At 36.5% G+C, this 60,948-nt stretch overlaps 2 protein-coding genes across 2 annotated transcripts; both read left to right on the top strand.

Moving 5' to 3' along the window:
* Nucleotides 1–1,993: 1,993 nt before the first annotated feature.
* On the top strand, nt 1,994–17,803 carry LOC117338500 (clumping factor A-like). The gene is made up of 2 exons (XM_033899855.1): nt 1,994–2,150; nt 17,235–17,803. Exons 1-2 carry the CDS (start codon nt 1,994–1,996, stop codon nt 17,801–17,803), a joined length of 726 nt encoding a protein of 241 aa, XP_033755746.1.
* Nucleotides 17,804–52,716: 34,913 nt separating this feature from the next.
* LOC117338395 (probable G-protein coupled receptor 139) lies at nt 52,717–57,705 on the top strand. The gene is made up of 2 exons (XM_033899742.1): nt 52,717–52,937; nt 55,636–57,705. The coding sequence occupies exon 2, from the start codon at nt 55,650–55,652 to the stop codon at nt 56,901–56,903; it is 1,254 nt and encodes a 417-aa protein (XP_033755633.1). The 5' UTR covers nt 52,717–52,937; nt 55,636–55,649; the 3' UTR covers nt 56,904–57,705.
* The last annotated feature ends 3,243 nt before the right edge of the window (nt 57,706–60,948 follow it).

Here is a 60,948-nt window from a genome sequence, read left to right on the forward strand (position 1 = left end):
TTCTGAATTATGAAACTTGGCACATATTTATTTCTCTAATCGTAGTTGTTTGGGGTATATCGTTTTACATTGTTAAGTAATCGATCTGAAAAGAACTTATTTTGATCAAAAGTCATTAAGACATGAAATTAATAACACACATTATTGTCTCCATTACTATTCTGCAGAATTTCTAACAGCAAACTAGCTGTGGTCCCCTTATTCTTGACATCAAGAAATTATTCAAGCTGAAGTACCAGAGAAATCCGTTATGACTCATCGAATGCGTTGCCCATATCTAAAAGGTTTGAAGACTATTTTTACTCCTCATCCTTATCTTAACTTTGTTTACAGTAGTTGTGTCTGATAGGATAGATTAAAACGTCTGTATGGAAACTAGTTAGATACATCATTACATCGTTTACATCACCGACGATGACTATGTTCAACATACGAGAGCTTATTGATAAGTTGTGAGCCTCCTATTGAAGGATTTGAATTTTGCCAGACATATTGTATCATTTTTCAACATAATTCCAGTATCTATACACTTTTGCCAACGGTGTTTAAGGGCCTCATTGCCACTTTTATAGAACTCCTCTTCTTGGCTGTTCAGAAAGTCATCCACTACATGTTAGGGCTAGGGTAAGGTTAGGGTGCTTGAAATAGCTGTTTTCAGTTTTGGAAATAGAAGTCTGATAGAGCGAGATCAGGTGAATAAGGCGGATACGCGGATAAAGCCACAAATGTGAACGGCAGCCATGGCAATGACAGACTCTTTCATCCCTAACTGTCACGTCGTATGTATATAATAGATATTTGTTGTCGTGCGGTGTTTGTACTTATATTTTCCTAATTGGCTACCAGACGAGAGTGTGTGACCTGGTAGGTGCGAGGTCATAATAACTTAAATTCTCGGACCGTGAGAGGTTTGAACGCTATGCTGAGGTACAAAAGTGGGAACGTAGCCATTGGGGAGCGAATCTCAGTGCATTGTTAAAGGGTAAAGCCTTAGAAGTGTTTTCTCGTCTGCCTGTTGACAAAGCCTTGGATTTTGAAGAACTAAGGAAAGCGCTTTTGCTCAGATTTGAGATGACTGAAGAAGGTTTCAGAAAATCATTTCGAACAGCTAGACCGGAAGGAGGAGAGACGTTTTCGAAGTTCGCTACACGATCGGAGAATGATATGGAGAGATGGGTTGAGCTGAGTAAGACAGAGAAGACATACCAGAAGTTGAAAGATCTCATGCTAAGGGACCAGTTTATCCACTGTTGCGGGCAGGAGTTACCCCTTTTTTCTGAGGAACGGTCTCCGACTTCGGTTGTAGAGATGGCCAGACTTGCAGACCAATATGTGGAAGCAATGGGTACGAAGGCGAGCCAGGTAACCGGAAGAGGTCAGAAGTCAGGTTACTGTAAACCACACGAACGTGGAACTCCGGATGCGCATGCGTCTAAGTCATCAGCAATGGACAAGAAGTGTTACAACTGCGGTAACCTGGGTCATATCTCTTACGATTGCCTTTTAAAGAAGAACGTGTCTGGTAACAAGGTAGCCAGCTTGGTCGAGGGAAGGAAATTGTAAAGAGCAGGCAAGCGGCGCCAACAAGGTAACTAAGAAGAAGAGTAGGACCTCAGCGATGGACAAGTCTCACGTAAAGGACTCGACAACTCTGAGTGCGTTATGTGATGTTAGAAGTTCTCAGTCTGCAGGTATGCCAGTGATGAGGGGTTGTGTGGGAAGCCATGGCGTTTCAGTGCTTCGAGATACCGGATGCAGTGGAGTTGTGGTGAGAAGATGTCTTGTTGACAAGGACAGTTTCATTGACAGAGTTCAGGTATGTACATTCGCCGATGGATCTAAGTTAGAGGCGCCTATTGCTGTAGTGGAGGTGGCTTCACCTTATTTCATCGGAACAACTGAGGCTTGGGCTCTTGAGACTCCGTTATATGACCTGATTATAGGCAACATTCCTGGAGCATAACCTCCTGATAAACCTGATAAGGAGTGGAAGATGAAGGAACATGATGTACAAGCGGTAGAGACGCGCGCACAGGTCAAGAAGAAAGAAAGTGTGTTCAAGTCGCTGAAGATACCGGATTTTATGACGGATATGTGCAGTGTGGAAGATCTGAAGGACGAACAACAGAGAGTCCCAACATTAGCGAAGAGTAGACATATGAACAAGATGACGGTGGTTCCTCTACTATCTTTTATCAGAAGGGTGTGATGTACCGGAAAGTTCCAAAGTCCGAAAGTGAGGAATGGTAAGACCTTTCGACAGTTGATTGCCCTTGAGAGATATCGTGATATGGTGATGAGGCTGGCACATGTATCTGTCATGTCTGGGCACTTAGCAGCTAAGCGGACCACTAGCCGGGTTTTGTCGGAGTTCTTCTGGCCGGGTGTTCAAGCGGAGGTCACCAGATTTTGCAGATCTTGCGACATATGTCAGAAGACATTCCCGAAAGGAAGAGTTCCGAAGGCTCCACTTGGTGATATGCCTCTTATTGACACTCCATTCAAGGGAATCGCCGTGGATCTGATTTGACCACTGGAGCCAGCGACAGAACGAGGGAATCGTTTCATTTTGACTGTCGTCGATTACGCCACACGATATCCGGAAGCGGTTGCTTTGAAGGGAATAGAGACCGAGAGAGTTGCGGAAGCACTTGTTGATATTTTCAGAAGAGTGGGTATTCCTTCTGAGATGCTCAGCGACCAGGGTGCACATTTTACACCCAATCACTTGGATTTTCACCATTCGATTTGCTGTATGGAAGAGCAGTTAGAGGGCCTATGATGATCCTGAAGGAGTTGATGACGAATGATATACCAGACGAGGAAGTGAAGACCACCTATCAGTACGTAATGGATTTACGAGAGAGGATGGAGGAAACGTGTCGACTAGCGTCAGAGCAACTTAGAGATGCAAATATTAAACAGAAGAGACACTTCAACAGGAGAGCGAGACAACGAAACCTTAAAGCAAGAGACAGGGTTTTAGTACTCTTACCCACGAAGGCCAACAAACTGCTGATGCAGTGGAGAGGACCTTACGAAGTGCTACCTCGTCGATATGAAATAACAAAATGAGACCAGTCCATGGGTACACGGCCCTATATAGTCAGAGAATAGTAGGACTTAAAAAAGAACATCCTTGAGTACCTCCTTCAATACGAGGCTCACAGCTTTTCAATCAGCCCTCGTAAACCACAATTTTGATAGAACGTAAAACGCATATTTAAATCAATGGACATTAACGGCATAAAGAGAAAGGACCTGAAATGAATGTTCCTGTCACATTTATTAATCTATTAAATCTATTAAACGATTATATAATGTTCGTATTAAATGGGCGTTAGGGTTGATTTAATTTGTTTGATAACTTCTTCGTTGAGTGTCATATTCTTTTTCTATTTTTTCCCCATAGAATGACAGAAGAAATCGCAAATACCCTCTGTTACCTGGTACATACAAATAAATCATGTTCATGAGTACGGTAGATATTGGACAATAAGAGACTCATATGCGTTTCCTTTTTGATGGATAACAAGCCGTGTAATTATATGAAGCCTTTGTCCTTTTCACATTCAAAGCAATCGGTCCTTTAAGGTTTCCAAGTAATATATTAGAACAAATCAAGTAATCATTTAAGACTACGTCAATCACCATCACGTAAAAATAAATCAAAGCCATCATCATGTTTAGAAATTGGAAATTTAATGATATTTTAGAGAAACTGCAAACTTCTATGCAATGTGATATGCATGCGTCCATAGATAACACGATGCATCGTAAATATGTGGAAAGGTTTGATTTCATTAGCTGGTTTGTTTGCTAAAACCATCAAACACTCAGTGCTACAGAACATTTTTATTATTTATGAACTGTTTTTGTAATTTGTCGTACAGGGTAACGGGAAAAAACATTAATATTGCATTCCGTAATTATGTGTACTTTGTACAACACCTGTAAAAGGAGAACGTTGCATTTATATTCTCTATGAATTAAAGATTTAGTTGTACGGACTTTCTTTTGTTTCAAATCCTTTTACCAAATACACATGAAACTCAAATAGACGGGTTGTTAGGTTCACTGGTAGGTTCCAACAGTTTGTTTTGATAGTGCTATATTGTCACAGTTTTATTTTAAATGAGTCTGCACTTAAATGTAATGCATTGTCTCATAAAGCATACAATTGAACTAACAACAACAACGATCGACCGAAAAAGATTTTGTGTTCATTGTTAATTCTTTATGCGCCGTCCCTTTAACACTATTAGGAGAAGCCGGAATTAGTAAAGAGTTATGATTTGACATGGTGTCAGTTAACCAAATCTTTGGCAGCAAAAGTTACAAATTAAATGCATTTCGCATGTCAAAACAAATTATTGAAAATTTATGCCACTGAAGCAGATATAAATCTTTGTGCTATTTGTATTCTCATCCAAGGCTCAGTGCTTTCTGTTCTCAGCAGGTGCCTCCAGTCTCTACTACTTCTCTCTATTGATCCTTCGTACGATCTCGAGCTCACGAGCAGTGCTGGCCACTAAGTTCGTGTTCGGGACCTTCACTAACAGACACCTGGGATTTAAGACCAAACGGAAATTATCATCCCTTGCTATATGTGATTTTATATAATTAATCAATGGATTCCTTCAAAGGTAAGTCGTTACTTAATTGTTACACAAATCAAACAAGATACATATGATGTTTCAATTAGAAATATTCAAGATGATATTTTTGGTATAATTGTTTCCTTTTTTCGTACTGGTTTAAGTATTCCCGGGATTTGAAACTGTCAAATCGGTCACATTATCAATGTCACAATATGTTATCCATTTACATCCTCCGTTACTAATAATGGATGATATTATTGACAATGGATTTAAAAAAAAATACCATACTTTCTTTCTCGCAAAATTGGCTGGTGTATTCTTTGGAAAGAAAATTAACTCATCTGAAAAAAAAACAACCCAAAAAACCGCTTTCTGCAAGGCTTCAATTAAATGAGATCACAATTTCCAAAATGCTCACGAAACTTTGGTATGAATTTGTTAAATCTTGAATGAAATAATACTTCAGGTAATGGACCGCATCATTAATTCATGATAAATATCATGTCGTCATACCAGCTGTAATTATCATAGTTAAGGGGCAGACATGTAAGCAGCATACAAGGCTGGTTATCTGGGCATAATGATATACACGTGACGTACGATGTATATACCACGTGTTTTCTGCATTGGAATTTATCTATAGTTTAGCATTTTACTTTCGATTAATGTCTAAATTTGATTTGCTATACAGTATATTAACTTCGAAATAACAGTGGCATGATAAAGCTTCAATCGGGTGTGATGCAACAAACCTTCACAAACAAATCTTGAACTGGAAAAAGTTCAACTAAAAAAACCCAAATTCTCAAATTGACAAATCTTTAATAACAATTAATAACTAATTGACAAACAAACATTTAATTGACAAGTAAACCTTCAAAGAGAGTCTACGTATCACACTAAAACACAAATTATGTTAAAAATATTTTTCACACATCCATTTTCAAGTACATAATCCTCGATGTAGCCTCGTTATTTCAGTATATCATTAGTGATTGATAGTTATTGATTCATGTTGATATATCTCTTAGTAAATACTGAAATGGCGCGAGTGGATTGTTCATAATGAAACAGTGCTATGTAAATAAGATATTAATATCTATACAATTATCAGGGAAACTGATTATGTCAAATTTCCTGTTTAAGACTTATTACAATGGAATAAAGTTCATTTCTTGATTTGATAGCGTCAACAAAAGATGAAAAATATATTCAACAATATCGTTATCTTATTTTAAAAATAATCGTATTCAAGGGAAATGAAATGCTTTCCCATTTTGAAACAATTAATTAGCGGCGCTGGAGACATTAACAGTCTTTAAAAGCAATCATAAACGTTTGCATATTATAAAGGAACCCCGGGTTCTGATAACCTTTATCATATTTCAGTGATATTTAACACCTTATTCCCTTGAAATTTGCTCAACTGATTTTATCTTTCTATAAAATCATAATATCTATTCTACTAAAAGTATTAGAAAGTATGAAAAAAGATACCTTTTCAGATGTTAACTTCTGACTCTCCCCAGGATCGCATTCTGACAGAGTCTGGATTTTTCATTGATTTCCAGAATCAGAAGACGCGATTGCCCCAGTATCCACTTATCTCTTGTCCATATCTCGTCTTTGTTTCATCGATAATAAATCAAAATTGTTGGATCGTTTACATATCCGTATATTCTTGCCGATTTCGTTTTTGGGTATTTTTTATTAGATCTTGTTAATATCGATCAATAGTTTTTTTTGAAAGTGCTTCGTATAATGTGAGATGACCGCACACTGATGCTGTTTTCTCAGGAATCCACTACACTAACCACCTGGTAACTCACATAGAAACGAGCATATGAAGGTCACGGTCTTGTCTTCAAAATGGAAGATCAAATATCATTCGCCATCAAGTAACGTATCTATCGATAATTGTTTCATGACGGTAAGAATTTTGAAAGGAAATAAGGAAATTGAAACGCCAAAACATAGCGGAATGCTGGGGCCTTCAGAAGGAAAATCATCTTATTATCTTGTTGCATGTCAGTTATATTTCCTATTGGATTTTTGAAATGATGTATCCAAGTCATGTAAAATATTGTTAAGGCAAGACAGCTATCTCAGTTTAACATTCATGACTAGAAGATATTTCCGCCAGAGTACTGGGCTATACTTTACCCGCTGTTACCCTTGCCGTCACACAAGTTTGATGCGGTTCGGAATTCATATTTGACAGTGTTGGCTGCGGTGTTGCAATTCGATACAATTTTTTCAGGATTGGCAAAGATAGGTAATAATATTCTATTTCCTGGTATGTAAGCTAATAGCATCAAGGTTCTCGGTATTCGGAAAATACTGAAATTTTACTAGATAAGAAACATGTAGATGCCATTGGCTTTTTCATTATCAATATCCTGATATTTATGTTTAGCTTATGAAGTTTCGTTATAGTGAATTAATGGGTAAATATGAATGACAAAGTGTTCGAAACATTTTTTTTGTGGGTTAGTGTAACAGGAGAGGTGAAAATGTAGCGACCAGACCGGGGTTCGAACCCGGCACCTCCGAACACTAGCCGGATGCTCTACCAATTGAGCTACCTGGTCACCGGTGATCGACCAAGTCCAGTCCCGCTACACACCTTCCTCCTTTTCCCCCCAAGTCTTCGCCCTCGAAGACACACGAGACCATTATACCACCACCGTGGGTATTTTAGTTGGGCGCCAATTTTGTAACAGGAGAGGAGAAAATGTTACGGCCAGACCGGGGTTCGAACCCGGGACCTCCAAACACTAGCCGGATGCTCTAACAATTGAGCTACCTGGGTCACCGATGATCGACCCAGTCCAGTCCCGCTACAGTTAGCAAAACGTTCATGTAATAGGCTTTGATGCAAAACAGAGGGTATTCATATTGATTATATATACCATGTCAAAACTGCCTATTACTACATATATGTATGTATGTATCATATACTGTACCATGTAAAAACTGCCTATGACTATATCTATATATGTTATATATACCATGTCAAAACTGCCTATGACTATATTTATATATCTCGTATATGTACTATGTCAAAACTACCTATGACTATGTTTATATATATCGTATACACCATGTCAAAACTGCCTATGACTATATTTATATATATATCATATATACCATGTCAAAACTGCCTATGATTATATTCTTATATATATCATACATACTATGTCAAAACTGCCAATGACTATTTTATCATTCCGACATTTTAGAAGTTTGATTTACTGCAAGTAAATTCATAACTAGAAGTTAATGTTTGTAAGATCACGAAGGATCACTTTTAAGGAACTGCTATTATGACGCAATTATGACATGGAGATAATATGGAGCAAGATTATATGGAACAAGATGTTTGTGTTAATACAGAATAGTTGGCATATCGATGTATAGAGAAAAAACGAAAGGTGATTTTATATCTAAAACTACAACAAGAAAAAAAGAGAGTTTATTTTAACTTAACGGCAATATATTTCCTTACAGGACTGATTGGTTGTTAAGACTACCATGTGATATTGTATATCCTTATTGGACTGACGGGTTGCTATGCCTACTGTGTGACATTGTATCTTCTCATTGGACTGATTGGTTGCCATGACTTCAGTGTGACCTTGTATTTCCTTATTGGAATGATGGGTTGTTAAAGACTACCATTGTCAGTGTGTAGGAAAAATGAATTGTGTAACAAATACTTTAAATCCTGATTTGATGACTGAAATGTCATGAAGTTTTGTCGGCCTGCAAATGTTTGTTCATAAGAAGGTAGTAAATGAATCACCATGGCCCTAAAGGATCACATCCATCGAAGGCTCGTTAAACCCAAACAAACAATTGCACTGTTGAACGGTTTTTAGCATAAACCGTCAATTTCTGACTGACTGCATGTTTATGACTTTCCATAGCTTAAAGTTTAAGAGATGTTGAATACGCAATGCTTGACTTGTTCTTCACTCCCTTGACCGTCGAGTAAAGAAGAAACACACTACAGTAGAAAACCTATCTACTGTAGTTCGTTTTAACAGCAGATAGATCAGTCGTCCGGCACCCCCACACGGAAAATGGACATGGGAAAACGCAAAAGGCTGTCACATAAATATATCATATCGGATGAAGAAATGCTATATGTGAAGGTGCATGAAATAAACAGATACAAGTCACTTGCGCCAATTTCCGGTGAACTATCCACAGTAACTGTAGGGCAATGTAGCGACAATATTTCAGACGGCACCAGTGGCTATAGTGTATAGCTCAGACAACGACAGTCACCTGCCGTGACAAGAAAGAAATATATACATTTTAGAAGCAATTATGCAATTGAACTTCATTGCAGATATCACATATCCAGTGAATGTTATGATATAGGCCGCTATTGTCAATAAAGCCTAATCCTTGTGTAAAAAATTGCAGTAATAACATTGTTAACTAGGAAGATTTTTTTTGCATTTAAATAGGCAAACTAATAAAAAAAAATATATATGCGTTAATTGATGCTTCAAATATATAGAGGATAATGAATGTATTTTGTATCCGAGAGAAATATATGTAATATTCAACTGAAAACAATTCAATTTTCTTTTTATTGCATTAAAAAAACCGTCAAAAATGCGTTAATCAGTAACATAATTCATGATGTCGTCTTATTGTGACGTTACTCCACGTCAACTTGACGGCGCCATTTTGAAAGGATTGATCAGCGCAAATTAAGCGTATTCTGCTGTTATCGGAGAAGCTGTGAATGAATAGCTAATGTTAAGTGAGTATTTTGTCAAAAAACTAGTCTGAATATTTCAGAAATACAGTAAAATAACTCATCTATCTCTCTTCGCTTCGTTTCGAAAAATAGGCAAGTTTCAATAAGGTGAATACAAAGGTTCGCTCTGATTGGTCAAAAGCGAAAAACTTCTATTTCCACTGCAAAACTTATATTTTCACTGCAAAACTTATATTTTCACTGCTCATCGCTGCAGTGAAAACATAAGTTTTATCAGTTTGATATATTTCCATATTTTCCTTGCAAAAAATGCAATAAAAGTTATTACGCATAGGTCAGCAGCTTTACGGCTTAATTACTACGTCATGTTTTCCTAATAACCCGAGCATAGACATGTGACACCACAGCAACCATAACGTCTTTAATCATGAAAATATTACGTCAATTAATTCATAAACACTCCTTTACATTAATAAACTCTTATTCTCTTATTTATCAATAAAGAAAATATTTTGTATTAACAGTTGTATTAATTAAGAAAGTACTTCGTACTGTAAATAAGTCATTTTGATGAAGCATTGGTTAAAACAATTAATTAAAATGTGCAATCATTAAATGGTATTAATCCGACAGAGGACAGTACTATTATTCCTTGGTGTCTATAGCGTTAGAAATCATGGTTTAACTTGCCCTGTAACATCATCATTTATTAATTATGATAATAATAGACTTTAAAGAGGATAATACAAGTTTAGCCAAGGGTTAATGTACCATATTAACCACACCTCGACGTTTATGGTGATGTTTCTAATTCAGATAAAATTCTCAGATATCAAATCAAATTTCCAAACTAGTGACAAAACATACATGGCTATGTACAGTTAAGCGGTACAGCATCACCATCAAAGTCAGTTTATTCAGTGTCATCCGTCAAAACTACAGCATTTATTGACGGGGAGACAATTTACGTTAGACATATTTGTCGTGAAAACAAATTATAGACCATTGTCAGTATTTATGATTAATATAAATTGTTTATATCTTTAATTTCCATGTTGTACCTATAATATCATGACATATTCCCAATGCCTTTGCTACCAGGCAGCTTTCGCAATTCCAAGCCCAAGCACAAATAAATAAATAAATAAATAAATGAACAAACAAACAAAAACAACAATGTCGTATAACAAAACCTTAACATATATACTAAAATATTCGCGTACGCTGCCTGCATTCCATTTGCGCTACTTTTCTGTCCTTTATTCTTCTTGATTTACACCGCCCCTCCCCATAATCCCTTAAATTTCCACAAAGAACAAGTCAACATTAGTGTCCGAGATTTAATGATAAATTACAAAAACAACAAAGAATACCGACATAAAACGAAGCCATTAATCAATGTCAAGATAAAGCAAGCGAGGGCAAATTATGAAAAAAAAATATTATTAAAAAGTTTGAGGAGAATAAGACAAGATGCCCAGGAAGGGTGAACGTCATCTGCTTCATCGACGAGACTGCCAAATAAATCTGTGTCAAATCCGGGTAGATTCTCGCATAAGGAAAAAAGAATGACCTTGTGTTGTTAATTTCTCCGTCAGTAGACGGCAGCTTTCACGGCAAAATCGTGATCATTGGAACAAACACTTGAATAACGAATAAGTGGGATATGTAAATACCAGAGGTAGGGAGCGCAGGGATGTTTCTATTGAGTCATGGAAAATTAATATTTCAGAAATTGAAATCACCACGCTCATCATACCGCTTAATTATACACGTTTCCTGCTGGTTATGTTGTAAGTAAAGATCGAAGTTGAAGAGTCTAGTGTCCTTGATTTCATGTTCTCTCACAGTTCACCGGGTTTTCCCCAGTTTTAGACGTGAGATATTTCTCTGTCAAATCCTAGGGTGTGACAGATTGCACGCGCTAACCTTCTGAACCGGAAGTACTTTATGAGTGACATCACTAATAGTTCCCGCGTTGTTATTTAATGTGGAATATGCGTTTGTTGAATACAGAGTTTTATGAAATAACAAGATATGCTGTTGTTAACATCAGATTAGTATCACTGATACCTTATTTCAGTGTCTGTTTGAATAAATATTGTGAATGAATTTTAGACCTATGTTTTCTTGTGTAATGATATTTGAATTCATTTTTTCGGGGGTTTTGATGGGTACTTCTTCAAATGAGGATATTCATGCGCCGACCATGTGCATTTGTTTACAAACATACCCTGACCATTGATTTGATATGCAATTATTTGAAGTGATGGAAGAAAAATAAGCATTCCCTACCTAAGGTAGGCAAGCCTAAGGTTGGACGGTCATGAATTTCCCCTCGGGTTGAGATTTCTTTGTCACAACCGCAAGGCTGAGAAAGATTCTATTATTCTACAGGGTATTTCGTATTGACATGGTCATTGAAGGTTTTGTTATTTAAGGATAATACACAGGTTGGTTGTTGAGTAAATGACAAGTTGCTGGTTGTGTAATCGACTGGTTGTTTGTTATGGAACTGACGAGTTGTTTGTTATGTTACTGACGAGTTGCTGGTGGTGCTATTGGCACGTCCGCCTATGATTATTATAATGTTGTTTGGCTGCTGTGATGATATTAAGGCCTACATACAGGTCACTAACCACATGCCTACCATCGGTGAATCTGACGATGAGACGAACACCAGTATCGTTATCCCCTTAAGTTACAATGTGTTTGTTCCTTGATCCAATTTTCACTACAGTCTGAAAGCAATTTAAGGAATAGTGTACCAAATGTAATACTTTGTACTGCAATAAAGTTGAGGGGTTTCGAAATAAACTCACTAGCACGGCAAGGGTTGAAAGACGATACCGTAGAGAAGTATGTCGGGGCCTCTTTGTCTGTGCTAATTCATCACCATAAAACCAGAAAGAACTTAACGACGATACCTTCAAATCTCAGTTAGCTTCTGACATTAAGTAGGAATTCATTTAAAAATTAAACAAGAAAAAATTCAAGATATATTGATGCATACATTTTGTTGGTGATTTTTAAACGAATGGAAATGCTTTACATCAATTTTAACAATCGTAAAACTAAGAATAGGAAAGGTTGTTTCCGGAATGATGCAGAATTTGTTTAGGGTTTCCAGGTTAGAATAGGCAGTACAGTACCCCTAAGTACCACTGAGATAGGATATCCTATTGAGTCTAGTTTATTGCGCGTATATCTCAAAGTGTTCGTTACATTTTACGATTGACACAAACAGTAGAAAGGTATTGCTTCAAACCCTCGCTTGTAATAAAACAAACTATCTGACCCCGATACATCCCGCGTGGCCACCATAGAGGATTGATAAGATCACACGAGCCATTCGGTGAATAGCATTCCTTTTTATTTGTGTCCTTAGTATCACTGAAGTATCTTAGAAGGAAGGAACAGTTGTTCAATGTAGATGTGTTCATTATTCGACATATACTTTTACAAAATTCGTGTTAATAAAAGCCATTATCTAATGTTGTCCTGTATAATCCTTTCCTCATCGTTACATCGTATCGCATATACCTGTAAATACGTGACTAGGTATCCAGTGAGGACTCGTCGGCTCATTGTAGTGATGTTTTACTTACATTTTAAGGATCTTTTCTTTTCTTTTTTAATTCTATTTAGGCTATGAGACCAATGGAGCACGAAGTAAATTGCGTTAAATCGAAGCTTTGCAAAAAATATTTCGACTGTTCCATTTAATTCATGATCTCGCATTCAAATTGAATTTAGATAATGGCGTTTGTTTGTAAACATTGACACATTGTTTGCAGAAGTTGAGTCGAGTCACGTTCCAAATCCATGTGATTGAGAAATAGTAATTCTAGCCTTTATCGATAAAGGAACAACAACACGTGTAAATATTCAGAAATAATGGTGGTCCTTTGATTGATTAATTATTATTATTTTCTTTTTTGTGAAAAATTAATTCCAAATAAAATTTGGGATTATTTAAGCGAAAAAATACTGCTGATACTTTTTGAAATAATCACTTTACTACTGTGTATTGGTTTTTCTATTAATTGTAATCAATTAGTATGTTTCTATTTTGTTAATTGGTAACTTATCTTGAATAAGTAGGTACAGTTTACACAAAAATCTTGTGTGTACATTGTATCTTCTCCGAGCACTAATTTCCGTCCTTTTCTCCTATCATATGTACATCTTACTAAAAAGTGAACGAAAAGAGCGCTTACTGTAGTCTTTCGTATACATAGACAGATTGGACACGATAATGTCTGTGCCTTTTGCAATCTTGATGTACATCCATCCTAATGACATTTATACAGAAAATGTTACGAAAAAGTATTTTGTTCTTTTTTTTTTATTTACTTATTTATCTATTTTCACTCATCCTGGGTTCACACTTGGCCACGATGTCCACAATGTAAGCAAAGCGTGGAATTCCACAATCTATTGTACGAAATTTCTTTTCATTTCCCTTGCTCTACGCTTTAATACGGCCCTAATACTTTCCGTTACTACCTGTTACGACGCTAACAGTAATCTGTTCAACAGTTTAAGGTTTGTCTCGATTTTCATCACGTCCACGAAAGTCCGCACACGCCCATCAGTCTTTCTTCAAATCGTGTGAGATCGAAGTATAAACCCAGCATTCCCTTACATTACACTCTACAGAATCGGCGAGATAACAGCTGTCACGCGATCAGAACGAGGAACATGCAACTTGGTTACCGCAACATTACTAACAGGGTCGGCCATGTATCTAGATTAAAAAAAAAAAAAATCAAGCTTTATCATTACTGGGCTACTCTCCCCTCAACTCTAGCGTGTGGTGGTCGTTTTAGATAGCGTGCTGTATTGGCTATTTTTCAGATTCTCCAGAGAAATGGATGATGTGTTGAAGGATCTCAACAGAAACCCTCCTGTGGAACAGGCGTATTTCAGACAATACATGTTTGTATTGTAATAACATTCCAGGTTATGTGTGTTCTATCTCTCACAGACAAACTATCATCCATTCTCTTGCAATGTACAAATGCATTACAAATGCGTATATTTACATTTCCTTTGCTAATTCCTATGTAAACACTGCCATTGTAATAAAGCTATAGAGTTCAATTGCATCCGTCTGATTTTGAACCTTGTAATCTCGACTAAATCAAAATACGTCATCTTAAGTGTTGATTTTTAGATGACGTTGCCCACTGAAGAAGTGTAAACATCAGTACTAACGACAATGAATCTTTTGTGCCATAGATATATGAAAAACATTTATTTATGTTACATGTATACTGTTCAGAGTCATCAAAACAGAAGAACGGGTAGATGTTGTATAAGCCCGATATCGCTATTTGGACCAGATTTCACGGAAATAACTTAGTCAATTCATTCGCTAAGAATGCATTATGTCTGATCGCGGACCTTGTTTTTCTCATGTAACTTTAAAAAATGTTTGCTTTTTTTTTTCAAAATGTGCGAAAAATGTATGTTTCAGGAGAACCGATACAGCTCATGTGTTTAACATATTTTACATAAATCAACTATGTTGTTATGTTTCCTTCTATATTCAGAGTTAGTGCCTGATAAGAGCATTTATCTCCAATCGCCATATGCAAATCAAAGTCAAACCATAATCAATTAATGCGTACGTCCATCAGGCCAAATAAATTATCCTATTGTATTTTACATGCACTTATAAAAACTATGGAATTATTGGTTTTTGTAACATATGTGACCACTCGAGACCCAGAGATTCTCCAGAAACATGTATTTTTTCGTATGTCTTGCACAAGTAGCTTAACAACATGTCAAAAGTAAAGCCCATGGTTAACCATGATACATACTAACATTGAATTTAGATACTTCTGTTAGAATTTAACCAGAGTAGTGACTGATAGGCTTTTTACAATATCATTGGATAGGCTAGAATTCTGATATTGATACATGTATATAGATTGAACAGACCTAAACTACCTCCGTTCGAAAAACACTGTCATGGTAAATTTTAGGCCCCGTTCGATGTCTTTACAAACTACACACTGTCATGGTAAATATCAAGCTCCGCTCGATGGTTCTACAAAATACACATTGTCATAATACATTTAATACATGTACATAATACATAGGTCCCGTTCGATGTGTCTACACAGGGTAAAGTTTAGCTCCGTTCGTTGTGTCTACACAAGGTAAATTTTAGCTCCGTTCGATGTATCTACACAAGTTAAGTTTAGCTCCGTTCGATGTGTCTACACAAGTTAAGTTTAGCTCCGTTCGGTGTGTCTACACAAGTTAAGTTTAGCTCCGTTCGTTGTGTCTACACAAGTTAAGTTTAGCTCCGTTCGATGTGTCTACACAGGGTAAAGTTTAGCTCCGTTCGTTGTGTCTACACAAGGTAAATTTTAGCTCCGTTCGATGTGTCTACACAAGGTAAAGTTTAGCTCCGTTCGATGTGTCTACACAAGTTAAGTTTAGCTCCGTTCGTTGTGTCTACACAAGTTAAGTTTAGCTCCGTTCGTTGTGTCTACACAAGTTAAGTTTAGCTCCGTTCGTTGTGTCTACACAAGTTAAGTTTAGCTCCGTTCGATGTGTCTACACAAGTTAAGTTTAGCTCCGTTCGTTGTGTCTACACAAGTTAAGTTTAGCTCCGTTCGTTGTGTCTACACAAGTTAAGTTTAGCTCCGTTCGATGTGTCTACACAGGGTAAAGTATAGCTCCGTTCGATGTGTCTACACAGGGTAAAGTTTAGCTCCGTTCGATGTGTCTACACAAGGTAAAGTTTAGCTCCGTTCGTTGTGTCTACACAAGGTAAATTTTAGCTCCGTTCGATGTGTCTACACAAGGCAAAGTCTAGCTCCGTTCGATGTGTCTACACAAGGTAAAGATTAGCTCCGTTCGATGTGTCTACACAAGGTAAAGTTTAGCTCCGTTCGATGTCCCTACTGTCGTAGTTAATTTTAGGTTTCTTTGGAAATATCTTACCTTTTATAATAATCAATATTTTTGTTGTTAATCAAATTATGAAGTATATCTGTCCTTGAAAAGAAAATGAATGCTTTTCAGTATGGTTTTTAGTTATCATTTACTGAATAATTTGAAGACGTCCTTAGTTGGTCAGTTGTTTATTAATTCATTCAAACAGATTCTATTGGAAGAAAAAAACAACTTTTTTTTGTCGACAATATTTTTTGACAGCCTACAGACTTCATCAATGGCTCATTAGAGAAGGAACTTTTGTTTCAAATCCTGCTGTCTCTGATACAAAATACTAATGATCGGCTGGTAATCAAATTAAGCACTGTTGATGTGACGCGATTTTCAATTAGTTAAAATCATCAATATCCTTTTTTCATTTGGAGTCCTTTAATAATTGGAGCAGTTGTGGCCTTCGTGCCGGCGACAATAATTATAAATTAGTGTGCTACTTCATGAGACAAGGACTGACGTACCTGTAACGGGCGCATTGTTTTACTCTGTGTAAACATTTAAGATCAAATATAGTTTTTCTACTTCCAAAACAGCTGCTTTTCAAACGTTTTTGATGTTAAAAATAATAACATCACAACCAGTACTTAAAAAGAGGAATGTGTATTGGAACGCATGAAGATTTCTAGTTACAGATAAAGCATAGCTGAATTATGGATGAATGAGAGAGCGGTATGATAAATGACTGATATAGATAAAAAGAAGAGAGAAAAAGACCGTGAAAGAAGAACAGAACAAAGTGCAATGATGAAATAGCTCTGTGCTAAGATCTTATTGCATGATGTCAGATAAATATATAGACATGGTGTTAGAAAAGGCAATATCATACGGTACAGGATAGTATTTCATTTTCCTCCGTGATATGATGTTTAGCTTGTCCGGTGATTCCTTTGATGATTCCTTTGATGATTCCTTTGATGATTCAGCTGATGATTCAGCTGATGATTCCGTTGATGAATCCTTTGATGGTTCCGCTGTTGAGTCAGCTGATGATTCAGCAGATGATTCCGTTGATGATTCCTTTGATGGTTCCGCTGATGATTCAGCTGTTGATTCCACTGATGATGCAGATGATGATTCTGTTGATGAATCCTTTGATGGTTCCGCTTATGAGTCAGCTGATGATTCAGCTGATGATTCTGTTGATGAATCCTTTGATGGTTCCGCCGTACAGTCAGCTGATGATTCCTTTGATGGTTCCGCTGTTGAGTCAGCTGATGATTCAGCTGATGATTCCGTTGATGATTCCTTTGATGGTTCCGCCGTACAGTCAGCTGATGATTCAGCTGATAATTCCGTTGATGATTCCTTTGATGGTTCCGCTGATGATTCAGCTATTGATTCCACTGATGATGCAGATGATGATTCCTTTTATGGTTCCGCTGATTATTCAGCTGTTGATTCCACTGATGATGCAGATGATGATCCCGCGGATGATTCCAATTATGATTCCATTGACACCGTCTTTGAATTTAAGACCATGGCGTTGACTTAGTATGACATGTCGGATGTCGCGGAGGAAGTAGACCAATTTACAATGGCTAATCTTAATAACTTTTTCCAAGGTCTCCGTGAAAATCTGTGTTTCGTTCATAGCTTGCCCTCGTTGCGCTAGGATCACAGCTTTGTTTATTTGTTTACATGTCCTCTTCTTGTTTTCAGACATTTTACGAAATGCCACAGTGGTCATTATCGCCTGTTTTCTGGAAAGTTCAGTGCCTCATTAAAGACTTGTTTACGACGTCTATGACTGGTAATGAGGCTCCCTGTTGTTGTCCTGTAGTTTTATGAAGACATTATGAAATGCCCTGATTGGAAAATGAAACATAAACTCCAGTTTTCTTGTTGTGAGCGCGCGTGTAAACCCTTCTTACAGATGTATGTGACCAGATCTACAAGTTACCAAATTACCAATTTAAACCAAAGGTATGGCGAGTAAACTAAACCAATAGTATACCTTATGTGATTTATATTCAAAAGTTTGTGGTTTTGATTTATAAGATTATGTTTTATTGACGCTTGTGGTTCTGATTCCAAAAATTGTGAATCTTTATTTAAAATATTGTGATTTGAATTTTTAAAATGTGACGTATAATTACACTACTGTCAGTCGTATTAAAAAGTTCTGGTTTCTTTATATTCAAAAGATTGTGGTTTTTTTTTATTCAAAAGAGTGTCGTTCTTATTCAAATCGAGACTTACATTCAAAACTATTCTAAAAACGTGATTTTATTTAGATATGTATTCTTCCAAAATAATGAATAATTAAAAAATATCAATCTAGATACGTTTTGTGACATCAATAACAATAGTCCTGTTATTGGTGTAATTTCTTTCCTCTTTTTTTGTCTTTTCTGTTGATAGTTATATAAGAGGCTTACATTTCGTTGTGTATTTCCACTGTTTCTGTTTGTCGTTGTATCCTGTATTCACGATGTCCTGCCGAGACTAAATACTACTGCTATAGCCTGTCAAGACTATATACTGCTGCTTTAGCCTGCTGAGATTATATACTGCTGCTATAGCCTGCTGAGACTATATACTGCTGCTATATAGCCTGCTGAGATTATATACTGCTGCTATAGCCTGCTGAGACTATATACTGCTGCTATAGCCTGCTGAGATTATATACTGCTGCTATAGCCTGCTGAGACTATATACTGCTACTATAGCCTGCCGAGACTATATACTGCTGCTATAGCCTGCTGAGACTATATACTGCTGCTATAGCCTGCCGAGACTATATACTGCTGCTATAGCCTGCTGAGACTATATACTGCTGCTATAGCCTGCTGAGACTATATACTGCTGCTATAGCCTGCTGAGATTATATACTGCTGCTATAGCCTGCTGAGACTATATACTGCTGCTATAGCCTGCTGAGACTATATACTGCTGCTATAGCCTGCTGAGATTATATACTGCTGCTATAGCCTGCTGAGACTATATACTGCTGCTATAGCCTGCTGAGACTATATACTGCTGCTATATAGCCTGCTGAGATTATATACTGCTGCTATAGCCTGCTGAGACTATATACTGCTGCTATATAGCCTGCTGAGATTATATACTGCTGCTATAGCCTGCTGAGACTATATACTGCTGCTATAGCCTGCTAAGACTATATACTGCTGCTTTAGCCTGCTGAGACTATATACTGCTGCTATAGCCTGCCGAGACTATATACTGCTGCTATAGCCTGCTGAGACTATATACTGCTGCTATAGCCTGCTGAGACTATATACTGCTGCTATAGCCTGCTGAGATTATATACTGCTGCTATAGCCTGCTGAGACTATATACTGCTGCTATAGCCTGCTGAGATTATATACTGCTGCTATAGCCTGCTGAGACTATATACTGCTGCCATAGCCTGCTGAGACTATATACTGCTGCTAAAGCCTGCCAAGACCATAAATTACTGCTATAGCCTGCCAATGCTCTCACTTAGTTATATTGTTGATCTGGTTCATAAAATATGATTGATAATTAAATCAAAATCTTTGAATGTGCAGTTTTATTTAAGATGAGAGTGAGATTTTATTTATCGGATAAGATAAGTAGACATATTGATATTTGATCGTGTGAAATGGATTCCTATCAAAACAACTCCACATTAAAAATCACTTAGGTATTGAAAAATATTCTTTGATGTAATAGTTATTTATGGCAAACGTTTTTCTAAGGAAATGATTCCTGATATACCACTAATAAAGATCATTCCTTATCAATAGCACCATTCTAAAATAACCTAAGATAAAATAAACGAGTACTGTTTTAGGAATATTGCAGTTAGAAATTGGTGTTCAATTTGATAGGGATAATCAAATTTTAATATTCTTATTATATAAATAAGATGATTTCTCCCCAAGCAGCGTTTAACAATGCGTCGGTCTGTTGTGCAACCTAATCTTTATGATACTCTATATCACAGTATGTGTGGACGATGCGTGAACCCTATTATCAGTGTTGATTTCCAGACACATACCAACCTCCAATACACTACCATCATTGTCCGTAATGGCCACGCCAGGCAGGCAGACTATAAATATCGAAAATATTTTATGAAACTCTTGGGAATGAAACTTATAATATTAAATTAATAACATATATTATTATGCTTCATACATGTAACACAGTAAGGGATTATTTGAGAGCCGTCAGTTGTCTTGGAGACTAAGCTTCAAATCTCCTTCGCGTGCATAGCATCTCCCTCATGCGGAGTCCCTCGTAGATTTCAGACAAACTTATATTCGGAACACCCGGACCGATTCGCTGTGGTCATCCTTTGATGAAAGACGTTGTAATCGTGTTAGATGGTCCGAATAACGGACATAATTGTTCCTAATATGGATAACTGCAAGATGATCCGAATAAAAAGTTAGACATTGTATCATACTAAATAAATAGCATTAAAGTCCTGTTTCATAATTTCTACCTACAACTAGGGCAATAAATGTAGGAAAACTGTAATGTGCAGCTTTTAAAGAGGCTTACCCGCAGACGGACCGGTAAACAACATATCTCCGATCACTAAATAAACTTCAGTACACGTTTCTATGTGACAAAATTAGAGGCTTTCCGACTTTATTTCTTGAAAACAATTACAGAATATGTATTTAAAAGACGTTTTAAAACTCAACCTGAGAGGGAAATGTATGGAATATAACGGCAAATCTTCTTTGTAAATCGCCGCTGCCTTTGAAGTTATCATTGTGCGGCACTGTGCACGTGCTTGTTTCTTTGATGTGTCAATCAAATTAGACTTATTGCGGGTTGCGATTAAATAAATAATATTTAAAGATGAGGTTTTAATATCACTTTTCAGCGTTTTATAAGGAAAATAAAATGAAAAACTCAACAATTCCAACAATCTGTCATGTTTAAAAAATCTTTTTCTATTAGCCAATTTTTCTGATCTCTCTGCGGGCAAGCCTCTTTAAGACATTAAATGCCCAATTTCCATAAAGAAACAATTGCATGCCAAACCCCAGAGGAAGTAAGAATATATCAGAATCGATATAGATAATGTTTTAAGATAGACCAGGGTGATAATGTTTTAAGATAGACTAGGGTGATAATGTTTTAAGATAGACTAGGGTGATAATGTTTTAAGATAGACTAGGGGTGCGCTGACCCCATCATAAATTCGATTCAATAAAATTTAGACATTACACTCTCGTCTGGAAAGAGAAAGCATCTGTATATTTTTTAATTCATATTCTTAAGAATTAAGACGTTGCCCTGCAGAATTACTGTAAAACATAGCAATACAATAAAAAAAAAAACCCACACCAGCATACCTTACCATCTGGCAACCTCAATCTCAACCTTAATTTTTTTTGTCTTACTACGAACTTTGATCTGCAGAAATTTCAGTTATGGAAACATTGTAGGTCGGGTTTCCCCTTGATACACGCTACATAGTGCCGAATGATGGTACCGATGGGGCATTCAGGCGTTACACGAAGTAATCGAAGCCATGAACAGATCATGTTAACAAGATTGGGTAGTACATGTATAGCACTCCAAGAACTCCTAGAAAAGCATTTATTGTAAGAAAGGCACGATGGACGCGAAAGAGGGAATTTCAAAGGTAGAACCACGTTAAGATGTGAAGCATTTAGGTCCGAGATAAAATTACCTGCGAAATTGCATTACCTTCATATTGTATAACTATGCTTATATTGATTTTAATAGTTATAAATGTAAGAACTTGACGTGTGACGATCCATATCGGCTCACTATTTCTATTTCGAGTACATGCAGCATTAAATGTAATATTCTATAGTTGGGGGAAACCGGTATGATGCATGCGTCATGATAGTGGAGTACAGTGGACCCGCGATAATCCGGACGCCGATAGTCCGGAAAACTCACAGTCCGGACGGAAATGCACGGGAACGGATTTCCGTAACGTTATTTGTACTCACCAGTCCGGAAATTCGGATTCCGATTCCGGAAGCCCATTTTGGGAACGGAACGTACTTTTCATTAGTAAATTTCCCTCAATAATCCGGACGATTTTTTCACCACGAGGAGAAAAAAATGTCGGGGCAAGTCACCCATGTCGACAGCTGTACAGACTATCGCTTGACACTGTGCGTAGTCATAGCGACCGCTGCCAGGTCATAGCCCCGGGTGTTTACCTGTGTTACAATGTGTAACAGTTAGCTTTTGTTTTTATAACGGTACATTGCTTTTTCTCTACGACCTAAATGTTACAGAATTTATGCACAAACATACAGTACGTGATACGATAATTAATCAATCTCAAATACATGTAATAAATTTATGATCGGTAATTAACATCATTAACACTTGTATTGGGTAAACACGGATATCGGCTTTGTAACACCGTTACGTGAAACGACGACTCATTGAAAGATGCATGTTATTAATTACATACACATTTACGGATTAAGCAGTGATCACAAGAACTGGGTTGATTACACACAAATTAGTCAATAGTCGTTAAATACTTAACTAAGCGTCACATTGTTAAGTGAATACGGGTTTAATAATTTTCGGACATCTTGGGTAGTTCTCGCTGGTGTCGCGTACTTTTAAATAGATAGCTTGGGGTTTCTGGTACGTAAAAATCATAAAGAAACATGAACTGACGGTAAGTTGTAAAATCCGGGTATTTTATTTAAGGTATTTAACGTTTGTAATTTCTACTAGTTTGTGAACCTCCGGGACGTGACACATGTGAGTTGTTTGTAGGTCACATATGCCCGCTATAAATAAAACAACTTTCACTTTACATGTTCTTTTAAAAACATAGTTTATTTTTTACTTTCTACAAAACAAAACAAGAATCATATCAGAAACATAAGTATATTTATTGTTAAAAAGTCTGACAATTAGACGTGTTTATGAAACGTCACGGATTGTATATAATCAAGGGAGATAACTCTTACACGACAATTTTTTTGACCTGGTACACGAAATTCGGCAGTCCGGAAAACTCGTAATCCGGACGGTTTGGACTGGGAACGAAGGTGTTCGGATTATCGAGGGTCCACTGTACCAGGCTGTCCAAAGGAACGAAATAGTGAGTCTCAGTGTTACAGTGGATAGAGAATCGTGGCAAAAACTTATCTTTTCTGCTACTTTCAGCCTCATCCCCGTCATGAACTTACAATAACACGCATTGTTTCCTTTCTTTCATCAGTATCTATTTCCATTTTTAGCTTCCTTACATTAACACATAGTCAGATCAGAAAGGCGTTGATGTTATAGGTACGTTAGAGCTAGTCTAATTAAGTGTGTCCATTCAGAACTATAACGTGGATGACTATAAATGTCATTAGGTTTCAGGTCGACCGATATAGGTAGACCACAACAGGTGCCATTGTTAGAAGACTTTTGTCTCCAAATGAAAACATGAAACAGATGATTTTAACTAATTGAAAATCGTTCCACCATAGCGCTATATAACAGGATAACATTAAATGTATTGTGAACAGAACGTGAAGAGGGAATACAATCAGTAAAGTAAGACGTTATCTAGTTCATTTAATAATGGGTTTCCACGAATTTCTCTCAGCTTTATCCTCGTAAAATACCTTGATTAATTGGTATTTTTTTTCTTTTACTAGATTGCCTAAGTTAAAAGCTCAATGTTAAAATAATTCGCCGTATAAGTAATACAAATGAGTGAGGCTTTAAAAATCTTTTAAAATAGTGATGCTTCAATATAAACGTAATAATCCGTAAAGAACAATAGTATCGAACCTGAGTACATAGGATCTCTCTCATCTCGGTGATGTCTCCCTCATGCGGAGTCCCTCGTAGATTTCAGACAAACTTATATTCGGAACACCCTGACCGATTCGCTGCGGTCATCCTTTGATGAAAGACGTTGTAATCGTGTTAGATGGTCCGAATAACGGACATAATTGTTCGTAATATGGATGACTGCAAGATGATCCGAATAAAAAGCTGAAGGTAGACATTGTAACATAGTAAATAAATAGCATTAAAGTCCTGTTTCATAATTTCGACCTACAACTAGGGCAATAAATGTAGGAAAACTGCAATGTGCAACTTTTAAGACAGTAAATTCCCAAATTCCATAAAGAAACAATTGCATGCCACACCCCAGAGGGAGGTAAGAATATATTAGAATCGATATAGATAATGTTTTAAGATAGACTAGGGGTGCGCTGACCCTATCATAAATTCGATTTAATAAAATTTAGACATTACACTCTCCTCTGGAAAGAGAAAGCATCTGTATATTTTTTAATTCATATTCTTAAGAATTAAGACGTGGCCCTGCAGAATTACTGTAAAACATAGCAATACAATAAAAAAAAAAAAACACCAGCATACCTTACCATCTGGCAACCTCAATCTCAACCTTACTTTTTTTTGTCTTCCTACGAACTTTGATCTGCAGAAATTTCAGTTATGGAAACATTGTAGGTCGGGTTTCCCCTTGATACACGCTACATAGTGCCGAATGATGGTACCGATGGGGCATTCAGGCGTAACACAAAGTAATCGAAGCCATGAACAGATCATGTTAACAAGATTGGGTAGTACATGTATAGCACTCCAAGAACTCCTAGAAAAGCATTTGTTTGTAAGAAAGGCACGATGGTCGCGAAAGAGGGAATTTCAAAGGTAGAACCACGTTAAGATGTGAAGCATTTAGGTCCGAGATGAAATTACCTGCGAAATTGCATTACCTTCATATTGTATAACTATGCTTATATTGATTTTAATAGTTATAAATGTAAGAACTTGAGGTGTGACGATCCATATCGGCTCACTATTTCTATTTCGACTAAATGCAGCATTAAATGTAATATTCTATAGTTGGGGGAAACCGGTATGATGCATGCGTCATGATAGTGGAGTACCAGGCTGTCCAAAGGAACGAAATAGTGAGTCTCAGTGTTACAGTGGATAGAGAATCGTGGCAAAAACTTATCTTTTCTGCTACTTTCAGCCTCATCCGCGTCATGAACTTACAATAACACGTATTGTTTCCTTTCTTTCATCAGTATCTATTTCCATTTCTAGCTTCCTTACATCAACACATAGTCAGATCAGAAAGGCGTTGATGTTATAGGTACGTTAGACCTAGTCTAATTAAGTGTGTCTATTCAGAACTATAACGTGGATGACTATAAATGTCATTAGGTTTCAGGTCGACCGATATAGGTAGACCACAACAGGTGCCATTGTTAGAAGTCTTTTGTCTTCAAATGAAAACATGAAACAGATGATTTTAACTAATTGAAAATCGTTCCACCATAGCGCTATATAACAGGATAACATTAAATGTATTGTGAACAGAACGTGAAGATGGAATACAATCAGTAAAGTAAGACGTTATCTAGTTCATTTAATAATGGGTTTCCACGAATTTCTCTCAGCTTTATCCTCGTGAAAATACCTTGATTAGTTGGTATTTTTTTCTTTTACTAGATTACCTAAGTTAAAAGCTCAATGTTAAAATAATTCGACGTATAAGTAATACAAATGTACAATGAGAACACTTTTTCTGTGTCAATTTATTTTAAAACGGTATAATATAAGATATGGCTTAAATTGTTTGTTGATGTCTATAACAATTACCTGATAATATTATACGGTATTGTTTTTCTCAACTTCGTTCAATGCCAACATAAGTAAATGTATATACATACTTTCGCCAGTTCTGTCATTCCAGGAAAAGACGCTATTCCTAAAACAGCGCATTGTTATCTTAATATAAACTTATATTTAATGATATTCCAGCGTTATATGACAAGAGAAGATTAAAACTGATCCAAATGAACCTGCCTGATGAATGTGTACTTTGTAATAAAATGGATGACATGTGTTGCCGAGAGATAGACTATACACAGTTTGAATGACAATTACAATACAAACACAAAATGCTCGGTCTAACGTACTCCAAGGTTTCTACAAGAATTATTATAACACGACAGGCGTTTCTCTAGTGAATGCCTCATACAGCACACCACTGGAGTAGATACGTTATGCGACAGACGAGGTAAGACATGGATCAGTATCAAGCATGTATGGGAAGATTGATATTAATCAGGTTATCATATGTTAAATTGGTAAAATGTTCAATGAAAACAATGATAATATCATGCTTCGGAAATATCTTTTTCTATTATCAGAAAAACCCAACTCATTGAATGAGGCATTGTGGAGGGAATAAACTGGAAAATATCGAGACCATTTTTATTGCTCATCTGAGTAAATAAAAACAGATGAACTCATCTAACTTGAATCTATTTTCCGGTAGAAAGAGATATCATTTAAAGTTAAATTACGACTAGCAATTTAGGTTTTCTATCATTGTTCACCAGCTATTAAGTTATATGCTACATACTAACTAAAGATAACACACTATATCACAGCCTATGGGCGCCATTTCTTGTCGTGCGTCTGTTACCATGGCAACACTTGGGATATTAAATTTTGCTCATCTTTGCTAACTGCTCTATCTTTCTATACTTTGGTTACTTATTCTAAGTGTGTCCTTGATACTCGATGACAGTGGCTATTGCGAAGACGTTAAATCCCTTAAAACAAACAAGCAAACATGACTAGCAGGTAGTTTTGATTTTTAGATCAGACAATCTTACTAAGTCTAGTGAAGAATTGGTGACGGTCCCTAGATCATAACAAAACTGTTGCGGTAATTCTTCTGGATCTGTCGAAGGATTTCAACTGTATTCCGTACAACACAAATTATTACGTACAGAAAATATTGCATCGTTTTCAGATTAAATTTACTATTGTCATGACTTCTTGTATATGATGCAGTTTAAATTTATTCATATTAACTTAATGATGTTAGAATCGTTTGTGTTTTGGTACAGCCTGTTGTATATTAAAAAAAACTTATTTAACGGTTTTCAAGACTAGTAAACGATGTGCGTGATTTTTTTCTGGTTCTGAAATGGATCATAGTTGTCATTGACTATAACATCTTATCAGGATAACATGACATTATACACAGATAACGCGACATTATACACAAATAACGCGACATTATACACAGATAACGCGACATTGCACACAGATAACGCGACATTATACACAGATAACGCGACATTATACACAGATAACGCGACATTATACACAGATAACGCGACATTATACACAGATAACGCGACATTATACACAGATAACGCGACATTATACACAAATAACGCGACATTATACACAGATAACGCGACATTATACACAAATAACGCGACATTATACACAGATAACGCGACATTATACACAGATAACGCGACATTATACACAAATAACGCGACATTATACACAGATAACGCGACATTATACACAGATAACGCGCCATTATACACAGATAACGCGACATTATACACAGATAACGCGACATTATACACAGATAACGCGACATTATACACAGATAACGCGACATTATTCACAGATAACGCGATTTTTATACCTAGTTGAGTTTCTCTCTCAGACAATCTAATTAAAATTAGACTTGTAATTTCCGCTCCTCTACTATACACCGCAATACAAGATCTATCAATACCCCGCAGGAGGTCATCTCAGCATGACCTTTGATCTTTAGATATAAGACAATGAAAACTGGCCAATGACGACATTAGTTAACCAATGAAAAAGAGTCTTACAAGAGCCTTCGGTTGCGTCTTCTTAATATTTACGACGCAGCGCTTGATTTGAGATACGCACAAACATCATTTGTGGACTATCTTGATGGCTACGGTAATAAAAGAAAAGGTGCTTATCGTCTGGACGATACATTGAACGGAGAACAGAAAACAATTATACAAGATATGATAGGACGGATTGGGTTGCCAACTGGTTTTGGAAAATCGCTACTGTACATCTGTGCACAGTTAAGAAAAAAATTACACAGGGAGCACACGTTTGTTAAGATACAAAATCGTTGAGGTGTTCTCGGAGATGCCGGAGTTGGCGAAGCCATATTGTGTATCGTTGCTTTCGACTATCAGAATACCTCGAGAACATTGCGTAAGTATGTATACTTCCGAAGAATTGAATCACACCGACAATTTCATAGGCGGCGCGCTGATTGGCTGATATCAAAGGTCATGCTGAGAAGACCTCCTACGGGATATTGTTAGAGCTGGTATTGCAGTGTATCGTAGAGGAGCGGAAATTACCGGTCTTATTTTGATTAGACTGTCTCTCAGAAGCACTGTACTTGAACACTACGTTAGTCTACTACTGATCGTGTTCCGAGTCCATTAAGGCTGTTAGCCGACTGAAAATATCGATATATATTTACATCAGATTCTCTCATTGTCGGGGATTCATGTTACTGTGATAGTTTCCATCTCTTATGTGAAGTTACGAAAAAACAGTTTCATTGATTGTACTGTAAAGCGAACGCGACGATGTGTGGAGACACTCCTGTTTACTATGAACTATTCTTTTTTTTTCTATTAACAATTTATTTTGTAACTATTAATTATTCAAATTGAGTAAAAATAGATATATCTTAACAAGTCGTTTCCAGCATTAGACAGGAACCAAAAACGTAAGCTAAATACCCGATAAAAGTTCCCTGACAGAAATATTAGACTACGTGTAGATTCCAATGCTGTCTATGTTGTTTTGTGTGTTCTGTTGGGTTAAACAAATGTTGGTGATACGAAACGTTAGGTAATTCAACAAAATGAAGGTCATTCTTTCGAAGACAGCTAATGTTCGTTCTAATATTCGATCTTATCCAACAAGAACACTTAAACCTGTACATTTACTAAGACAATGACAGCGGGCGAAACATAAAATTTCTAGACACAGCTGCGTCAGGTGGATAATTACCCTTAGTGTCAGCCTGGCCCTGGTCAGAGCCTGCAGCTGGTTTACTGCTGTCATAGAACACGCATAACCCCAATCAAAAGACAGCACAGCAAATAACTGTTGTTGTAATGGTCAATGATTAAATGCGTGATAATTAAAACGAAAATACATAAACCAAATTACCACTGTTATCTAATTTTATCCCCTGTACACGAACACTCTCGATTCATACTGTCCATATTAAACCAGCTTATGTAATTGTCTGTGAGCGCAAAAAGCCATATGCTGCCGTCACTTGTCTGAAAACCTTAAAAGCCTTCTTTTACTCCTCTCACACAGATTGAATACTTCCGTTAAATTCACACTTACGGAATTCTTGGTAACCTTCAAATGGATAAGGCCAGAAAATTACAGGAAATAACATTGTAACAACCGAGAAAATATCTTGAGTTGTTCCAATTAACTGCAGGATCATCTGACACGTTTGTCTGTCTTCGTGTCTACAAATAAACCTGTCGTAGACTGTTTATTTCTAGTATAGACCTATATTTTTGTAAACAATAAATAGATATAATGATACTGTATTTGCCTTGCAATAACCGTGAGTCTGTTGTCTGATTGCACAAATTATATATTTTCAGTGATTCGAAAAAGCTTTCAAGAACACATTTTTGCAGGTTTCTGAGTTTTAATGCTTTGATTTTGAATTCTTAATTTTAAATTATCTTCACTGGATTATGCTACCGAGACTTACAACATATTGTTATCTAGCGAATGATGTAAATGTACATAAAGAAGTGAAAAGTATCTTTATCGCCACAGAATACATGTAATAGCGACACAAAGCTAATAGTGGAGAGTATTGGTGCCAAATATGCCCAAAAGTTGCCCTTTTTGATAAAAACATGTAATTTAAGTAATAACTAAATGATTTAGATATTGCGGCATCGTCAAAAAAATTCTTCCGGATTTTTCCAGATGGCGACAGTTTTGAGGTAAAAAATGTGGCAGTGACAACGAAAATGCTCTAAATATTATATCAAGTTGTTATTGAATAATCTATATGGACGTACATGTATATAATGGACGACGCAATTCTTTATGATAACAATTTGCTTGATTTAATTTACTTTAATACTACTAAGCCGTAAAGTTATCTCCCTTTGTCTTTTTGGGCAAATTTCTCAATTACAAAAAAATGTATATGGTAAAATATCACTTACATATTTTTCCTCTAGTTGTTTTGTTAATAAACATACTCAATTACACTACCAATGTTTACAATAGGGTGATTCCGTCTCCATACCTTGTAATAATGTATGTCATATTTGGGTCTGGATCAGAGTACACAACAAACCAGTGTTGAGCTACCCATAACCTCTCTGTGGTAGGAACTCTAATAAATTTGGTAAGATGTAAAACATATTTATACTTCCGTTTAGCTAATAAGTACCGATAAGATATTACAATATATCTGTCTATATAGTTTACATACTATTATGTATATAATAAAAGTATTTAGTCAGAAATAGTACCCTTGCTTAGGTAATCAAAACATCCTGTTGAAAATCTTTGAGTAAATAAACTATAAGCAAAGGCATAAAAGTAACACCAATATAATGTATATTTGACAATATGGTCATGTTCGCCAGGAATATGATCAATAAAAAAGTTTTACAATTCATTAATACTATCGCCAATATTTCTCTCGCATACGTGGCAATAAAATCATGCGTCAGGCGTACTTGCCAATTGGCCCTATTTCGGAGTGAACTTGTTGCTTTTCAGACTCAATTCAGCCATAAGGTATCATTTAAACTTCTGAACTTGTAATTTCAGTCAAACAACAAGAAATACTTTTAAAAAGTTGTTTCAAACTTTTTACAAAAGGGGGTCTGTAAATATGCCTTTCTGAAAGTTGAGATATTAAATGCGCACAATTCTCCTATCCATCCTCATGTAAATTTAAAACAGTTAGCAAGCAATGGCAGTCAGGATTTCTACAACGCTCCCCTGTTCCATCAGGCTATTGGTTAGTTTCAATCTGATGGTATCAGTATGTGTTGTATCAGTACAAGACGTGATTCGGAGACTAGTATACCCTTGTCAATTTCCTTTTCCACATTTTTCTAGAAGAGCAGCATTATTAGATGAATTCGGTCGATCCTTGTACACTTTTGGGCGAAGAGCAGCTCTCTCGTCTCATTAATACACTCCGTGTCATAAGTTCGATTAAACAAAATGACAAATCTTTGAATTATTTGTATAACGTGATTGTTCGTGTAAACCAGAAGACGGGAAGCAGTCAAAGCTCTACAGTACAGTCAGATATTGATAGGATATCTATTTCTACTCCACTGATGATTTCCACATTATTGCTCATGAAAAGATAAACTTTAGCAAAACCAAGATTATCGGCTGCAAATTGTCACTAAAATATAAGCTACGAAAACATCATTAAGCCGCCTACGATATTTTGTCTTTAGATGAAGAGTCCAGGGACAGTTTCACAATTCGTGTGGAATAAAGAAATGACTTGACCTCTTCCTAACAATCACTGGTGATGTCTACTGTCACTAGATTATTGGGGGAAATGAAAATAACATGAAATATTGGTATTTTAATGTGACTGAATAATTTGTGATACGACTACAGCCAACCTTCTCCTGGCGGTATTTTATTTGCCTCCCCTCACCCCGACCACAGACAACCTTCTCCTACTTGCGGTATCCTCTCCCTTTCCACTCTCTCCGACTACAGCCAACATTCTGATGATGGTGTCCTCACTGTCTCCCCCTTTCTACGACCACAGACAACCTTCACCTAACGGTATCTTCTCTATTTCTACCTCTCACCGACCACAGACAACTGTCTCCTGATGGCTGTCTCCTGATGGTGTCCTCACTGCCCCTCTCTCTATGACTACATCCAACCTTCTCTTGACGGTATCCTCTTTGCCCCCCCCCCCCCTCTCTCTCTCTCTCTCCCCAACCACAGACATCCTTCTCCTGACATCATATTCTCTGTTTCTCCCTCTCGCCGACCACATGCAACCTACACCTGACAGTATCCCCTCTCTGTCTCCCCTCTCTCTAACCAAAGACAACCTTCTGACGGTATTCTTTCTGTCTCATCCTTTCCCCGACCACATACAAATTTCTCCTGGCGGTATTCTCATTGTTTCTCCCTCTCACCGTCCACATACAACTGTCTCCTGGAAATGTCCTCACTGCCGCCCCCCCACTCTCTACGACAACGGACAACCTTCTCCTGACGGTATCCTCTTTGTCCCCCCCTCTCTACGACCACAGGCAACCTTCTCCTGACGGTATCTTCTGTGTTTCTCCCTCTCTTCGACCACAGACACCATTTCCTTGACGGTATTCTCTCTTTCTCCCCTCTCTCCGACGACATGCAACCTCCTCCTGTCGATGTCCTCTCTGTCCCACCTCTCTCTGACCACATACAACTTTCTCCTTACGGTATCTTCTCTGTTTCTCCCCTCTCTCCAACCACAGACAACCGTCTCCTGAAGGTATCTTCTCTGGTTATCCCTATCTCCGACAACAGACACCATTTCCTTGACGGTATTCTCTCTGTCTCTCCCTCTCTCCGACGACATGCAACCTCCTCCTGTCGATGTCCTCTCTGTCCCACCTCTCTCTGACCACATACAACTTTCTCCTTACGGTATCTTCTCTGTTTCTCCCCTCTCTCCAACCACAGACACCCTTCTCCTGGCGGTATCCTCTCTGTCGCCCCCTCTCTAACCACAGACACCCTTCTCCTGACGGTATCCTCTCTGTCTCTCCCTCTCCAATGATGCATATCTCATTTTTTAGTCAAAACAGCAAGGTTTGTTTTATGCCTTTTTATTCTCCAGAGATAATATTATCACATAACACCGCATTTCTCAAAACTGATTACTGATGATGAATGAAGTATTCATAGCATTTTCCTTACCATGCTACACTTTCCTGGTCGTAAAGGGTGCCATCTTGAAAAAAAATATGCATCATTTTTTTTCTTTTTGAGTTTTTCGCTCCACTAGTGTGTTTCTTTATGACAATGTGATACTTGTCGACAGTATCCTTCAAATGTTAGATATCTCGTATCATTGTTCAGAAAGGAAGACAACTGTATTTTCCGTGTGGCTATCTTGTTTGTATAGTTCGAATATACAGTCGAAAGTTCATTCCTATATAAACTATATATAGATTGTCCCAAGGCCCAATTAATACCTATTTCTACTGTCCAGGTCATTGGCCGAAGCTTTGAGGCGGTAATTATATAGAACAACGGCCACATCACAGCTCCATTTCTACAGCTTCCAGTAGAGTAAGATCATTTTGATGCATTATTATTTTTGTTAATACAATATTTGTGTCGCTGAAATGTATAAATATGTATTCCACACAAAAATGCAAAAAATGTATTTGTAGAATATCTAAAATGCGTCTAACTTATTCCTCCTTAATGCTGTTATATGTATGGTCGTACTAAATATCGTACAGTGTGTCGTTCTATTTGGAAGGTGGGCGTGCATTTACCGAACATTCTGCTTGTTGTTGGTCCTTATTTCCAACGCGACCTTCAAGGAATCTCTTAAATTAAAATGTCTTTCTTCCTTCCATTCTTCTTTAATTTTCTTTCTTTATGAATTATAAATATAATGAGTCGCTATCACAATATTTGTAAAATTAGTTGTGGAGGGGGCTTTTGGTAGTTGTTAAAAAACTTCCAATCATGTTCAATTCAAATCAATTTTTAGTATGTAGCATGGCTAACCATGGGCCTTGCTTTCAACAATTATCTTTATTGATGAAATTAGCTCAATTGTATCGCAGATATTGCACAAAATAACCAGATAGTCAAAATGGCTGTTTTGTGCAATATGTGTGATACAAATGAGCTGATTCTGTCTCCCTGAAACAGGAATTTTTCACATTTTTGTTGAAATTTACAAACAGCTTAACACATTAGATAACGGCATGGTTATTTTCAAGGTTTGATCATTTGTGTGACTTACAATTATTCTCTGTTTCATATTACCATAAAGTAACTCTACAGAAGAAACGGTATTTCCAGCAAGTTATTGATGATTTTGTGGAACTACACGCTTAAACATTTTGGTATATCACATTGCTAGTTGTGTGGATTTGTAGAATATCTATTCGTTATTAACATACAACAGTATTCTTCTATATAGATGACCCTTAATGTCGTGTTACGTGTATAATAGACTGACCACCTGATGCTAAGTTTTTGTAAAGAATAGCCATGCTAGATTCTAATACTAGATTATCTGCTTCTAGTTTGAAACTTAGAACTAGACATATCCTAGGGACCAAAATCATAAAGCTCAATTTTATTTTTAATTTTAATGTTCTAGAGACAGGGGGCCAGTCTACGTGTGTAATGATACGATCACAATATAAACACGTCATTGATCAAGTGATCTTCATGTACTGGGTAAGTAATTAGTTACCTCTAAGGTGTAGACTCATTAGGACAGTTAGCGCCTCGGGCTAGACACCCCACGTTTGTTATAACAAGTTCAAGTTCAATTGTTTATTAAAGTGTTAAACATCCTACAACATATAAAACACATTATTTGATATTCTTCCAAAAGTCAATTATGTCCAGCCATATATGACTTATTTAGACACACGTAAAGGCAATGTTACAGGGTCAGTCAAGTGATGTTTTTAACACTTACTCTGAGAAGCATTTTGTTGATGAAAATATTCCAAAACAAACCAATTATCCGCGCTAGAGTATACTAATAGATTTTCCTATACTGTGAATGATTACTGCTTTATTATGTTTGACTGTAATTCTTCTATTTAAGTTTGATAATCGGTTTTTCGATTGATTCGTGAAGTTTAATCTGGCTAGTAACTAACCGATAAAGGATCCACAGATATATTTAAGGACTAAAATGTGCTGAACAATATCTAATATAGCATGCGACTCCATTCTATCTCTCACATCTTTTATTTAACAAAGACCTTGAAATGCTAAGTCCTCTGATTATTTAGATGTTTACTTATGTCTCTGTCGCTTTCCCCCATAAACCTCTTGTCCGTCTATTTTATCCCTCTAATCATCACTTGACACCTTTAATTAGTCCATTGTTTTCCTCCTAATCATCACTCGTCACCGTTGATTAGTCCATTGTTTTCCTCCTAATCATCACCCGACACCTTTGGTTAGTCCATTGTTTTCCGTCTTAATCTTCACTCGACACCTTTAATTAGTCCATTGTTTTCCTCTAAATCATCACTCGTCACATTTGATTAGTCCATTGTTTTCCTCCTAATCATCACTCGTCACCTTTGATTAGTCCATTGTTTTCCTCCTAATCATCACCCGACACCTTTGGTTAGTCCATTGTTTTCCTCTAAATCATCACTCGTCACCTTTGATTAGTCTATTGTTTTCCTCCCAATCATCACTCGTCACCTTTGATTAGTCCATTGTTTTCCTCTAAATCATCACTCGTCACCTTTGATTAGTCCATTGTTTTCCTCTAAATCATCACTCGTCACTTTTGATTAGTCCATTGTTTTCCTCCTAATCATCTCCCGACACTTTGGTAAGTCCATTGTTTTCCTCTAAATCATCACTCGTCACCTTTCATTAGTCCATTGTTTTCCTCCTAATCATCACTCGTCACCTTTGGTAAGTCCATTGTTTTCCTCCTTATCATCACTCGTTACCTTTGATTAGTCCATTGTTTTCCTCCTAATCATCACTCGATACCTTTGGTTAGTCCATTGTTTTCCTCCTAATCATCACTCGACACTTTTGGTTAGTCAAGGCCTTTGGTTAATGTTCTGCTGAAGCGGCAGCTTTTTATTCCTGGTCGTTTACGCTATTTCATTTTCTGTTAGTTTTTATCACCTAACGAAGTTAAGTGTCTTTGGTTTGCTGTTAAGATCAAGAGTATCCTCACTAAAACCAACAGTGCCTTTAGACTTTAGGTTAAATAGCATTAATGTATGATTTGTATTCTTAAAGATAATCATCTCATATATACTTAAATAGCATTGTTATTTTTGGATATAATAGCTATGCTTGCTTTGTTTTACAAATTTTCAAATCACGGTAATACATCATTTTTGTCAGAAAAATAGATCTAAATAACATTATATGAAATAAAAGATCAATATCATTAATCAATGGCAGCTGTGCTATTCGGGGACTGATATTAAGAGGCATAAAGTAATGTACCATATTGATCTATATTGCTGTAAAATTGACACGTGCTTCTCGGTGATCGACATATTGACCAACGTATACATTATTTTTTTTACATTGTTTGATGCTCTAAGGTGTGGCGAGAAATGAATAACAGCAATAGATTAAATTGATCAGACTTCATAAAAAAAATAAAGTGTATTTTTGTCCACCTTGGTGATTTGCTTTTTCATGAAAGAATAGTCAACTTTCAAAAAAATGCAGTGTCCCAAAGTATAAGAAGGAACCGCTACACCGTCCTTTTCAGATGGCGAACAGTATGAATTGCGTAAGATGTTATCAGTTTCAAACTCAAAAAGAAATTTAATTAACCTCATGCTTGTCCAAAAACAACGCACATTCTTGTAAATTCGTGTCCCTAAAATGGAGGGGTCAAAACTTCAACCGACATGAATTCATACTTGGTGGATACCTTCATTCTCTCCTTGATAATGTTTCCGATCTGCGTAATTATCTGTAAGCAGACTGTAATTGCAGTACGGGAGGTTTTAGAAATACAACTACAGTATCAATGGGACCAGTGTGTAGTGATAGTCTACCTGGAGGTTAGCCATGTCCATAGAGCGAAGGTAATGGTTTTCTTTTAATTAGACTAGCCCTCGGCAGGATGTGTCCTTCTCGACGATTATACGATCAATAACTACAATAGTAATGTTAAAGAGCCTTATATTAGGTAATGTTCATTTCATACGGACCAGTGGCTAATTGGACCTCACCACCGCACGTGGCAGCACAAGATTTGTAACCTGGTTTAAGTTCATACAACACGCACTGAGACTAGAACTTATCAGCAGGCCTTATCTTTACAGTGTGTGCACCCAGACACAATTAGTGTACATAATTATACCTGAATATGCTATTTTAAGACATTAAATATTGGCTTTTTAACAAAACCATACAGAGAATGCTGACATGCATTACTGAAAATCAATGAAACTAGTAGAAATAAACAAAATAATATTTTCTTGGAAAATATACAAGAAAAATAAACCAGATATCCCAGGGTAGTAAGCGTCTTTTTGCTCTATCATTGATATCCATCATAAAAATCAAGGTCAAATCAATGTTATGTTACGTTATGAAAATGAGAACCTTGGCGATGACGACGGAACCATAAACCATTTAGGAGGCAGGCGCAATTGTTTGCTGCTTAATATTTATGCAGAGAACATTTCTATATTCTAGAGTTTAAGATACGGAACCGTGACAAATTTTGTGCAGTTGTGCAGAACAATGCAAGAAAGACTAGCAGACAATAGGTCAAAGAAAATGTAAATTAGTGTCTTCCGTCATTTCATCGTCAACTCAACAGGATCAAGGACTACAATATAAACTTTGTTCAGAAGTAAGTCCCTAAAAGTACAATGTTGTAAGGAGCACTTTTGCGCGAAATACCTGTCGGTGAATAACCACATATACGTGATCTTAACAAAATCTGATTCGATATGTTCTATCCACCATTTAACATAAATATGGTAAAGAATATACACAGAATAATAAATGATCCTTGTATACAATGAAAGATTACAGAAATTGGAGAACGCTTTGGAAAGGAAGTGTGAACTTTGTGGAGGTTAGAAAAAACGAAAAGATCGTTAAAGACGAATTGAGTAAAACAACAGATGCGAAACAAGTAATTCAACACCCAGACTCCTTAAAAGAAAATAATTCAAACTATGGTGTAGCGAAAGAGGCTAATGACCGGATAAAGAGTGAAAACAAAATTATCATGCCTGACGTGAAAGGAACAGTCACCGAGAAAGAGAATGGACGAACAAGATATACAGAGATAATAATAACGATAATAGACTAGGAGACTAAAATTCAGCACCTGGGGTAAATAGAACAATTGGAAGAACATTCAAGACTAACATTTTAAAATCTTTTAATGAACTTCAAAGTAAGAACGCTACTGGTGTTAATTGCATCTCTGCAATACTTTTGAAGTCGAGCGCAGCTGCCCTCTCACAACCAGAAGCCTCTCTTCTAAACTTCAGTATGGATGCTTCTTGTTTTCCACATACATAACCTGAATAAGACACGTGTTACACGTACACCAATGTATAAGAAGAAGGACACATTTGATTTACAAAATTGCATGCCAGTCATTTTCTTAGATATCTAAACTATTTGAGAATGGGATACATGGCCAGCTAGCTAGACACGTGCAGAAGTGGGGAATATGCCTGCTGTATCTCACTGAAGAGGCGACTAATCGTGACCCCCGCCCCCACCACCACGACCATCACGACCGCCACCACTACCACCACCACGACCATCACGACCGCCATCACGACCACCACCACTACCACCACCACTACCACCACTACCACCACCACTACCATCACGACCACTACCACCACCACTACCACCACTACTACCACCACGACCATCACGACCATCACGACCACCACCACTACCACACACACACACACACACACACACACACACACACACACCATCAGCACCCCTCTTGAAGGGTCGGGGTGGTTTCGCCTGGCTTTGTTTTCTGTTCTGGGGATATTCGAGAGCCCATACAAGAATAAGGCCCACTGTATCATGATCCCCCTGAAGAATAGGCGATTTCTATCGTGTCTTCTATTGAGGCAACATTGAAGATCCCAAAATACATTTGCCCCCCTGACAACACTTGAGATCTTAATTTCGGAGTGAGTTACAAACGCAATATACAGTATGAAAATTTGCCCTGACTGGCCAATCTTTGTCGGGCTTTCTGATTTTACGATGCAGAACTCAATCACAAGAACCTTAAATATCGGTGCGTTCTGTACGATAAATGATAAATGAAAAGTTTAGTGAACACAATCGTATTTGAAGCGCCATGAACTTTTCCCGTATCTGACCTCGTTTTTGTATGTCTGAAGTTGTACATCCCTGTGTCTACAATTCAAAAAAACCCCGTCTGGCAATTGGACACGGCGGTATCAGTAAAAAGGCCAATTAACACCTAGAGTCTCTTTCAATGTCTACAATACAGAAATACATTGTGTCAGCAATGTCACTCTATTAAGCACAAATATAGATTTCTTGCTCAAATTTGATTACCATGTGGTACATGTATATATAATTCCGACGCTGACTGCTGCAGTGGAGGCAATAATGATCCTACCGCTAGTGCTACAGATAGAATGTCGGCACACAAGGTAATAATAAAATTTAAAAAAAAAAAACAAAAAAAAACAACAACAGAAATGAAGGAGTAGAAACCTGTAAAATGCCTCTCTGTAACTGTAACTGTCAATTTTAACGAGATTTTTTTTTCAACAGTTTAACAATTGTCTTCTTATATGACACTTCTGTAACCAAAGGAGAAGTAGAAAACTTGAAAGAAATGTAAGAAAAAATGGGGAGGAGGGGGTTGTTTGAGATTTGTCATAGATGAATACATCGCCACTTTTCACTCAAATCCTGAAACAAACTGGCATACGTATCAAAACAATTAAATGCGTTGCGAAGGAGCCATATAAAGTCAAGGAATCACCAACTTAACTCCATGATGTCATTGATTTTTAAAGCTGTTGTGATGATATTAGGACAAACCAAACCACCTTGCCATAAATTAACACCACAAGGTATGGCCTCAAATCCTTAATCCTTGCATTATGAAGCCCCCGACATTTGGAAAAGCTTACCAAATGAATTCAGACATGAAGAATATTGCACATATTTTGCTTGGCTTCTCCGGATGTGGGATTGGCCCATATGAAGTTGTTTCAATACGTTCGGCCGGCACGCCTTCTACAATGTAACGTCAATAAACCGATCATGCACGGTCCAAGGCTTGTTTTTGAAAACTTGTTTTTGAAATTTTGTTTTTGAAAACTTGTTTTTAATCGATCAGCATAAAGTTTTCAGTGCTTTTAGTAGTTGGTATGTTTTCATTTGTGTCTCATGCTTTCATTTGTGTCTCATACTTTCACTTGTGTCTCAAGCTTCCACAAGTATATCATGCTTTTACATTTGTCTCACGTTTTCACTTGTGTCTCATGCTTTCACTTGTGTCTCATGCTTCCAGTTGTGTCTCATGCTTTCAACTGTGTCTCATGCTTTCACTTCTGCGTGATGCTTTCACCTGTGTTTCATGCTTTCACCAATGTGTCATGCTTTCACCTATATCTCATTCTTACACATGTGTCTCATGCTTTTACCAATGCCTCATGATTTCACCAGTGTCTCATGCTTTCACCTGTGTCTCATACTTTCACCAATGTGTCATGATTTCACCAGTGTCTCATGCTTTCACCTGTGTATCATACTTTCACCTGTGTCTCATGCCCTTTTTCTATTTGTATTTTTCTTTTTCTTTGTACTTGTTCACTTCTACCATTGTATCTGCTTTAATCACTATATGTGTTGGTTTTATACGATTTAACGTTATCGAGATTTATATTACAACATTACATTACACGCTGTTATCGTTGTATTATTTCGTTTTGACATTATAAACTTTCGTGATTACATGATTATCGTTACATTATATTATAAACTTTCGTGATTACATGATTATCGTTACATTGTATTATAAACTTTCGTGATTACATAATCATCATTACATTGTATTATAAACTTTCGTGATTACATGATTATTGTTACATTGTATTATAAACTTTTCATGATTACATGATTATCGTTACATTATATTATAAACTTTTCATGATTACATCATTATCGTTACATTATATTATAAACTTTTCATGATTACATGATTATCGTTATGTGATTTAAAATCGCGTGGTTATACCTTTCCGTCATTTTGTTTTTCACAAATACCATATGATTGCACAACCACATAACATTAGTGTACAACTTCATTATATTATTGCACTATTATTGTACAACTTCATTATATTATTTTATGAAATTCTTTATAGTCCTGTACAAATTCATTATGTTATTGTGCTAATTCATTACATTATTCGCAAATTTATGAAATTATTTTACAACTTTCATATATTATTGTACAAATTCATTATATCATTTTTCAAATTGATTATAAATAACTGTACACTTTTGTTATAGTATTATTGCACAACTTCATCATATCATTGTGTATCTTAATTAAAGTATTTTAAAACCTCATTATCTTCTTGATAACATTTCGATACGTTGTAATAATATCACGAGGTTTTTTAAAAATAATTTTAATGATAATAATAAAAAAAAAAAACATTTGTAGCATTGGAATCATATAACGATAAAACCAAATAACATAATGATGAAATAAAATTAATAAAATCAAATAATTTAACATAATATTAAGAAAATCAAAGCATGTAATGATGACATACTACGCATTGTTTATTCGATGATGTAATCGTTACATTGTCTGACAGCTGAAATTAATCATTTAAAGTACGAACATGCAACACATACATGTCCTACGCTGTATGTTACCTCGTTTATGTTAACGTTTTATTTCGGACGATTTCGTTTCATAATTCTTCATTCTTCACTGTAGAGACATAGAGGAACGAAACGGCTGTATTAATCAGTTTTGTTTATTATTCAGCATACTTTTAAATGCGCTATTTGGTGAAATGTTGATAAAATATGAGACGCACTTTCGCCTACATGGCGATTTCAAACACCCGATCATGTCAGTGGTTACTTTGTAAGGGCGCCACATAACAGATAGGCTCCGAACCATACGATAGCTGTAATATACAACATTAGTCATTACATCACATTCCAAACCCGCCAAGTCTGTAATATTTTTTAATGTGTGTGTTTTTGAGAAGGTTCAACAATGAGTCGTCTTGTCATTGTCAAATGCTGTTTAAACTGATCTATTTGAGAGAAAAACTAGCACTTATGTTTGATAGTATAACATCTAAAAACAGTAAATGACGCGTTGTAACATTTAAAAACAGGAAATGACGCGTTGTAACATCAGAAAAAAGCCCAGGAAATGACGCGTTATAACATCTAAAAACAGGAAATGACGCGTTGTAACATTTAAAAACAGGAAATGACGCGTTATAACATCTAAAAACAGGAAAAGACGATTCATTCATTAGACAGACAGACTCCCGTGCTAGCATCTCTGGATTAAAAATGAACTTTTCCAAGACCCAGGACACACTATTGCAAGATTTTAATAGATTTCGTAATGTCATGGGCGTGTAATGTTTTACTGGAGTATGCTGCCCAATCATTGCTCAATAATTAAATAAACAACATCTACGTCAGTTGTAAGACTGTTTGATAGGAAAAATTCGAACAAAATATTGTCTCAACTCACAACTGTTTGTCTCAACTCACACCTTTTGAAATAAATTAATCGATCAAAGCTATCTCAAGCTGACATTTCATTATTGAAACATGTAATTTTCTCTTAAAGAATAATATATATATATAACATCCCTCTGACATGTTCTGTCTTCACAAGTGTGTCTCATTTCCTGTTTTAATCAATGCATTAATCAGACAAAGATGATGTCTATTCAAAAACGTGAATGGACATCCTGATTCGGATTTTTATTTATTGTTGCGGTTGTTACGCTTACAGTCTTTCTTGACAAGATGATAATAAGAAATAGGGATTGGATGATGAACGGGAGTGGATGGAGATGGCGACTTTTATCAACTAACAATGACTAAATTCACATAAAGAGGCTACACCTTTTAAATTCCTAACATGTTCAAACTCGTGCTAAATTAGAAGCTTTTATCAGGAATATCTCATTCGATATCAATTAATCCTAGATCCTATCAATAACATGAAAAAGACAGTCAGATGAGATAGTCATCGGGGAACCAGATTTGTTTATGTGGAACCTTTAACTATGCCATCAAATGGTCTGTTTAGATATTAAAAACATTTCGCCATGGGAACCTTTTGTTGACTTTTATTTGACTCGTATAAACGTGGATACTGCCTGCTCTAGGAAACTTATTACAGACCGTGCATACGTGGTATAAGTGAAATTCTTAATAATTTATAAAGGATTGCAATAAAGTGCAATGACGCAAAGTCCTAAACATTTTTTAAAAACAGAAACGTACTACTAATATACAGTGTATATAGAAATACTGGAAACATTTCGTAATTCTAAGTGTCACAAACAACCATATTCTACCACACAGTTATGTTAGGCCATAAAACACCAGTTAACTAAACCAAATTAAGTGATTGTCAACTGATGAGTTTTATTGTAGCGTTTCAATAACTCGGTACAATGTCATTTTAGCATATTGCTTTGCTTTTCCATTATCCTGAATGGCCGATTATAAACAAACCCGAAATCAGCGTTCTGGCTTGATACAGCAGTCTAACAACACAAGTTCGTACCTAAATATTAGAAGACGGAGCTTCCCTACAATCCTTGATTTCAAATTTCGCATATAACCCAATCAACGCGCTTCTAAGAACGGCGGTACTGATGACATTTGTTGACAAGATGGCAGATAACGGAACGTTCCCGGCGATAACCGAGAAACAATATCGATTTCGAAGTGGATTTCAAAATACCAGGAGGAGACGGACATATCAGTAAAACATTTCGACGCTTTCTTCAGAGGAAAAAAAGCCAATTGACTTCAAAATCCTGTCAGCCGCTGATTTCGATAATGGTTTGTGGAAGATTGTACACGTATCAAACATCTTAGATATCTTCTTTTTTCTGTAGTATCATGGATATGACCATAGGTACCTATGACGATAGATAAAGGACTGCTTCCAAACAGTCATTTCTAAGTACCTGGCTATACGAAGAGAATTGATACCCCCTAAATGATCTGCATTTTTATGTGGAGCAAGGGAATACTGTATCTCCCTTACCTAAGTTTCACTTTCACAAAACTGCTAATCCCCCTGTGAATAGACTTTGGTTATGTCACAACCAGCGTATGATTTGAGCGTGACATTTCGGTGACTACTGTAGCTTATGGTGTAGTGTAGACCAACACGGTATGCCGATTTGTTTGCATAACACCTAGGTGTAAATTGCTGCTGTACCGGTTATTAGTCTGATGACGGTGACAGTGAAGTCACACTCAAATCATACACTGTGGTAAACATATCAACATTCACACTTACCAACCTGAAAAACATGTTTCATAATATCAATCTCGCTGAACTGCTTATAGCTCAGGTGTAAATATGTATAAATCACTGACTGTTTTTATCTTTACTATAACCTCTGAAATCCTTAAAAAAACTATGACAAATATTAATGAAATAGGTATAATTTGAGAAACCTATTCACGTCAAACAACAACGGTTCCTTTTCCTATTTGTTCACTTTTCAAAGATGAACATTCCCTTTCTTGATCGTAGCATTACCGCTTCCTTCAACCGCTATGCTTGTTTGTCTCATTTCATTATATGTCAAATAGCTCCTTTTCGTGAAACACATTTCGATGGATGACGGATGGGTTTTAATAAAAGCAGGTTGAATATAGGCTAGTTTTGTGGCCAACATCCCGACCATACTGTGAGTGTACTTACAGTAATCTCTTAATGTTTAACTGGACGTTGAAATTATTCATATTATTCATATTTTACCCTTTCATATTCAAAAGGTTCGTATTTGGAAGTTTATCCTTGACTTTCTAAATTCAGTAATTCATATATTATTGGTATGCCATAATACCATATATGGATGTCGTGAAATACTGGCTTCATTTTTATCAGCAAGCTTTCGCACCAGACACGGCTGTGATACTCCAGACATGAACAGAAGGATGAGGACCACGAATCACAGACTCAAAGTAACTATTGAGGTGGCAAGTCTTAAACGCCCCTACAATGGACGTGTTCTGTCAAATTTGTACAGTAAATCGCTGTGATTACGCCAATAGCGGGTCGACTGGCGACACAAACCTAACGCAAAGTAATAGTCGTATGACACCACAAAGAAATGTAGGCCGTGGTAGAGAGTGGAGAATGTTGTTATAGATCTACTGGGAGACAGACGTTTAACGGTATCATAATACATAGTTTAATGGATATTAGTGGGTGGTGACCTGGAAGGGCTACAGCTCTTGAAGGATTTTATAGGGGACTAGACAAAAACCATAAAAGAGGACATTTTTATCACAGCCATACAAATACGTTCCACAGTCAATATAACCTTTATTTGGATATTACGTCCATGCAGTCTCTAAGACAAATGTCCTTGTAACCACTCCGACATTATCCCTAAAATCAGAATAATTTAGTAAACTATCCACAAGGACTTGCTCAAAACCTCATTTATCATCATATGCAATCATGCGCGAAACTAAAAAAATCAGTTATATGTATCATATTTATTAAAAACCATTATATTTCAGAGAGAGTTTTCGAACATCTGGTTTGGGTATTAATTCATGAACAAGCATTAGGGTGTGGTGCCGTAAAGACGAGCGGTCTCTTCAATGCAGTATGATTTATTTTTGTCTCTTCTGTATTGAAATGCCCTGATGTCTTGCGTGTTTGTCTACCTTTGTACAATGCTTTGGGATTGCAGATAATATACCCTTCTGGTGGACTGTTGTCCCTCAAGGGCTGCCGTCACCTGCTTGTCACATTCTTTTGAAATACAGTATTTGAAATTACTAAATGTATTTATTATGAGCAATCGTTTGTGTGTACCAATAAAGTTATAAGATGACGTCATACAGCTGATTTTCGGGAGATGATGCAGTGTATCGGTTTTGGAATGTGATGTCATACACCTGATTTTGGTTGAAGATGTTATGTGTTATTTTTAGATTATTTTGACGCATATTTGAAATCGATATGCATATCAAATGTAATTTATCTGTTTAAGGTGTGGTGCCATACACCTGACTTTGAGTATAGATGTAGTGTATCAGTTTTAGCCTGTGGTATTAAACACAGGATTTTTGCAGCTTTGAGGTGTTTTGTCGAACAAAACCTAATCAAGGGTTTTGGCTAACTAACACTGACACTTTGCCAATAATTAATCTGTTTTACTTGTAGACGACTTCTTTCCTCACTGGAATAATTGAAGAATGTTATCCGTACCACATAAAATATCTCGGTTCCTGGTTTCAGGTACAAAGGAGTTCTGTATGCCTTTAAAGTGTCATCATTACTTCCAGCACAGCTGCTCGACAGTAACTACTGCGTGCCTCAGATAACGAAACATGCAGTAATTGCCAGGAAATTTGTCCATGTTGACATTTGATAATGGTGTAGATTTTGCTTTTGATAAGGCGATTGTCAATGGCTAATGTATTACTAAAAAGTATATCATTCTTAATGACTGTCAATGTAAAGGTGCACATGTTTGAAGGTCCCTTCGGTCTTATGATGTCAAACTCTGTTCGAAAAAAAACGGGTGTGTGATATATCTTCATTAGAAGAACATGCAACTAACACCAGGAACATAGAAAATACCAAAAAATGTGAGGACAGAAATAATTGAAATTCCACGAATAAAAAGCGTTAATGTTTTATTATGGAAAGTGTCTGCGTATTAGAACCTCACTGAAAAGTAAAACACGATGGAGAATGACGACACGAAAACGAAATCGTAGTTCAATGTTGATAAAACGAGGGGAAAACACGAACAAACTATAGATGTATCCTCCAAATATTACATATTAGGACCAGGTGTTCCTGAAACATAAGCGTATCCGGATTCATCGGCAACACTACCTATTGAAATCCAGATTTGACTGATTCCTATGGAACTTTTAAACTTGTCTATTGTCTGCATTAAAATATGTATCTTAAACAATGTCTTGTTAGTTTTCTAGTCAGCAGTTGACATCTTAAACGGAAATCGCGATATATTGAATGACATCAAAACACTTAAGGTTAGGGAGTCAGGGATGTTACTATCTAGAAATGAGAAATAAATAATAATTGAAAGTTCAGACTTATTATAGAGCTTTGGTTACATGGTCGAGGTCAGTGGCTGGTGTTGAAGAGTCCCTGATGTAATTGATTTCAAATTACAATGGGATATCCGATCGACGTGGTCAATAAGGGTGTTGTTATTTAAATACAAAATATCTTCAATACATCTGCACATGAATATATACAAACTTGCATGATCTGGTTCTGACAAGCAATTTAAAACAGGCATAACTAGCCTCTAATGAAACCAAAACAAGTCGGCTAAGCGAGACGTACATGGGTATACCAATAATCTGTTGGAAAGTCTTGTAAGCGTTTTATTTCCCTATTGTACCTCAATGTGTTTTCCTAATAAAGAAACCACGGAGAAAGTAAACATGTATAATATCCACACAGTAACCACTATACCCCTGTGTTTCAGAAATATAGTAATTTACTATTTCTTTGACATTCAATAATATCCCTTTTTGAGAACATCATCGATCTACAGGAAAATGAAATAAACTATATTGTACGAAGAAGTTCCTCTATTAAATAAGCCATCTCGTTTTGCCCGATATATAGATTTAGTTTAATCTCCCTGTTACCTTTGAAAACACTATATAAGTAATTGATCGGGTCCAGATGTGATTGTAATGAAAAAACAAACTTTTCCAATTGCCTGCTGGGATGTTTTATATCAAACAAATGTTTTACGTTTTGTGTATCGGGTGACAAACGAATGTATTTTAAACAATACAAACAGAAAACGTTACATTTAGCGCTAACGTGTGTTTTATGTATGAACGCCCTCCATGTCCATTTCTTTGACTTATAACACATGAAGATCTAATACAATGATAATGTTTAGGCAAAATTTAACGCCATGTCTTTGTCAATTTTCTCTTTTATCATATCATGTAACGTCAACATCGAGTATTATTTGTTAGTTTGCTGGGTTTATCCCCACGTCAACAGCCATTCATTATGAGGCGGGGTATCCTTGTAGTAGTTGGTGACTACCTCACTGAACAACATGTGGGAGGTCCGTCGCATGCCATTCAGAGCAATACGTGTTAAGTGTATTGCCAATGGACATAACCACGACATTACAGGTAAACTCGTTGTTCAGCTTCCTGAGAAACACAAACCGATCCGGGTAGGGTTGTCGAATAACGAACTAAGATCACCACCTGAGATTACGTTGGCCGCGCTCTTATTGACAGAGCTATCATAACTCCTCAGTAAGGTAATCTGCTTAACAACAACCCAGCTCTGCTCTTATACCTAGGATTATTATAGCTGTACATTCAATTGTTGTGAGATAAATAATCATTAGATGCAAATGTAGAAGAGGTTACTTTTCTCGTTCTTAGTACCATCTAGGGCATTCCGTTGTCACCGTATAAGTTATTATTTTAAGAATGTGACTAAATGGGAAATTGATCTTCTTTTGCTGTTGGCGTCCAAGAAGTAGAAGACGCTTACCAAACGGGACACTTTGTCTTCTTCACCTTGTACTTTATCCAGAACACCATTAAACGTATACATTTTGCTCATATACAGTTTTATTTATTGCTTTTTGAGTTTTTCTCTCTCGTTCACGTTCAATGTAAGAAAGTGTTTTACCGCTTCTAGTATAGTTTGACTGATTGGGACGAAATCTACCATGTTCAGTTATGGCAATTCAGTGGGATGGCACTGTAAAGTGTCTCATCATCAACCATAGCCATGAAATGGCTTTTTAAAAAAACCGATAAAACAATCAATATACTGTGTATATATATAATTATATTGAACGTCATCTGAATTAACATAACGTGAGAAGTGATTCATCTTGTTTATCCTAACGGCATTCACGTCGTGTGTCCATATTCTAGGAAGTATTGTTGTTCCTATCCCACGCATATTACACCCATCAGTTGATATGTTTAATGGATCAAAGCCGCCAGTACCATTTTGAGATACTTGAAATAAGCATCTCGTTATCAGCTCTTTTATTTCTATTTTATTCATAAGTACATGACAAGGATGTTCATAGTCAGTCGACCACAAAGGGAAATAAAAGCAGCTGTACACAAACATACTAATAAATAAAGGAGTCATAATGCCCTTATTACATTAGCATGGAAATAAAATCGGGGATATTTTCGTCAACAATGCCATATCAGAGAAAAGATGTGCCATGTGGTGTTCCTATAAAAGAATAAATTACATGTACAGAGATAAAACATATTCTATATGGAGGGCTGGCATTGACACTATAGATAACCATCACAACACTTCAGGCGCCAGATTCGCCACATATCAGTATGTGTTTGATATTCTCAGATACCGAGAATTGGTTCGGTACTTACCACTTGATTCTACGAGACGTTTTCTTATGACCACTTTTATTTCATCCGGAGATTTTATTACCTTCGCTTTGCCAGATATATAGAACATGCATAATCTAACACTGTTGACAATTCTGGCTAAATAATCAATGATGAATCTTTGTTCCCTTTGAACAAAAATATATAAGGGGCTATTGATCAGGCCCAGATGTTACTTATCTAATAAAACGGTCAAAATTTTAATTAACAGCCGATTATTTTTTCATTGTCGCTAAGATTTTTTATATCAAACAAACACTGATATTTTACGTCATGTGTAACAGCTCTCAGAAGTTTATATAATTCACTATATATCAGTAAACTATATAAGAAAACAATATCATCTTTCTAATTCAAAATAAAAAAAATATGAGAAGAAGATATTAAAACGATGACGTATATGGGAACTATATAAAAGTAACCCGTTCGGAAAGGCGTTTTCTGCTTTAGAACATCATTGAAACCTAATTTGAATATATACGTCACAAAAAAAAAAAAAAATCTCACATTTTATTGCTAACACCATATACTGCTTTTGATGTTGTTTATTGTTTCTGTTCTTTATGTCAGCCCATACACCACCATTTGATATGTTTTCACATATAAATAGTAACGGTCAGTATCAGAGAGACTAATAAAGCAGGAGTTTATTTAACCCAATCAAATCAAACTCAGAGCGTCGAAGAGGAGGCAAAACATAGTTTGAGAATAAGAGCAACACAAGATATCAAACAACCTTCAGCTAATGAGGTTATTTAACTTGTCATGCGGATCTACAATCTGTATGGTGGAGAGTGAGAAAATCTTTAACGAAATGCAAGTAAACTAGACACAAAAATAGAAGAATCGGTCACAGTACATTTTGAACTATCGTTTTACGCTCCTCAGGTCCATTACCAAAGAAGATCTAATGCAGCAATAACACAATGTAAAGCCTTTTATGTGTTTAAGCACTCACTTTAAATCCAATATGGAAAATAATGTAAACTGTTGAACTGTATTGCTTTTGCACTATCCTGTCTAGATTGCTTTGCTGGTATTTCTTTCTTATCTAGGTAATGATGATGGATACACCGGTAGTACTAAATAGAGACGGGGGAGGGGGCACAAACTCCCGCACATCTATATCCAGTTAAAACAAAGCGAAGACGATTTGACCAATCTTTTATACTATTTCATTTTTTTACCATCCTTTCACACTAATTTCGAACTCGGCGTCTATAGGATCATTACCATCTCGGACACTACATATGTCAGTGCTTGTACGCTTCACATTGGTCATAAGTCTGATGATTATAGTCATCAAAACGTCACACTCTTAAATATCATATCGTTTGTGTTATATAACTCCTATCATATGTCTAATATATTTTAGTTCATTTACGCAGTAAGCATCACTGACGGGTCATACAAGAAGGAAACAGCCGTATACTGCAGTTGAATTCACGTTTTGCTCTACGTTATCGAGCTTTCAACTTGTATTGAATAATGCTAATCTGTTATGTGTCTTCACTACAGTCCTATTGAAATCTTGAACGACAGTATATCAATAATAATGATCAATCTTATAACACAAAGACTTCATCTGACAATGTATTAAAACAAGACAAATGTGTGCACCTTCCAATAAGATTGAAAGCAGAGAGTTATTTATTAAACTTTCTACCACAATAACCTGTGTTATTCAACTCTCAGACCATCAGTTAATCATTACAGCTGTTGATTAACAATCTGTTTATACCACACGTGGTATAAACTCTGTACGCATTTTGATTGGCTAACACGGTGAACTTTGACCCAAGATGCAATTGTTATTGACGTCATCAATAATCTAATGACGTCACATCACCGGGTCCCGGACGTCACCGGTACACTTTATTTGCATACGCGGAATTATACTTGACCACGTTACCCTTTGATTCAAGCCGATGTTATTGTGGTAGAAACAGGTCACACGACTCGTGATTGTTGGATATGGAATTTATTTCACACTCGTAAGTTATTTTTTAAAAGTTGCAAAAAACACTCGCTAAAGCTCGTGTCTTTTGTAACTTTTAAAAAATAACTTACTCGTGTGAAATAAACTCCATATCCAACAACCACTCGTTGTGTAACCTCTATTTCTACCACAATACCCTGTGTTATTCAACTCTCAGACCATCAGTTAATCATTGCAGCTGTTGATTAACAATCTGTTTATACCACACGTGGTATAAGCTCTGTACGCATTTTGATTGGCTAACACGGTGAACTTTGACCCAAGATGCAATTGTTATTGACGTCATCAATAAGCTAATGACGTCACATCACCAGGTCCCGGACGTCACTGGTACACTTTATTTGCATACGCGAAATTATACTTGGCCACGTTTCCCTTTGATTCAAGCCGATATTATTGTGGTAGAAACAGGTCACACGACTCGAAATTGTTGGATATGGAATTTATTTCACACTCGTAAGTTATTTTGTAAAAGTTAAAGCTCGTGTCTTTTGTATCTTTTAAAAAATAACTTACTCGTGTGAAATAAATTCCATATCCAACAACCACTAGTTGTGTAACCTCTATGTATCATACATATGTATCGGCCAAGAACTCGTCAGTGATGCCAATGGCCTTGGTTAGGGAAAAACTCAAATTGGGAAGAAACTCCAGAATCTGGATAAGAAGTTGAAATAACCCCAGAATTTCAATTATCATTTATATATATAATACTTTTCTGGTTTCGACGCAAAACATCCTTTAAGATGGCACCTTTGGGGCCTTAAACACTTTTTACAGGTATGTGATTCCGTATCCATTCTCCTTTGCACTTGTTTCTTTTCCATTTGTAAAATAATATTATCAGGAAAGAATAGCAAATGCTAGATATAGTTTGAACAATTACTTCCCCGTCTCCTTATTTACTAAACTATAAAATGTACTCGTGAAATTCATTAGCGGATGGTGTTTAATTGTTTTTTTGTGTTTAAATGAAAAGTCCGCCTGGATGACAGGTGTTCGCTGTATAGAAACAACAACGATCTCTGTAGATACTACCTGCCACTGTGAACCGTATCAATTAGCATCGGCTACAGCGGCTATGATGTCTACTGAGGGTTGTACCTGGACATTGATTTTACAGTTACATGTACGTCATGGGCAGTCGATTGTGTAGTTTCATCGCTTCGTCTTTCAGCAAAACCTCTTAAAAAGGATACATGTTTCTGCCAATCTTATAACAAAGTACTTTGGGTGATTAAGTGAGTAAAATTTTGAAAGTATGTAAGTACTTTGTCAACCGAAGGACAATACCTATTTGAATATATTGTATCTCTCCTACTTACTGAAGGAAATTGATCTTCTCGGACAGTATTCATCCTACTCACAAAAGGTACGTGACCATACGAGACCAGAACTTGTTTTAAAGGAAGGGAAGTAATGTAAAGGTACACATAGTAAGTAGTTATATCATAAACATTGCTATTGGTTTTTTTCAGGATATAAAGTTATACATTATACATGAAAAGAAGTCTTTTGTTTTACGGACGAACAGACAGACATTTTCCTTGCCCTGATCTTGATCTTTGTTCTTTAGTCCAACGTCGTACATTGGTATGTATGTAATTGTGTTGTTCTGTAATGAAATTCTTCCATTTCAGTGGCAAGTGCTATATTTTGAGGTTATGGGTTTTTAGTTCCATTTGACACGGACAGACAGATAGACCGACGTTACCTTGCCGTCCTTCTTGATAGCCATGCTGTGCTTCGTGATTTTGCTAGGGAAAGTATACTTGATTGATAACTGAGGAAACACTTAAATGCATTCTCCTCCATTCTCGCCCTTCGGCAGTTTGAGTTAAAATTGCACTTTGTCTTACCTATAGGTGCGTGACACTGACCTTATATTTTAACCACCCAGCCATCGGGCTTCAATACAGAGAATCCTTCTCATCCATCATATCCATGATACTCGGATGAGAGGGGGATTATCAATTTTAAGAGATTAAATACTAGCTCTTTCGAGAAATAACGGTTTGATGAAGACCACGGGGAAGTGTTATGATGGACATTATAATCTCATGTCTTATGTATTATGAAGCCAGAAGTATTGGATGCATGTTGATGTGGCTAGTTGTTCCGTTGTCACCACCCTAGCACTCGTCTGAGGTTATGGCTTAACCCAGATCTAACCTAGATTTGTATTTTGGGTGAGGTCGGTGAAGTAGAAGACCATCACTTATCACGACCATAACTCGTCTGAGGTTATGGCTTAACCCAGATCTGATCTAGATTGGTATTTTGGATGAGGTCGGTGAAGTAGAAGACTATCACTTTTCTCGAGCTTTTGGTTATTATCCTTCGTTTTCAGGAGTCCCCAGACAAATCCATATTTTTGTTGATATTTTGCCCCCGCCTTATCGATTTTGAGTTTGAGTTATAGTTTCGTTATATTGTTATTCTTTGGGTTTTTTTAAGACTTTGTAATTGCAATCTTCTCCATTACTTGTTAATAGTAAGAATACGATCCTGTCTCCCTTATATTAATGAAGAATCCGTATAAGCAACTTTAAATCTGTATTGCCTACTGAGCCATGCCATCCTCTAAGCTCCCGATCGTTAGCAATCCGGTACCATTACATAACCTCTACAGCAGTATTGGGGAAGATTTGTATAGGATTTTTCTGCTATCTCATCTGATGGTTTGTTGTACAATAAAATTTGATGAAATCTATATCGGGTTTTGATTGGCAGAAAATTTGTTTTGATCAGTTTTGAATATATTTTATCTCAAAAATACGAATTAAATCAACACATCAAATTACATCAGCCTTTGATCTCATTCTTAAATAAATTTGATTCATAAGAGAAATGAACAGCCTTATTGACAAAAACTAATCAAGACACGGCGTGCTTGATATGGAAACTGCCGAATCATTGAGGCGATTGTACGAGATTTTCCATGAACCTGTTTGCGTGCATAAACGCAATCCTGGCCTGAACGACTTGTTTTGATTTTGTTTTATTACATATAATGCTGAAATCATCTTGTACAGCTTTCAATTTCAATTTCAAAACATTTTATTGACACAAGGACAATAGGATTGGACAGCAGGCAAAGCCTATATAAGTCCTCTCCCAAAACAGTAACATACACAATGGTACAAACATGGACATAATATAACACATTACATATTACAATCTCAATGCTTAACAAAGAGGCAGATCCATTAGATTAGTATTAATTTTGTTTTATGAAGAGAATACTCTAACCTTTTAAAATAGGTAAAACGTTATTTAAAGCAAAAAGACAGAATAGGCATTTATATCATAATTGAATAAAATCTAACATACAAACTGTATGGAATAAACATCTGATGATATTGAATTTCCTTATCCCAACAGATACAGGCCACATAGTCCATTTCATCATCACACTGGCCATCCTCTGATGAAATTTAGAAATTCCATATCACCAGATAGTTTATATTGTTTGGGTTAAAGGTTAAATATAAAGTTTGAAATGATTATTTGACTGAGAATAGTACTTAACAGGAGCTGCCTCACAATATTTACATGTAGGTAGAAATATATATACTTTGACCACCAAGCCACACTCTCCACTGTAAACAACCATATGACTAATATATAGAAAAAAGTAGGCAGAAGCAGCAAGTAGCTTTAAATTATATGGTACAAGTTTCATGGTATCAATATATATACCATCTTTGTAAAAATTCATTCATTACTACTAGTATATCACAATATACAAAATGTACATCATTTTTATTTATATCTCACTACACATGCATATTTTGTAAAAGGAAATAATAATAAATAGTAAATAATAATAAATATAAGTATGTCTTTTATATCATAACATGCTTACATACATGTACATTTTGTATATGTACTATACTTATATGGTTATAAGTTATCAAGTATGAAATTTAAATCTTTTTGAATCAGAAATGTATTTAGATACTGCAGAGAGAATAGCTAAATTTTCAGTTTCATTACAATTTCCACAGCCGTTGAGAAAAACATGTACAGCTTTTGCGTCTTTTTCTAATTTTGTAATGCTTCTTCAGTTTCAGATGCTTAAATGGACGAGGGGGTTGACATTTATAAAGCCAATATCTCCGTTATATTGGCAATACTGCATCAGTTCCTCGATAGCAACAATGTGTCGATCTCGGACGAGGATCTTAGCCATGAACAGATTTGGGACCTCATGCAACTAGCAGGGCTCATACCTGAGCACCAGCAAGCTATCAACCAGGAGGACTTGAATCAGTACAAGGAGTATCGCATTCATACAGCAATGGCGGTGTACATGCCGCCTGTGTTACTGTTTCTTGGAACTGTAGGAAATGTTTTATCCTTTTTAATTCTCCGCCACAAAACTATGAATCGCATGTCCACAAATACATTCCTCGCTGCCCTGTCCATTGCAGATTCGTTTGTTTTGCTGATTGGTTTATTCCGGAAGTGGCTAGGGGAGATAATTAACATCGATATACAAACAGAATCCCGTTTGTTGTGTAAACTGATAGCAGTTCTTGCCTACAGTACAAGTCAGTATTCCGTCTGGTTGATAGTCGCTGTTACGATAGAACGCTACATAGTGGTATGTCATCCTCTCCGAGCATCCTACTTCTGTAATATTGCCAGAGCCAGGAAAATCGTGTGTCTACTAGCATTGCTATTCCTAACTATAAATATTCATTTACTTTGGACAGTGGATTTAAATAAAGAAATTTATAATAATCACATTGTGTATAAGTGTGACGGTGCCTTATCACACAAACGACTAGTGGAGGTCGTATGGCCTTGGATAGATGCCTTGTTATATTCCTTCTCGCCTACGCTAATCATCGTTATGTTAAATATTATGATAATTCGGCAGGTTATAAAGGCGACGTACGGTCGGGATGTACTACAAAACGGCTCGCTAATGAAAGCTGAAAGCCGGCGATGTATGAAAGACAGTAACACCAAACTAACCGTGATGTTGTTGACGATATCGTTTACATTTCTTATAACAACCTTACCCATGAATATCGTTATGATTGTGACACGTGTCTGGCAGGACGAATTTAAAAATGATGCCGCCATATTGGCTAAGTGTTGGTTAATTAGAACCATAGCTGAGCTGCTCATGTATTTGAATCATTCCATTAACTTTTTCCTGTATTGTGCCACTGGTCAAAAGTTCCGTAACATTGTGTTAAGAATGGTGTGCCGGCGGTCAGGGTCTAATACGTCCAACGTTTCTGACCACAGTCAACATCTTTATTGCTCAAGGACAAATGTAAACGCATGCAGTCATAAAACTACTCACGAAACTGCAATATAGGCTACGTATTGTTCTCTTTCTCGGCAGTATGTGTCATCATACAGTGAATATATTGTTATGTGTTCCAGCGAAACCGCCATACGGTGGATACTATTTTCTTATTTTTGAGCATTTGTGATGAATACATATTGTCATACGGTTTAACGACTGGCATTGTTAGGCATGTATTGTTATATTGTTATTGTTAAGTCTGAAACATTGTCAAAGAGACCCTTCAAGTGTCAAGATAACAATCAACAGATGTCTTATATATATCAGTATATTCTACACAATCAGCGAAGTATTGGAGCTACCTAACTCAGGCCTATCGTAGTGCATTGTTCCTTTTGTACCTCTGTGTGTGTGTGTGTGTGTGTGTGCGTATGTGCGCGCGTGTGTGTGCGCGGGAGCGTCGTTTTTTTTTTTTTTTTAGAAAGATTCAAATTTTAAGTGAAACATATCAATAAATACATAAAAGAACTCTTATTTATAGTAAAATATGAATATGGATACAATTTATTAACATTAAGCTGGGTTTTGCATCATAGAACTATCCATAAAGGGAAATATTTAAACACTTTTATCTTGATGTATATCTGGTACTGTATCTGGAATGAAGACAATGTTTTAGGAAAGTGTATATAAATCATTACTACTGGAAAGAAGAGAAAACGAAAGTAATATTTCACCAAATTGTTTTGATTTAATTTAAATTCAATATTATGGAATATGTTGGTGATATCATGCTATACTGTTACTGCCACTAATTTTGTATGTTGTTAAACATTGGAGGAGTGATAATGAAAGCTTATCAACAACTTTGTTATCTCGTTTATTTATTTATTCTATACTACTTAATGTATTCAATATTAAAAAGTCTGTTTAAGCTGTAAATGCTCTCGACACTGATACAAGATCGAAGCTTATAGTACAGTTAAATTTGTAGGAATACAAATATAAGAAGAAATATAGATCGTTGTTTAGAAGATAATTCCGTCAGAAAGAGATTCAGTAACATAAACTAAATAATTTGGCTGCAAATTACCGTAGAAAATTACACGTAAATCATTCAAAAGTTTGAAATATGATAGTAAATATATCTCATCACTCGGGATAAGATTCTTAATTCGTCAAACACTAGGTTTGATGTTCAATGTGGGATGGAAGATTCTTTGAATATCACAATTAACGGGTTCATTCCTAGTTTTTGTTTTGAAAAAGTAGCATAGCGCATTGGCCCTTTATCTGAAAGCGTCATAACCCCAGCTGGATGACGTCATCATTTTATTTTAGGTAACCGTATCACAGTCGATTAACCTCATCAGTTTTGTCGTACATACCAAGCTATCGATGATGCTGAGGTGTATTATTATGCCGTTCACTATGGTATCTAACGACAGAAAAGTATTTGAGAAAACTAATCAATCACTCTTGTGTAAATAGATAAATTATCCCACAGACTAAGAATTTTAAAAGTTTCGGGCCTGGTTTATAACAAGCTTACCCTTAGGCTGATATGTATCTTTCTACTTTACACAAGGAATGCGTAATTCTATTAAGCTTTTAATGGGTCATTAGCGACATTATCGCAATTTTCAATATTGCCATTAGGCGGTCTATATAGAAAAAGCTATGAAGAGTATAAGGTTTAAGTGTCAGTCTTAGCCTCTGTCTATAGTACTTTTACACTAAGTTCCTGAATCTAGAGTTTCTTATTTTCACAAAAGTATTAACCCTGTAGTATATCAATATCTATCAATATCTATCATAGGATAGGGCTTATTCCTTCCGTATTTGGTCTTAATTTTTCATGGTCGAAGTGGGTGTCGCCGTGCCCTAGATTTTAACGGTGGGTGTCGCCGTGACCTAGATTTTAACGGTGGGTGTCGTCGGTGATGCAGAAGACGCTCATCCCTCCGGAACACCTGTTCACCTTGTACGTTTTAAAAGGTATCCATGAAAATCTATATTTTTCCATATTTGCCCTCGTTTTATCATGTTGAGGAATTAGAATTACGTTTCGTTTGCATGATGGTATTTCGGTATTCGTTGTTGGTATTGATAGAGATTTCCAATCCAATATTCAACACATAAACTACGAAATAACATTGTTTACCCTTGGTTTTTTAATGTCCCTTAACAACGCAAAAACAAAAACAACCCATTGGGCTACAGCAAGCCTTATTCTAAAGACACTAAGCGATGGGATACAACAGCCCTTATTCTAAATACTCCAAGCCATGGTATACAGCAGGCCTTTTACCAAACACACTAGGTAAGGAGATACAACAGCTTTATTCTAAAGACCCCAAGCAAAGGTATACAGCAGGACGTACTTAAAGACTCCAAGCAATGGTATATAGCAGGACTTCTAACAAAGACTCCAGGCAATGGTATACAGCAGGCCTTATTATAAAGACTCCGAGCAATGGTATACAGCAGGCCTTCTAATAAAGACTCCAGGTAATGGTATACAGCAGGCCTTATTATAAAGACTCCGAGCAATGGTATACAGCAGGCCTTCTAATAAAGACTCCAGGTAATGGTATACAGCAGGCCTTATTATAAAGACTCCGAGCAATGGTATACAGCAGGCCTTCTAATAAAGACACCAAGCAATGGTATACAGCAGGCCTTATTATAAAGACTCCGAGCAATGGTATACAGCAGGCCTAATTATAAAGACTCCGAGCAATGGTATACAGCAGGCCTTCTAATAAAGACTCCGAGCAATGGTATACAACAGGCCTTCTAATAAAGACTCCAGGCAATGGTATACAACAGGAATTCTAACAAAGACTCCAAGCAATGGTATACAGCAGGCCTTATTATAAAGACTCCAAGCAATGGTATACAGCAGGCCTTCTAATAAAGACTCCAAGCAATGGTATTCAGCAGGCCTTCTAATAAAGACTCCGAACAATGGTATACAACAGGCCTTATTATAAAGACTCCGAACAATGGTATACAGCAGGCCGTATTATAAAGACTCCGAACAATGGTATACAACAGGCCTTATTATAAAGACTCCAAGCAATGGTATACAGCAGGCCTTATTATAAAGACTCCGAACAATGGTATACAGCAGGCCTTATTATAAAGACTCCGAGCAATGGTATACAGCAGGCCTTATTATAAAGACTCCGAGCAATGGTATACAGCAGGCCTTATTATAAAGACTCCAGGCAATGGTATAAAGTAGGCCTTCTAATAAAGACTCCAGGCAATGGTATATAGCAGGACTTCTAATAAAGACTCCGAGCAATGGTATACAGCAGGCCTTCTAATCAGGACTCCAAGCAATGGTATACAGCAGGCCTTATTATAAAGACTCCAGGCAATGGTATAAAGTAGGCCTTCTAATAAAGACTCCAGGCAATGGTATATAGCAGGACTTCTAATAAAGACTCCGAGCAATGGTATACAGCAGGCCTTCTAATCAGGACTCCAAGCAATGGTATACAGCAGGCCTTATTATAAAGACTCCAAGTAATGGTATAAAGTAGGCCTTCTAATAAAGACTCCAAGCAATGGTATACAGCAGGCCTTATTATAAAGACTCCAAGTAATGGTATAAAGTAGGCCTTCTAATAAAGACTCCAAGCAATGGTATACAGCAGGCCTTATTATAAAGACTCCAAGCAATGGTATACAGCAGGTCTTATTATAAAGACTCCAAGTAATGGTATACAGCAGGCCTTATCATAAAGACTCCAAGCAATGGTATACAGCAGGACTTCTAATAAAGACTCCGAGCAATGGTATACAGCAGGCCTTCTAATAAAGACTCCGAACAATGGTATACAGCATGAATTATTATAACGACTCCAGGCAATGGTATACAGCAGGCCTTCTAATAAAGACTCCGAACAATGGTATACAGCATGAATTATTATAAAGACTCCAAGCAATGGTATACAGCAGGTCTTATTATAAAGACTCCGAGCAATGGTATACAGCAGGCCTTCTAATCAGGACTCCAGGCAATGGTATACATCAGGCCTTCTAATCAGGACTCCAGGCAATTGTATACATCAGGCCTTCTAATAAAGACTCCAAACAATGG

This window comes from Pecten maximus, chromosome 11, assembly GCF_902652985.1.
Source record: "Pecten maximus chromosome 11, xPecMax1.1, whole genome shotgun sequence".
Lineage (NCBI taxonomy): Eukaryota > Metazoa > Mollusca > Bivalvia > Pectinida > Pectinidae > Pecten > Pecten maximus.

Coding starts and splice junctions, on each gene's coding strand:
- LOC117338395 (XM_033899742.1), top strand. CDS start 55,650: ATGGACGAGGGGGTTGACATTTATAAAGCCAATATCTCCGTTATATTG.
- LOC117338500 (XM_033899855.1), top strand. CDS start 1,994: ATGAAGGAACATGATGTACAAGCGGTAGAGACGCGCGCACAGGTCAAG. Junction 2,151..17,234: donor AGTCCCAACATTAGCGAAGA/GTAGACATATGA, acceptor TTGATGATTCAG/CTGATGATTCAGCTGATGAT.